Raw genomic sequence first — 69,270 nt, 5'->3', positions numbered from 1 at the left:
ACTAACTCGACTGCCGGCGACCACTCCTGAGCATAAGGACCACAGGTAAGACAAACTTTGCTGCTACAAACGACTTGCCTGGTGATCTCGGGTCACACAGGCGGAGTTCCTCTGGGGCGGACACTTCGGTGTTTGGCCAGAGTCCCGGACCAGCGGAGAATCCCGGCCTGCAGCAGCTCTCTGCTCCCAGGCCCCCTGGAAGGAGTTCTCGCCGCCTGGTGGGCGGGCACTCCTGAGGCAGCAGGCGGAGGAGACCTGCGCCGCCCACCTCTGCCCCATCCCTGGCCCAGGAGGGTACTGTGTCGGCCTCTGGGTACCCGTGGGAGGGCCCAGGGCAGCAGATTCACTGCGTCTGAGACACCGCACCTGAAGGGACCGACCCGGATAAACAGCTCTCTGCACCCCAAATCCCGTGGGAGGAGGCTAAACCTTCAGAAGGCGGACACGCCTGGAAACCAGAAGAGACTGCACGCTGCACACAGTACTGACCCCAGAGGAAAACAAAAGCTATCTGGAACCCTGGTGCACGGAACCTCCCGGAAGGCGGCGCAGAATCTTCCTGGCTGCTGAGGCCGTGGAGAGCTCATAGGCAACACCCCACGAGCAAACTTGAGCCTGGGGACCACAGGTAAGACAAACTTTTCTGCTACAAACAACTTGCCTGGTGAACTCAAGACACAGGCTCACAGGAACAACTGAAGACCTGTAGAGAAGAAAAACTCTGGCCCGAAAGCAGAACACTCTGTCCCCATAACTGGCTGAAAGACAACAGGAAAACAGATCTACAGCACTCCTGAGACACAGGCTTATAAGACAGTCTAGCCACTGTCAGAAATAGCAGAACAAAGTAACACTAGAGATAATCTGATGGCGAGAGGCAAGCGCAGGAACCCAAGCAACAGAAACCAAGACTACATGGCATCATCGGAGCCCAATTCTCCCACCAAAGCAAACACGGAATATCCAAACACACCAGAAAAGCAAGATCTAGATTCAAAATCATATTTAACCATGATGCTGGAGAACTTCAAGAAAGACATGATGAACTTCCTTAGAGAACAAGTAAGAAACCTACAGAGAGGAATAAATAAACAAGTAGAAAAAAATGCATGAAAAGAATTCAGGAAAACATAAATAAACAAGTAGAAGCCCAAAGAGGAGACACAAAAAAATCCCTGAAAAGAATTACAGGAAAACACAATCAAACAGTGGAAGGAATTAAAAATGGAAATAGAAGCAATCAAGAAAGAACACATGGAAACAACCCTGGATATAGAAAACCAAAAGAAGAGACAAGGGCTGTAGATACAAGCTTCACCAACAGAATACAAAGAGATGGAAGAGAGAATCTCAGGAGCAGAAGATTCCATAGAAATCATTGACTCAACTGTCAAAGATAATGTAAAGCGGAAAAAGCTACTGGTCCAAAACATACAGGAAATCCAGGACTCAATGAGAAGATCAAACCTAAGGATAATAGGTATAGAAGAGAGTGAAGACTCCCAGCTCAAAGGACCAGTACATATCTTCAACAAAATCATAGAAGAAAACTTCCCTAACCTAAAAAAAGAGATACCCATAGGCATACAAGAAGCCTACAGAACTCCAAATAGATTGGACCAGAAAAAAAACACCTCCCGTCAAATAATAGTCAAAACACCAAACGCACAAAATAAAGAAAGAATATTAAAAGCAGTAAGGGAAAAAGGTCAAGTAACATATAAAGGCAGACCTATCAGAATCACACCAGACTTTTCGCCTGAAACTATGAAGGCCAGAAGATCCTGGACTGATGTCATACAGACCCTAAGAGAACACAAATGCCAGCCCAGGTTACTGTATCCTGCAAAACTCTCAATCAGCATAGATGGAGAAACCAAGATATTCCATGACAAAACCAAATTTACACAATATCTTTCTACAAATCCAGCACTACAAAGGATAATAAATGGTAAAGCCCAACATAAGGAGGCCAGCTATACCCTAGAAGAAGCAAGAAACTAATCGTCTTGGCAACAAAACAAAGAGAAGAAAAGCACACAAACATAACCTCACTTCCAAATATGAATGCAACCGGAAGCAATAATCACTATTCCTTAATATCTCTCAACATCAATGGTCTCAACTCCCCAATAAAAAGACATAGATTAACAAACTGGATACGCAACGAGGACCCTGCATTCTGCTGCCTACAGGAAACTCACCTCAGAGACAAAGACAGACACTACCTCAGAGTGAAAGGCTGGAAAACAACTTTCCAAGCAAATGGTCAGAAGAAGCAAGCTGGAGTAGCCATTCTAATATCAGATAAAATCAATTTTCAACTAAAAGTCATCAAAAAAGATAAGGAAGGACACTTCATATTCATCAAAGGAAAAATCCACCAAGATGAACTCTCAATCCTAAATATCTATGCCCCAAATACAAGGGCACCTACATAATAAAAAGAAACCTTACTAAAGCTCAAAAACACATTGCACCCACACAATAATAGTAGGAGATTTCAACACCCCACTCTCATCAATGGACAGATCATGGAAACAGAAACTAAACAGAGGCGTAGACAGACTAAGAGAAGTCATGAGCCAAATGGACTTAACGGATATTTATAGAGCGTTCTACCCTAAAAGCAAAAAGGATATACCTTCTTCTCAGCTCCTCATGGTACTTTCTCCAAAATTGACCATATAATTGGTCAAAAAACAGGCCTCAACAGATACAGAAAGATAGAAATAATCCCATGCGTGCTATCGGACCACCACGGCCTAAAGCTGGTCTTCAATAACAATAAGGGAAGAATGCCCACATATACGTGGAAATTGAACAATGCTCTACTCAATGATAACCTGGTCAAGGAAGAAATAAAGAAAGAAATTAAAGACTTTTTAGAATTTAATGAAAATGAAGATACAACATACCCAAACTTATGGGACACAATGAAAGCTGCTAAGAGGAAAACTCATAGCGCTGAGTGCCTCTGAAAAGAAACAGGAAAGAGCATATGTCAGCAGCTTGACAGCACACCTAAAAGCTCTAGAACAAAAAAAAAAGCAAATACACCCAGGAGGGTAGAAGGCAGGAAATAATCAAACTCAGAGCTGAAATCAACCAAGTAGAAACAAAAAGGACCATAGAAAGAATCAACAGAACCAAAAGTTGGTTCTTTGAGAAAATCAACAAGATAGATAAACCCTTGGCCAGACTAACGAGAGGACACAGAGAGTGTGTCCAAATTAACAAAATCAGAAATGAAAAGGGAGACATAACTACAGATTCAGAGGAAATTCAAAAAATCATCAGATCTTACTATAAAAGCCTATATTCAACAAAACTTGAAAATCTGCAGGAAATGGACAATTTCCTAGACAGATACCAGGTACCGAAGTTAAATCAGGAACAGATAAACCAGTTAAACAACCCCATAACTCCTAAGGAAATAGAAGCAGTCATTAAAGGTCTCCCAACCAAAAAGAGCCCAGGTCCAGACGGGTTTAGTGCAGAATTCTATCAGACCTTCATAGAAGACCTCGTACCAATATTATCCAAACTATTCCACAAAATTGAAACAGATGGAGCACTACCAAATTCCTTCTATGAAGCCACAATTACTCTTATACCTAAACCACACAAAGACCCAACAAAAAAAGAACTTCAGACCAATTTCCCTTATGAATATCGATGCAAAAATACTCAATAAAATTCTGGCAAACCGAATCCAAGAGCACATCAAAACAATCATTCACCATGATCAAGTAAACTTCATCCCAGGCATGCAGGGATGGTTCAATATCTGGAAAACCATCAACGTGATCCATTATATAAACAAACTGAAAGAACAAAACCACATGATCATTTCATTAGATGCTGAGAAAGCATTTGACAAAATTCAACACCCCTTCATGATAAAAGTCCTGGAAAGAATAGGAATTCAAGGCCCATACCTAAACATAGTAAAAGCCATATACAGCAAACCAGTTGCTAACATTAAACTAAATGGAGAAACTGGAAGCAATCCCACTAAAATCAGGGACTAGACAAGGCTGCCCCTCTCTCCCTACTTATTCAATATAGTTCTTGAAGTTCTAGCCAGAGCAATCAGACAACAAAAAGGAGGTCAAGGGGATACAGATCGGAAAAGAAGAAGTCAAAATATCACTATTTGCAGATGATATGATAGTATATTTAAGTGATCCCAAAAGTTCCACCAGAGAACTACTAAAGCTGATAAACAACTTCAGCAAAGTGGCTGGGTATAAAATTAACTCAAATAAATCAGTAGCCTTCCTCTACACAAAAGAGAAACAGGCGAGAAAGAAATTAGGGAAATGACACCCTTCATAATAGATCCAAATAATATAAAAGTACCTCGGGGTGACTTTAACCAAAGCAAGGAAAGATCTGTACAATAAGAACTTCAAGACTCTGAAGAAAGAAATTGAAGAAGATCTCAGAAAATGGAAAGATCTCCCATGCTCATGGATTGGCAGGATTAATATAGTAAAAATGGCCATTCTACCAAAAGCGATCTACAGATTCAATGCAATCCCCATCAAAATACCAATCCAATTCTTCAAAGAGTTAGACAGAACAATTTGCAAATTCATCTGGAATAACAAAAAACCCAGGATAGCTAAAACTATCCTCAACAATAAAAGGACTTCAGGGGGAATCACTGTCCCAGATCTCAAGCAGTATTACAGAGCAATAGTGATAAAAACTGCATGGTATTGGTACAGAGACAGACAGATAGACCAATGGAACAGAATTGAAGACCCAGAAATGAACCCACACACCTATGGGCACTTGATTTTTGACAAAGGAGCCAAAACCATCCAATGGAAAAAAGATAGCATTTTCAGCAAATGGTGCTGGTTCAACTGGAGGTCAACATGTAGAAGAATGCAGATCGATCCATGCTTATCACCCTGTACAAAGCTTAAGTCCAAGTGGATCAAGGACCTCCACATCAAACCAGATACACTCAAACTAATAGAAGAAAAACTAGGGAAGCATTTGGAACACATGGGCACTGGAAAAAATTTCCTGAACAAAACACCCATGGCTTATGCTCTAAGATCAAGAATCGACAAATGGGATCTCATAAAACTGCAAAGCTTCTGTAAGGCAAAGGACACTGTGGTTAGGACAAAACGGCAACCAACAGATTGGGAAAAGATCTTTACCAATCCTACAACAGATAGAGGGCTTATATCCAAAATATACAAAGAACTGAAGAAGTTAGACAGCAGGGAGGCAAATAACCCTATTAAAAATGGGGTTCAGAGCTAAACAGAGAATTCACAGCTGAGGAATGCCGAATGGCTGAGAAACACCTAAAAGAAATGTTCAACATCGTTAGTCATAAGGAAATGCAAATCAAAACAACCCTGAGATTTCACCTCACACCAGTGAGAATGGCTAAGATCAAAAACTCAGGTGACAGCAAATGCTGGCGAGGATGTGGAGAAAGGGGAACACTCCTCCATTGTTGGTGGGGTTGCAGACTGCTACAACCATTCTGGAAATCAGTCTGGAGGTTCCTCAGAAAATTGGACATTGAACTGCCTGAGGATCCAGCTATACCTCTCCTGGGCATATACCCAAAAAGATGCCCCAACCTATAAAAAGACACGTGCTCCACTATGTTCATAGCCTTATTTATAATAGCCAGAAGCTGGAAAGAACCCAGATGCCCTTCAACAGAGGAATGGATACAGAAAATGTGGTACATCTACACAATGGAATATTACTCAGCTATCAAAAACAATGGCTTTGTGAAATTCGTAGGCAAATGGTTGGAACTGGAAACTATCACCCTGAGTGAGCTAACCCAATCACAGAAAGACATACATGGTATGTACTCATTGATAAGTGGCTATTAGCCCAAATGCTTGAATTACCCTAGATGCCTAGAACAAATGAAACTCAAGACGGATGATCAAAATGTGAATGCAGATCGCTCATGAGAGACACAGCCAGAATACAGCAAATACAGAGGCGTATGCCAGCAGGAAACCACTGAACTGAGAACAGGACCCTGTTGAAGGAATCAGAGAAAGAACTGGAAGAGCTTGAAGGAGCTCGAGACCCCATATGTACAGCAATGCCAACCAACCAGAGCTTCCAGGGACTAAGCCACTACCCAAAGACTATACATGGACTGACCCTGGACTCTGACCTCGTGGAGGTTGCAATGAATATCCTAGTAAGAGCACCAGTGGAAGGGAAGCCATGGGTCCTGCTAAGACTGAACCCTAGTGAACTCTCCCTATTATTCCATAGAGTCCCCAAGCTCCATCCACTGTTTGGGTGTGGAGGTCTGCATCTGTCTGAGTCAGCCTAGACTCCTGTTTTCAAGCATAATGAAGTATCATTAATAGTGTCAGGGATTGGTGCTTGCCTATGGGCTAGGTCTCAAGTTGGATCAGTTATTGGTTGGCCATTCCTTCAGTCTCAAAGAAGCTAAATAAGAAGGAAGGCACAAGTGACGATGCTTAAATTTCACTTAGAAGGGGGAATAAGATAGTCAGAAGAGGCAGCTGGAGGGAACTGGGTGGGAGAGGGGATGGCGAGGGGAGTGAGGGGGATCAGGATCAGGCATGGGTAAGGGCAGGAGAGATGGCCATATGATCATGAGAATGAATGGAAATCAACAACTGACAGGAGTCGGGAGGCGAGGAGCATCTCCAGGAAGAGACAGAGAGACCTGGGATAAGAATCAATGGGAATGACCTTAGTCGTGACTCACAGCATTGTGGACATGGAACCTGAAAAAGCCACTTTCTACTAGCCAGGCAGGAACCCCAGCAGAGTGATACGGACACCAACCCATCCACAAAACTTTCAACTCAAAACTTATCATGTTTACAAAAAATGCAGGGGCAGGGGAATGAAGCAGAGGTTATTGATATTTTTCAGACCAGTAGTGCGTGATTTTACCTTAGATTTCTGGGCTATCTACGCTCCTGTTCTTGGTTATCATATAAGGGCTGGGTGTGGGTTCCTTCTTGTGGATCAAATCAGACACTGGTTGGCTACTACCACACATTTTGGGCCACTGTTGCCCTAGTATATTTTGCCAGCAGGACAGAATGTAAGTCAAAGGTTTTGAGCTAGGGACACGATTGGGTGATTGCATCTGGGGAAACACAGAGAGAGGAGAAAGTCTGCAGGCAGACTACTTAATTTTCTGCAGGCATGATCATCGTATTCTTTTAAAGGTTCTTGAGTGGGTCCTGTGTGTGTGTCAGCACCAACGGTTACATAGTAATTCCTGGAGATGTACAAAAATTGTAGGTTTAGGACAAGTGAGAAATGAGGCAAGTAACCAGGAAGAAGAACTGCCAAGTAGCATGAGCCAAGCAGTGGTGGTGCTCGCCTTTAATCACAGCACTTGGGAGACAGAGGCAAGCAAATCTCAGAGTTTGAGGCCAGCCTGGTCAACAGAGCCAGTTTCAGGACAGCCAGGGTTAAGTAGAGAAGCCTTCTCTTAGAAAAAAACCAAAGCAGCAGCAACAACAACAAAACGGTCAATTGATGGTAGGGTTGACAGTGTATAAGAATCCACTCACTAGCCACTGATGCCACAGAAGCACTCTCAAGATCTCCAGGAAGCAGTCGAGTTCAAATTCAATCAATGTCAATAATCTATAAACCTGGGAAATGCAAACATTAAGATGATAGATGAAAGAATACAGGGTCGGGGAGACTTTTATAATATTTGAAGTCGATGGAAGGAAAGCAATTTCTAGTGAATTTGTGGAAATGGGGGACTTTTGGTTAGAAAGGAGTGTCTTTAATTGTTAATGGAAGCGAGGTTTCAGTTTAGAGTCATGACTATTGTAGTTGAATAAGCTGCTATAATTTTCTTGCTAAATGATCTTTCTGCTGCAGTATTGTAGTAATTTTCCACTCAGATTATTCAGCCATCTTAACTTAGTTCAGGATCATTGCTAACCAGCAGATCAGCTGACTTAGTGGGGGGTTGGGGGTCCCATACCCTTAGATGCAAAGGTCCACTTAGCACAGCATAATACTTCAGGAAATAAATATAAATGAATATAGTAAAGGCCATGATGAATCACACATTCAAGGTTAGAGAATATTTGAAACATATTTAGTTCACACGCCAGCCAGTGTTGATATGTTTACATAAGGTAATTGTCAAGAAATCACCTAATTTTCACTGGGTATCTCAAGAATGAAATAGAAAATTATCTTTCTATTAAAACAAAATATGCAATTTTGGAGTCTTCATTCTTAGGTCATCTCCTTATGTCCAAACCAGGAGTGAACTATACACATAACTCCTATCCATGACAAATCTCTTTTCAAAGATACATTTCCTAAAGTCCTTATCCCCTCCTAATATAGTATGTCTCAAAATTCTGGTCACCCTCCTTTACACACAGGCTCAGGCTTCCTCTTTTAAGAAGTGGTCTTCAGCTTTTCCAATGTTGTGTGCAACTTACAACAGTAAGTCACTTTGCGGTGAGTCATTAAAGCACCACTCCACTCCAACTTCCCTCTGAGAATGCTTCCTTCCACACTGAATGAAAACTGACGTGGCCGTGAATGTATCTTAGATACAGTTACAGTGATATGGCAATTGGGATAGTCAATTTGTGATATAGTTATCTTTGGGCAATATGAATTTGTGCATTCTTGCATGCTTCTTTGTATAATTAAATGATTTCTGGATGCCCTAGTGTAAGCATTATTTCCATAAATACCCTTAACACCTGGTGCTCCAATTTCACTCTGTATTACATAACACTAAGGTGCAGGTGTGTTACCCAGATAATAAAAATGTTACTTTTATGGGTTTTGTGGGGTGGAAGAGATTTTCAGCTTTTAAAACTAAATATAGAGTGTGCTGTGTGTTGAGTTATAGTCTTATAATGAGTAAAACTTTTATGGTATAAAAATTATACATTAACAAAGCTGTTAAAGCAGGCTATTGTTTCTTCTTTCAAATTGTATTTTGTGCATAATGTAAAATAAGACAAGAATATGTATCTGGGTATCTATGGGACTCACACCAAAAATACTACTTAAAAGTCAACTGAATGAATCCCCCTTTGTGATTTTTAAATTAGACAAACAGACATAAACACTCCCTTTGTTCAACATTTTAGTGGGGGGAATCTGATTAAATTTTTTTAGCAAACCTATAATAGCAAACCTAAATATAAAATCCCATTCGATTTTGGAGGCGATCATTGGAGAGATGACTCAGTGGTTAAGAGTTCTTCTTGCTGTTATATAAGACCAGGGTTCAATTTCCAGTGCTCACATGTTAGTTCATAATCATCTATAACTCCAATTCTAGGAAATCTGAAATCATTTTCTTACCTCCGGGGGCACCAGTCACAGATGTGGTGCATAGATACACACGCAGGCAAAGCACTTTTATCCATAAAACAAAAATGATATATTTTATATGTAAATTTAGCAATTCTGTTGAATATAACATTCAATATGTAAAAAACCAGGTCTTTATGTAATGGCTATAATTTAAACATGTATCATTTATATTCCCATGAAAATGCAAAGTACTTAGAAATAAAATTTATGTAAAAGTTCAAAATTCCAAGGATAGCCATACTTTTGAACACCAAGGTATGAAAACTTGTCCTATCAGATACGACTTACAAAATCATAGCAATAAGGCAATTGCAAGGAGAACTGAATAGAGAGATCAAGAATAAGGTAACATGTGATGGACATTTGATACATAGCATAATTAACGCTTCATAGCAGTAAAGAAAGCAAACATTTCAGAAATGATCTTGGGGTATTAGTTTTACACATAGGAAAATAAAACATTAAAATTCTTCTTTACACAATACATAACAATTCAACAATAGCAATTTATACACTCTAATAAAAAACACTTAAGAAATTATGCCCATCCTAGAAGGTATAGGCTGTCAAATTAAAAACAAAATGCCAGATTAGGATACCTCCCCTCAAACTATTGCTCCAAAGACCCCCAAAGCAATACAGGCTACTGCCATTGATCTTGATTGCCCACCATAGCTTAGTGGGAAGACTGTTGCTGAAGACATCGCACACTTTTGTCACAGGACATGAAAACATCTAGGGGGTATTGGCCTAGGAAAGCTCTCTCCTTACTGGCTAGCTTTCACAGTACCAGAGTGTGTGATGCAGGCTGCTGGGGACAAGGGATGCAGATGCTGATGCTGTTAACAGTCTTACCTGGCTGTGAAAGGCCAGACAATGCTCACAGGTCCAATAGTAACAAAATGTTCCATAACTAACTACTTTCTGATTGAGTTTAAGGCCTGTTTTCCCTCCCTCATCCTGTCAGGAGGAAACACATGCTGTACTGTAAATCTGCCCTCAAGGACCCATGGCTGGGGAGCTCAGAGGCTACTATTTATTTTGCTAAATGGAGATAGCATCAAACTGTTCTCTAAATTTGTATCTCTATGTCCATAGGAATACTGCAGCTCTCAGACCTGGGTAGTGGATGGCAGTTAACACAGAAACTTACAGCTGATCCAAGTGCAGAGAGTAAGAGGCCTGTGGAGTGCTCAGCCACAAATGGGACACTGTGATTTCGTTTTCCCTTGAGGCTAAGGAACTGTTGGGATGGGGAGATTGTAAGAGCAAGAAGTCAGAGAGGATGGGGTAGCCGCGAGTCTATGGAGCACTCAAATTGGACGGGTCCTCTATAAAAGAAGCAAAAGAGAGTGTAAGCTTGGGTGATGGAGATAGATCTGGGAGGAGTTAAGGGAGGAATAGAGGGTGAATCTGAATCAGTTATGAGGTTCTTAAAGAATTAATACAAACATTAATTTTAAAACCCATTGAGAGTACTCAGCTGATAAGGATGACCACTGTAATGCCAGAGGACCAGAGTTAAATCCCTAAGTCCAATGTGGTGGAATGAGAGAACTTAAAATCTCAAGTTGTCCTCTGAGCTCTATACAAGAATTGTGGCATATGTAACAATAAAAAGAATCCAGATAGATCTAAAACACAATTGTAACAGGCAAAATCATAACATTTTAGAGAGAGAGAGAGAGAGAGAGAGAGAGAGAGAGAGAGAGAGAGAAGAAAGAATCAAACATAAGAATCTCTATTTATCAGAAAACACTAGTAAGATACAAAGATGGGGTTGGGAAGATGGCCAAGTATGTAAAGTGCTGTACAGGCATGAGGACCTGACTCTGGAACTCCATTGCCAGTGTAAAAGCCCAGCATGCCAGGGTTTCTGCAACCAGAGCCTAGTACTGAGAGAGAGTTGGATCTCTGGCTTGAGGCTGGCTAAATCATCCACTCCAGCCAAAATAAGCTTCAGGTCAATGATCAAGACTTGTCTCAAAAAATAAACTGGATTTGACATTGACCTCTGGTCTCTTCCACATACCTGGGCACTCAGACTTACACCCATGCATTTATCACTCACATTAAAACAACATGAAATGTAAACTACAACTACAATTCATAAATGAACTCAAAAATGTATAAGCAAGGGGAAAGAAGTCATTATGAATATAGATTTTAAAAATCTACAAACTAGAGTAGGCACTTATCAAAAGTTAAAATGAAAGTATTAACAGTTGAACTAAATGGTGCTAAATTTAATAAGCTGAAAAGTTTGCATGGAGGATGTGAGCTCTTCTGCAAGATCCTTGGAGCAGACAGTTATGTGAAGATTGGCCATGAAAGGCATTTGTGAATCTCAGGATCCAGGAATTCCACTCCCGGGTGTCGACTTTCAACAAAATGTGGCATATATGTGGCACTCCATTAATCTTCTCTCATCAGTACTCAGTTGACAGTAGAAGAACAAATGGGTCTATACAATGTAACTGAATTGCCACATGTGTGACTCTAGAAGAAAATGCTGGGGAGAAGCAGCTAAACACACACACACACACACACACACACACACACACACACACACACACAGCTGCACTTCTTTCCCAAAAATTAAAAATAAGACAAAGAATCAGAATAAAAATAATTGAATAGTTTGATAGTTCTGCACCTATGGTTACAAAAATAATCTGAAGCAAAGGGGAATATTGACTCAAAGTTCAGGTTGCATGTAGTGAAGGAGAGAAATGAGACATGATTAAAGAGGAACTTTAAGATACTGCAAACAACTGTCGTATTTTTTTAAAACCAGGAAGTCAGAAATTAGATAGTAACTTCTTAGAATTATTCTGTAATTTACACATTTATGCTCTGTGTACTCTAGTGTGTATGCTCACCTTCCTACTTCTGAAAGCTCCACCTTTTAAAAAAGAATAAGGCATATGTTTCTTATTCTGTCTGTCCTTCCAGCCACTGAAGCTCTCCTTAGCACAAATGTCATGCTCATCAGTCTGGAATCATCCTGCAGGGAAACTGGTCGAGTGAAATTTCTGAGTTAGCTGAACTATGGTCTAGATAGACTGCGCTGCTATGCAGGGTTCAGCTCTAAAAGCTTCCTTGCTCTGGGAATGTAACTCAGTTTCCTAGAGTACTTGGTTAAGGTGGAAGAAGTCCTGTTTTTGGCCCAAATATTGCATAAAGTAGGTGTGGAGATCACCCCTATAATCCCAGGAAGCAAGATCAGAAGCCCAAAGTCATCCTCGACTACATAGCTTAATTAAGGCCAGTTTGGCTACATGAGACCTTGTTTCACATTTAATTAATTAATTAAAAAATAGAAAGGCTTTCTGAGCTAACAGCGCTCCCGCAAACATGGTGAACGTTCCTAAGACCCGCCGGACATTCTGCAAGAAATGGGAAACACTAACCTACAAGGTGACGGCACAAGAAGGGCAAGGATTTTTGTATGCCCAGAAAGCAATTGCCATGACAGGAAACAGAGGGCTGGCGGGGTAAAGACAGCCCATTTTCCACAAAAAGGCTAAAACCACAAAGGAGATTGTGCTGAGACCAACTGCAGATCTAAGAGGATGCTGGCTATTAAGAGATGCGAGTACTTTGAACTGGGAGGTGACAAGAAGGGAAAGGGCCAAGTGATCCAGTTCTAAGCCGACTTTATTATGAAGGCAATAAAATCTTGACCTTTCAAAAAAATAAATAAATAAATAAGAATTAAAAAAATAGAAACTTCCTTAAAACCTATGCTCCACTCTCTACTTCTCTATTTATGTTTCTCAGCCTAATTACGTATCTCTTCAAAAACTTCAATAAATGTCTTATCAAGGAAAGCAGTGCTATATGAAATCACATTGTGAAGATTATCAGAGAGACTATTTTGACATAAGAAGACTGATATTTCCTGAAGGGGTGAAAAACCTCAGCAGGGAAAACCCCTGTGGTTGTCATAGGCAGGGCTTGTCCACCTAAGCTGATAAAAGTTCCGTCTACAGGAGGAAGGCAGAGTACACTTATTCATTTTTGGAAGCTTTCTGAGTAGGTGTGCATTTGAGTGTCATAAAGACATATATCTTGAGCTAGACAGAAGTTTCTATCCTGAAGGATCCCATCAGAGAAACCAGATTGCTCCTAAGAGGCTCCAGACCTCCATTTGACAATGGGAAACTGGCTGGTTAACCACTGGCTCTCACTGTCGCTTCTGGTAAGTGGCGTTTCATTTCCTACTAATTAGGGATGTTAGCTGAGTTAAGAAGACATTGTGTTTGTAAATATTTGTGAAGTTATTCGAAAGAGAAAGTGTCTGTAGCGGTTATTGGCCTTATTAGAACCAGTTAACATGTAGAAAAAGCCAACTCTGGGCCAGATGAGAGAACAAAGCCAAATGATTTGAAGTTGAATTTGCCAAATGAGGAGAACTTGCAGTTGAAATCTGTTTTCATTTTTTCCTCTTTTCTCTTCGGTCTTATTTCTCAAATTGGTGTCATGGAGCCTTCATTTCTGTCTTCCCTCCAAGGCTGCCATCAAGACTGCATAAAATAATTGACTGCTTGATATGAAAGAGCTCTTTGAGGCCAGCTTGACCCAGCGATGTGCAGTAGAAAGAGACTGCGCGTCACTTGTAGGGTTTCTAAACTATCTCATACTTGTGCTGAAGAGGATAAGAGGAAACAGACGTAATTCATGGACATTCTTTCCACATGTAATTGACATATCAAATATCAATATACTTTTTATTGATTATTTCTAAGTCTTTGGAAGACTGTGTATTTTAGATGCCCAGCACATCAGAAGTAGCCAGATGTAGCGTGTTTTATAACTGCATGCTGGTACAGCTAGCTACTGCATTACACAGAGCAGATATAAAGCAATCTCCTGAGTTTTATGAAGGAAATCAATCCAGATGGCACACAGCGAATTGGCAAACTATGACTCAAACCCAGCTCATTGGTATCCAGGTGAGAACTTGTTCACCATTCTGCTTACATGGAATCCCTTTCTACACACACACACACACACACACACACACACACACACACACACACACACACACACACACCCCACCACCACCACCACCACCACCACCACTACCACCACCACAACCACCCTAAACAAGACAACCACCACCACCACCACCAACCCCTTTTCTTAACCATTCTTCCTACATTTTTAAGTCACACCTAAGTGTGAGGCTCCCATGTCCTTCCTCAGTCTCCTAGAATTTTATTTCTCTCCTGGGGCTCTTGCCTTGTTTGAGGAAATTAGCACTCATTCTATAAGATGTTTTATATAGCCAACTATCATTCTGGAGAATTTCTTTCTTTCTTTCTTTCTTTCTTTCTTTCTTTCTTTCTTTCTTTCTTTCTCTTCCTTCCTTCCTTTCCTTCCCCATCTCTTTCCTTCTTTCTTTCTATCACTTTTCTTGAGTCCTGTAAGAGTTTTCAGGTGCTACAGGTAAAAAGCAAGCAGTGCCCTTGGGGGGATTTTTTGTTTAATATTTAATGAAAAGCCAAGAGCTTAGTTTAATCAGGCTATCCCCTGATTTATATTTTTAATACTCGGTGCCCCGTGTTTAGTTCCCTCTGCACTATAACAAAGATCAGGAGACGGGAAACCGAGCTCATACTTTCAGTTTTGCTGCTGGATGACCTTGACCAAATATTTATTCTGTCCAGACTTCAGGCCCCACAAGGTGTGGGTGGTGATAGATCAGCTGGTGGAGGAATGGGCAATTCATTAAGTGAAGTGATTAGCTTCAGATCAATGCTGTTTGTTGCTCTACAAGCCACTGCATCCCCATCTCTGCATTCGTTTTTGGCTGGAGAAATTCATCACTTGCAGGGATGAATCGTATTTAACTCTCTGGCTTCTAGTTTCCACGCTTTCTTCTGCAGCCCTGCTGGTGGGCTCAACTTCTTGCTATTTCTGGCATGTACTCCTATGTATTATTTTTAAATAATGAATAAATTACTCAAAAATATTTTTACTCTTCTTTCTTCCCAGGTCTTGCACTTTACCTTCTTTTCCATCCACAGTGGCTCCTCGGTGTTGCTGTATTTCACTTACCTTGCCTACAGGGGGTCTATGCAGAGTTTTGTGTTCCTGAGTCCACTCCACATCCAGGAATATTCTGATTCCCCCACATGAGCCTTTCTGCTCACCGAATCCATTCCCCTCCCATTCTATTTGTTAGAAAAATTCACATAAGAATATATGATATACATGTATATCATTCCCCTCTCTTCCCTCCAACTCCACCCATATACCTCCCACTCCAAATATCTGGGCCTTTCAATTTCCCTTTTTCACTGTCTCTAAAATATATCAACTCTGAAAAAGGATTCTGGGCAAAGGAGGCAGAAAGGAGTTGATTGAATATGGTGCCTATTTTCCAAGCTACTTGAGACACTGAGCTGGAAGGATAACCTAAGTTTAGGAGTTCAAGGCTAGCTTGGGCAAAATCAGCTGAAATGAGGCCCCATCTCTCTCACACACAAAAGAACAAAGGGAAAGGAGGGAGAGAGGGAGAGAGGGAAGAGAGAGAGAGAGAGAGAGAGAGAGAGAGAGAGAGAGAGAGAGAGAGAGCGAGCGAGCAAAAGCTATTTTGGCAATAATGGAACTTCAGCTCTAACATTAGCATTTATTAAGCTCCTACTATACACAAAGCACGCTATTACTCAGTTCACATGCATTAGTTCTTGCAAGCTCTACGTCTGCTATGAGGTAGATATCTCAATTTACATGTGAAAGAACTGATCCAATAAATTTAAATGTCTAAGGTTACAGAGCTACTAAGTGATGGCACTAGAATTTGAGCCTCAGGTATTTGACTCCAATGTTAAGCTTAAAACTACTTTAGACATGGACAAGCCCATGGCTCCAGCTGCATATGTAGCAGAGGATGGGCCTTGTTGGGCACCAATGGGAGGAGAGACCCTTGGTCCTGTGAAGGCTGCAGACTCCAGTGTAGGGAAATGCCAGGGCAGGGAGGTGCGATGGGGTGGGTGGTTGGGTAAGGGAGCACCCTCATAGAAGAAGGCGGAGCGGGGATGGATAGGGGGTTTACGGACGGGAAAGGGGATAACAATGAAACGTAAATTAAAAAATCCAATAAAAATGTTAAAACCCCACTTCACTCTATTGCTATGGGTCTATGAGTGATGTGTATCTAGGTAATATGAGTGGGTCATGTCACAGGCTAAGGCCTTTACCTGTGGATGAATTATTCTTAGGGATTTGTGGTAAGGGACATATCAAAAGGCGTATCCCTGGGCTACAGAGATGTGCTCAGTTGTAGACAAGCACCTCCGAACTTGAGATAGTGCTCAGTTGTTTCATCTCCATGGCAACATGTAGTGGGTTCCAAGTTGTCCTCTTAGCCAATGTGAAGAGGTTTAGACAGACACACAGAGACTCCACAGCTCAAGCAAGTGCAAAACAGGTTAATTTGCAAAAGGAAAAAAGAAAAGCCTCACAACCTCTAAGCAGCAAAATATATGTCAGGGTGTAATTAAATAGGCAGGCCCATCTGGAGACAGTTCCGCCGTTTTGTTTTTGTTTTTCCAGTGGGCATTGTTTTAAAGATGCGAAGTTTATTCTTGGTTTCTTCAGAAGCTCACATGTTTACTTAGTGCCATCTTTTAGTGCTATCTTAGTGCAGTCGTTTGAAAGCTCCAGTCTGTCCAGAAACTGGCAAATGTTTCTAAAGAAAGCCAGCGGTGTGCATTTTAGGCTTTTGAAAGCTATTTGGTCTCGGTTCTACTCGGCTTCACCATAGCAAGATGAAAACCATCCCTAAACAATATGGACTAGAGCAGACATCCCGCCCCCACTTTACATAGAGTCAATGACATTTGAGTGCCATATCATTTTTATGTCACCGTGCATTATTCTCTTGATGCTTGCAATCAGTTAAAGGGAAACCAAAATGCAGACACGAAGTTGTCAGGTCCTGTAAATCTACTGATGACTCAGATGTCATCCATGGGCTGTAACTTGCTGGTCCTGCTCACCGGCATCTAATGCATGTCTCAGATTGTTCACTCTGAAAACAGGTTAGATACGGGCAGGATTACAGTCATTTAAAATGAAAATGGATGAACACCAAGCGCTCCAGATGCCCTATCATTTCCTATCTCTTTCATATACCAATTCCTCCCAAATTCTGTGCTTCTTCTTTCTAGGTTTCTTGGTTGGGGCTGAACATTTTCCTGTTTGTGTACGCCTTCCTGAATTATGAGAAGTCTGACAAGTACTATTACACGAGAGAAATTCTCGGAGTGAGTATTTTGCCGTGATGTGGAAAATTTCTATGTTTCTCTTTTCTTTTCTTAAGCTGTAGTCTAAAATATGGCCTTTGATGGCCTAGCTCTTGTAATCCTCATGCCTCTGCCTCCCCAACAGCTGAGATTATAGGCACGTGCCACCAGGCCTGGCTACTGTTTCCTTTTGATGTTGATGTTGTTTGTTAAAATCTTCCATTTCTGCTCCTCCCTGACCCAGTGTTTTAATTTCTTCTGGGGCTAGTTTTACCAGGGGGGAAATACAGGATGCTCATTGAAATTTGAATTTCAGATAAACAATGTATCATACGTATTTGATAGATATATACTCCAACTATATATGTAAGTATACAAAAATATTCATGTTCAGTTTATGTAAAGTTTTTTTTTATTTTCTTTTGTTTTGTTTTTGAGGTGGGGTCTCATCTGCCTCTTGGCCTCCAGAAAGCTGGGATTAAAGGTGTGTAACACCATGCCTGGCTTCACATGAAGTTCTAATTTAAGTGAACAGGCAGTCCTTTATTGGCTACCTCTGACAGTGGGTACGCTCCTCAACAAGGAAGACACGAGCTAAGGGAAACTGGTAGGTAGGGATTCACAGCTGGTTTTCTGAAGCTCAGGTTACCCTCCAGGGTGCCAGATGGCTAACTAGACAGCTCCTGCCTCTGCTTCCACTTTGGCTGGAGCAGCCGTCCCCTGACAAATGGCCTCCTGTTCATGATTTCAAGGAAGAGTTCGCTGATATAAATGCTGGAGCGTTTGCCTGGTATGCTCAAGTTCTGGGTTCAGTTCCCAGCACTGCAAAATAACATTTGGAAAATGGTAAGGAGTCAATAAAAACAAAAAAGAAAATAGAGAATGAAGAAGGAAATCTTGACTTGGGCTTGGGAGGAGGGTTGGCAGGTAAAGGCAATTGCCACTAAGCCTGATTATCTGAGTTTAATACCTGGGACTCACATGTAGAAGATCTGATTCCACACACACACACACACACACACACACACACACACACACTCTCTCTCTCTCTCTCTCTCTCTCTCACACACACACACACACACACACACACACAAGCACACTCTGTCTCTCTCTCTCTCACACACACACACACACACACACACACAAGCACCTCCTCCACACACACACACACACATACACACACAGCACACACACATCACACACACACCCACTCACACACACACACACACACACACACACACAGACACACACACACCACCCTTTTCTTGCATCATGAAATTCTTGGATCAATCCTTTCACCTGTAAAAACAAGGTATCCACCTCAGAGCCATTTTGTGGGGTTTGTAAGAACTAATGCAGGGAAGTAATACAATGTTTGTGAACTGTATGGAGCTTGTTAATGCAAACCATAGAGTTGACGTCCATTACACCAACTAACTCGCTTTTTTTTTGTTGTTACTGTTGTTTGTTAAAACCTTCCACTTCCTTTGCAAGTGGCTATTAACCAACACGGCTTCTGGGTTAGGGATTGGGGCACAGGTCTACTTCTTTCAGTACTTGGACCCCATCTGATGCAGACCCATTCAGGCAACTAAATGTCATTAAAAATTAAAAGAAAACTTAGAAAGCACAGCTATAGTTTAATGCCTTCCTGTGAAATGGAGGGATACTTTGGGTGGAAGGGAGGAACTCAAGGCCTACAGAAAAGTTGGACTAGTTCAGGGTAAGGACAGAAAGGAGAGGGCTGGAAAGGTGGTAAATCAAGTACAGAAAAGGGGGGCAGAGTTAGCTGACCACACATGTGTGGCGGTGGCTGGGAGGAAACCCAGAAGTGAGGCAGTCTCTTTCCAGAGTGGTTCACCTACCTGGGCACAACCTACTTAGGACAGCTTGCTTTCTACTTCTCTCTGTCATGGAGTAAGAAGTAGGGGATTGGTTAGTACACTTTCATCTTGACAGAGCTTCATTTCCGTTGCTTTCCACAAAGACTCACACTGTGTTCATATTTAAAGGCAGCTCTCCTTTTAAAACAATCTTTTTCTTGTTATAATCAAAGGACACATGCTGAGATCACGATGAATTTGAATGTTCTGGTTACTGGTTATTTCACCCTGCTGTTTCCTACGTGAAAAGTTCATTCTCCATCCCCCCTTAGAAACTAAAGTTCCAAAGGAAGTGTTAATTTGTCTTAAAATAGCCTTGTAATAAGAGAGTGATGCAATAAATATGACTAGTTATTAAGAACATTCTTCATGACCAAAAAGTCAGCTGCAGAGAAATGAATCATACTGATATCCTGTGGCTGTTTTGATTCCTAAAGTCCTATTTAAAAATGAATTATAGACATGGAGTCACACAGGAATCTCAGAAAAACACTAGAGAGAGAGAGAGAGAGAGAGAGAGAGAGAGAGAGAGAGAGAGAGAGAGAGAAAATTAAAATAAGATAATTTCTTTTAAAAAAAAAAAAGCTCTGACAGGACATAATGAGACAAGGAACATCCAAAGACGCCATGAATTCTGTTGGCCCATACTGCTGGGCACACAGCCTATTACTCTTAGGATAGTTTGTTTCCCTAATGAGACTCTGGGAGGAAACAATTTTTATTTGCAAGTGGTTAGCAATTGGAGTTAACCGGGATTAGGGATGGCGATGTGTCCACTTCTCCTTTCAGCTCTAGGGCCCCATCTGGTACAGTCTCTGTGTGTTCAGATGCAATGATCCTGCTGCTTCAGAGGGCCTTGTTTCCTTGGTGTCCCTCTCCTCCCTTTTCCCCCTCTCCCTCCCCCTTGCCCTCTCTCCTCCTCTACCACTGGGTTTCTAAGCTCTAAGTGGAGGGATTAGATGAAGACATCCTGTTTACAGCTGAATGTTCCACTCTCCATTTCTTGTTCCTTAATAATATTATAATATATATTATAAACATAATGTAATAATATAGATATAATATTTATTTAGAAGCCTGTTTATTTTCTAATGAGAAACAGAAAGGGATGGGTCTAGAAGGGAAGGAAGGTGGGGAGGAACTGGGAGGAGTAGGGGAAGGGGAACCATAATCAAGATATATTAAGTGAGGAACAAACCTATTTTCAATAAGAGGGGACCATGAATTACAATGATGTTGTTTGCAGTGAGTATCAAGCATTGTAAACAAAGCATGTCAGTAACATGCGAAAACCCATTCTACCCACTCCTCAGAGATCAGCACTATTAATAGATTGCTACATATGTAAACAGCCACACTGATGTGTTCACAGATGCATCAGGCACACATTTTGTTTTTGTTCCAAAGGTAGGTAATGTTTACTTACATCTGAATCTTACTTTAATAAAAGTTGGTCTTTTTTGTGTGTCTGCAAATACAGTAGGGCTTACTTCTTGGCTTTTGAATTCAGTCCAAAAGGGGATCACATTCCAGATAGTGGATGGAATATCACTTTCTACATCCTGTGTGTCTTAGGTGTCCTTTTAGGTGACTGGAATTAAGACATCTCATTCTAGTTCACAATCGCAAGCATCTCTTCCCAGTACTGCATTCAAGGACATCAGGCTGGTACCTTCCAATCCAGCACGTTCACATGATCCAAATCGGCAGATGTTGGAACTGTGGAGGCTCCAGTTAACATGTCTAAAAGGTCTATGAACTGTTAGCCCAGAAAGACACAAACAAAATATAGTGTATCCACAACAGAACATCTTTCTTCCTTCAACCATAAAGAAGAAACAGAATTGGGTTATTTGCAGAAAAATGGATGCACTGAAGATAATTATATTAAGAGAATCATATCAGCCGCAGAAAGGCAAACACGGTTTTCTGTCATTGGTGGGTCTCAAGTTTTAAGTGGGTAAATAATGCCACACATGTGTATATGACATGTAAGAAGAAGTAAAACTGTGTACTTGTCTGGTATAAGGCAAAGAAGATTTAGAAGGCAGGGAGACAAAGGAGATTAAGAAGGGTGTGGGGGTTGGGGATTTAGCTCAGTGGTAGAGCGCTTGCCTAGCAAGTGCAAGGCCCTGGGATCGGTCCCCAGCTCCGGAAAAAAGAAAAGAAAAAAAAAAGAAGAAGGGTGTGGGTGGGAAGCTGATGAACATACAATATACTTGTACAAAAGAAAACTAAAAAATAAACTTAAGTTTTAAAAACTGGCTTTTAGATATCGATACCACTGCTTCTCATATTTGAAGAATATCAGACCCTTCTATTGATGGACCATAACATATGGTATTTTTAAAAATCATGCTCATCTTAGGAGAATACAGAGAACCATTCAATTAAGTATGAATCATAGAAAAAAGGAACAGAGGAAGGAATTTAAACTCATAGTAAATAAGGCCTTAGTGACTACAGGCTTTCAATAACTTGATACAGAGAAATTAATATACTTTGGGATCGTTCCCTATGTGGTCCCAGGAAGAATAAAAATGTGTTCGTTCTTGTTGTTTTCTTTTCTAAAAGAATTAATCCTGGATGGATTACTGCCACAGAATGTGGAGATGTGAAGTTCTAGTCATATAATTTCAATTCACTTGCCAATTTTAGCATCAAGAATCCTCTGTGACTCAAATAAGTCACACTGTTGGAGCCAATGTGGAAATGCAAGATCTTTGAGATGAGCAGAGAAAATTTCTTCTGCAATGGAACAGGCTGTCTCTACCCAAAACAGCCAGAGTGTGACTCAGCAGCAGGAGAAAGCAAGGGCCATGTGAAGCTTCCGAAAGGGGAAAGAAATAGGAAAGCTTCTTGTCCACTGCATTGTCTGCTGTTGAAAGCTGTTATGGATGGCAGCGACCTTGACCTGACTTGCTTTACTGAGGTCACATTGTCCTGAGTTTAGGGTGTATGGAAAAAATGGTTTTCATTTTTCTTTTCTTTTCCTTTTTCTTTTAAATAGTTGACAACATTTCTTCCTCCCTCCTTCCCTGACTTCCTTTTTCAAGTTACTATATAAAGTAATGGGTTCCATTATGGCATTGTCAAACACATATATCGATTTGACTTTGTTCTTATTCATCTTTTTCCTGCAATGCCTTCCCCAAATCTCCCCCATGCCCAACTTGCTGCTTTCCTAACTCTTTTGAAATGTCCCCTCTTCTGTTTTCAAGTCACATGCAATCTAGTCCTCTCATTTTTTTCTACTTCCACCTTACTTAAGTTCTCTTCCTCTCCTCCCATGGTCCTTTCTATTTCAATGGCCTGCATACTCACAGACATAGACAGAGACAGACACATACATACTACGACAAGGATCCTTTCTCTCTCTCTCTCATGTGTGTCCTGGGGATCAAACTCAGATCGTCAGGCTTAGCAGCAAGCACCACCAGTTGAGCCATCTCACTAGCCTCTGAGAAACATTCTTAGGGTTATGGCCTGTGCTATTAGTCTTTTACAGAAAGACTTGCATACATATTGAAGTAGTTGTTCTTCCTCTAGCACAATCATAGTTTGAGGCCGTATTATATTCAGGTCTCTAATCTGTTTGGAATTGATTTTTTTATAAAGTAATATGCACTTAGCTTCATCCCTCAACAGATGTATATCCAGCTGTCCTAGTGTCATTTGGAGAAGAGGCTGGATTTGTCTCAATGTGTGTCCCTGACACTGTTGTCAAAATTTAGGTGGGGATAAGTATATGGGTTTATTTCTGGATCCTCTATTCTATTCCCACAGACTATGTATATGTTTTTCAAAATTATTTACTTTGTGTTTGTGTGGTATACATGCATGTGAGTGTGTGTGTGTGTGTGTGTGTGTGTGTGTGTGTGTGTGTGTGTGTGTAAGTACTTACATGCAAAAGCCAGGGGATGTTAGGTCTTCTGTTCTATCATATCCACATTATTCCTTTGAGACAGGGTCTCTCACTGGAGCTAGGCAGGTGGCCAACAAGCCCCAGTGATGCTCCTGTCTCCACCCACATTCCCCAGGCATTATAGTTACGGGTGTGGCTCACATGTGTAGCTTTCTTCATGGGTTCTAGGGGTTTGAATCCAGGTCCTCATACTTATATAACAATGTTCTTACCTGCAGCACCACCTCCTCATCCCATTATATGTGCTTTGTGCTGTTCTGTATATGTTGTTATGTATAATTTGAGATCAGGTTTTGTGATACTTATAGCATTATTCTTTCTATCAATGGTTTCTTTGGCCATTCAGGGTCCTTTTATACTTCATATGAATTTCAGATTGTTCTTTTCTAGTTCTGTGAAGCATGTCATTGGAACCCTGTGGGGAATTGCATTGAATCTGTATGCTACTTTCATTTATTTAGTCATTTTAACAATATTGATTCTTCCCAGTCCATGAGCATGAGAGGTGTGCCTTAATAATTATTTAAAAGGACTAAGATATTGTGAATTCTCAACCATAGTTGTCTGTTTAGTTAGGTGTTCATAGGCACACATGTAAGATTCACCAATTAGCTGAATTGCAATTAAAAATAGCCTGGCTGCTCCCCCACACACATACTACTATAATATTGTCAAAATCCGTAGCTAGCATTCCGCAAAACATAAAGCAACTTAGAGACCAGTTATATGGCTTGAGAGGTTGGATTTAGCTGTCACGGAATTGAGCATATCATGAACCTAGACCTTTTACTCTTTTGCTTTATGGTCCCCGGTCATTCAAGGAAATCATCCCACAATTCTGCACGTAGAAATTACACTTTCTTGGGGACCTAGTATGCAATGGGCCCTGTGTCCCATGCCAAATACTGAACAAAGAAAGGCTCTCCCTTCTATCTCTAGCTATATTTAAGATGCTTCAAGGGTTCCATTTTAAATATGTCTTACACAACTGGTTACATTTTTATTTTCTATACAAGTATTACTTTATTATAATTTCAATATTAGAAAATATAGAAAAGAGAATAAAATAGTCATCATGCATAATTGTACCTTAATATAAGCTTTAGCTAAAAATATATAAAAGGGTATATGATCTCCAAGGCTATTTTATGAAGTGAAAACAATAAAATCATAATCAAATGCATGAAATAAAAATATGCTCTGCAATCTGGAGTATTTCAAAAACAGACTTAGGTCATATAATTGATCTACACAGATGCAGGCGTTTGTGAAATGTAGATTAAGTTCCCTTTTACAAAGACAAACATACTTCACCATCTTGGAGATGGAGTTCTTAAGTTAAAAATATATTTAGAAAGGTATATTAATTTTTTAGAAAATTTAGAGGTAAAAGAACCCTCTTCAGCTACATAAATTGTTATTTTCCCTTGTTATGATATAGATACCAGTATGTATATTTCTTTATTTTCTGGTTTTGGTCTGACTTTGTCATAGGCCAAACATTAATAGTAAGTGAACCTTCCAGCTGTTTGACTTTGATAACTTTTTATGCCTGGTTAAATATCCGACATGCTATCCATAGACTGCATTAAGGTTTATTTGTACCTTCAGTCTCCTGATAGTCAGTCCTCAGGTGTGGGCCTTATTTTAGAATATTTTAATGTAAGGTATTGGGCTCCAGTCTCCTAGTTTTGATTAAAGAAGCTGAGCTAGTATACTCTAAGTATCTGTTCAGTGAAAAAGAGTTGTTTTCCCATCAAATAGGAATAAATTCCTCTATATATTTTCATTGTATTTTGGTTATCAATGGTCATCAATAATGTTTTCCCTTCCCCTCTGTCACATTATATTTTTAATTATGCCAAATAGTCTAATTTATGTAAGCTTCCATTCCCCTATCCCTGCTAGGGAAGGGGAGTGAGTGTATGTGGATGTGTGTATATGTATGTATGATTCCATTACACCCCACCCCATTTTGGGAGTCTAGCCTTTAAAAAATATTTTTATAATAATTTTGACTACTTTGAAAGCAGAGAAAAACTCATTTATATATCCTGAAATCTGTGTGGAGGAAAAAAGGTATTTGGTCATTTTTTCAGCTATATTGTCTGTAAACATAATGGAAGTAAAAGTTTGGCCTAATTTTCAACCTGAAAAGTAGAAATCTAGTTAATTCCATTCAAAAGTGGTTTGAGTTTTAACTATTGTAATACGTTATTTTGAACAGATTTGAAATCTATTCTGTTCATGAATAAGAAGCAAAATTGGCTTGACCATGATTTTTTTTTTGGTATGTGGATTTAAAAGCAAATTTGCTTAACCCAGTTTCTTTATAGTTTGTTTTTTAAAATCTGTCTATAAGGATGAGGATTCTCACATAACATCAGATCTATGTATTTAAAACCAGGGTGGTCAGCACAAATTTGTATGTAGGATTTTTTTGTTAGCTTATGCTATAAGCATCATCATCATCATCTCTCTCTCTCTCTCTCTCTCTCTCTCTCTCTCTCTCTCTGTGTGTGTGTGTGTGTGTGTAATATATGCATATATAAGTACAGTGCTAAAGTGGTTACCAGCAGGTTTTGAGAGAGAATGGTGCATTGGGAAAGTGTCAGTTGCCACCTCATTCTTCCTGATTTATAGGTTTCTGACACTGTATTCCTTTCTCTCTCCTGTTTTTGACCCCCATTGGGTGTACCTTGTCTATGTACAGATATTTTGTAATATATTAAATTTTTTCTTTCAGTTTATAAAGATGGAAAGTGGAGATTGGAAAATTAAATATTTCCTGTAAATATAAAAAAAATGTTCTGCAAAATGTTGCATCCATAGACTGTCTTTGTTAATGTGGAATTACTGGATCTTGTTCTTGTTCACATTAGTAAATATATCACTCAACAATTGCAAACCACTCTTATGGGGATTTCTCAATTCATTTAAGTAAGTTCAGCACATTTTTCTCTGTTTGGAAACAGAGAGATTGGCCTGGTATGCCAGATATACCAGAGAGGAGACAGAGGGGTGCAGGAAGCTCTCCTAGGATCCATTGTCTTAGAAGAGTAGACTGGAGCAGTCCTCACCCGCTCGATACTGAGATAAAGTAGCAGTCTCTCTTTTCTCCTCTGTTCCAGACTGCCTTGGCCTTGGCCAGAGCATCTGCTTTGTGCCTGAATTTTAACAGCATGGTGATCCTGATTCCTGTGTGTCGAAATCTGCTCTCCTTCCTAAGGGGCACCTGCTCAGTGAGTTCTAGCTGTTTTATGTTCAACTTTCACGTTAAAGAAAGAGTACCTGAAGTTCAACACCAAATCCTTAGGAATGGAAGCCAGGGGTCTCCTCTGGCGGATGATGATGGTGGGGGTGTTGGTGTGATGTGGCTAAGGCATGTTGGTGTGAATGAGTGAATTTCCTAAGGCCAGCTGGGGATACCTGACCAGGATGACTTTGCATTTGTAGTTTTGCAACCACACGCTGAGAAAGCCATTGGATCACAACCTCACCTTCCATAAGCTGGTGGCATATATGATCTGCATATTCACAGGTAAGCTCGGCAACGCACGGAGCCAGGGACAGTACGTGATTCAGGGTCTAGTGTTATTGGATTGTGCATGCAAACATTGAAAAATATTTAATGATCACCTGGAACTACTTAAGAGACACTTTTTTAGATCCATATCATGGAGTATATATTCTGTTCCTTGGGGAACTGAATGGGTGGAAGATAAAAAGGTCTCGTGTCTTTCTGTGTAGTTGGGCACACTGCGGAGTCAGCATTCTGCTAGGCACTATAGGTTGAATCTTTTATTTCAGTGAGGTATGGTTTCTGGAATGTTCCTGACACCTCCCATCTTTCCTCTTAGCTATTCATATCATTGCACATCTATTTAACTTTGAACGCTACAGTAGAAGCCAACAGGCCATGGATGGATCTCTTGCCTCTGTTCTCTCCAGCCTATTCCATCCTGAGAAAGAAGATTCTTGGCTAAATCCTATCCAGTCTCCAAACATGGTGAGGCGATTTGATGACAAAGAATGGGCATCTGGTCACCATTAGGAAGATCATAGTATTCTTGGTGGATTTTTTTTTGTGTGTGTGCCAGGCTGACATTTTCTCCTTTCACAGACAGTGATGTATGCAGCATTTACCAGTATTGCTGGCCTTACTGGAGTGGTCGCCACTGTGGCTTTGGTTCTCATGGTAACTTCAGCTATGGAGTTTATCCGCAGGAATTATTTTGAGCTCTTCTGGTATACACATCACCTTTTCATCATCTATATCATCTGCTTAGGGATCCATGGCCTGGGGTAAGGTCTCCTGATCCCCTTTCTTGTATCCCAGCCCCTGATATTGCAGTAATTCATTATCATAAACTGTCCTACTTTCTACGTTTCAGGGGGATTGTCCGGGGTCAAACAGAAGAGAGCATGAGTGAAAGTCATCCCCGAAACTGTTCATACTCTTTCCGTGAGTGGGATAAGTATGAAAGGAGTTGCAGGCGTCCTCATTTTGTGGGGCAACCCCCTGAGGTAAGAATGCTATGGGAGAAGGACTAACACCTAATTAATGTTACCTGTTAAGTGTTGTCATTATTAGTTCCTCATTGGTTCCTTCCTATGAAAGATATTTACAGTCTTCCAAAATCATTTGCAACAGGCAATTACAGGGATGCTTGAAAGAAATAGGATTAATGGCTGCTACGTGTTGTGGGACCTTCTTATAGAAGTGAAATAATATTTGCTAAACCTCAGTGTTTCTGCCTGAGATAGGTGATTTCTGAAGTAATTCTTTCATATCCATTTTGGGACAAAAAGACTAGAATTTTGTAAGATGAAGTAAAGTCACAGTCAGCAATTAATGGCATTTGTATTCAGGTCTAGGTTTATTTTTTTAATGAAACCAGTGATGAAACCCTTGATCTCTGTATTGTTCCAAAGCTCAGCTTTGAAATCCCAGTCAAATGTCCATGGAGAAAAATCAAAGCATCCCTGAAGTAGGCTGTCTTTAATGTTATAGCGTGCTTGATAATTGCTGTTTCAGTTTTTATGAGGGCATGTAAAGTGCTTGTTACACAGGCATAAGAACACGAGATCAGAGTCTCAGCACTCATGTAAAAAGAGGGCAAAGCCACAGAGCCATAACTGAGCAGAGCTTTGGTGTTGAGTCTACCTGCAATTGCTAGGCACAGGGCCATGGAAGCCAAGTGGAGGTCAAGTGCAGTGTCAGACCTAGATAGATAAATGGCCAGATGGACAGATTGCTGGGATTAGAGTGGAATCTATCAACAGTGGGGACATAACTGAGTTGAAGTCACACTGTTCGATGTCATAGTCTTTATGGATCCCAGGTGAGGATTATTGCTTATCAGTGTATTTTCTTCATATAATGCTGGAGACACATTAAATTGGCCTGTTTTGAGATACACTTAAGTTCAGAAGTCACTTTGATTGGCCATGTAATATCCTAAAGCTGAGGATACCAGTTTTGTCACTCAAATGTACTTCTTTGTTCTTTCCACAAACATTTACAAAAAGATACTCTTAACACATCTACCATTTAAACATTAAGATAAATAATACATTTTAATCCAAGATAGTTAAAAAAAATCATTGGAAGTGAATTTATATAGTTCTACAACCTGAGGTGATCCCTCTATGTCATAGTGTCTGTCCCGAGTTGTCAAATATTCCTTTTTAAACACTTGTTTTAAAAGCATCTGTAATGTGGCATTTTAGTCATTTTTTCTTAGTCAATATTTTGACATACAGTTGTCATGAGTTGTATGCACACCCTCGTTATTTTTTTAATCTGTATTTTCTAGAAGTGAAATTCCATGGTTAAAAAGAGAGGGAAAGCTTTTGATTTTGTTGCGACGTGATGGCACACTGCCATCTAGGGAAGTGCTGTCAACACCCTTCAGCTACATATGTGAACATGTGGACTGCTCGGAATCTCGCTATAAACCTTAGCATCCAACCTGATGGACTACAGTGTTATTGTGTTTTGTAATCTGTTTACTTTTGGTGTTTTGTGGTGCTGAGATGGAAGTCAAGTTTTGTGTATTTCTACCTACCAGTAGCATCAGTCATTACACTATATATATATATATATATATATATATATATATTACTTAGTTAATATTTAATCATTTTAGCCTATTTTGAATTTTTCTTTTTTCATTTTAAATAATGGACTAGTTTTCTTAGATTTTTCAAAATTTTAAATTAGAATATAATTTAAAATATACACATATACCCTTATGCATTGTCTTTGCCATGGGCTTCCTGATATGACCTGTGAATTGCAGAGAATGATATCTTTCATTAATGAGATTAACAAAAGTACTGTTTTGTATGTTTCCATTCTAAACTTTGCTGAAATTAGTGACTTGATAGTGATACACAGTAGAGAATTTGATACATACACCCTAACTGAAGAAATGAGGTGCTACTTAGATAAGTCCTGAGAGATGGAAGGTTAATTACATTCTTTACCATGTCTTTGTGTAGTCTTGGAAGTGGATCCTCGCGCCGATTGCTTTTTATATCTTTGAAAGGATCCTTCGCTTTTATCGCTCCCAGCAGAAGGTCGTGATTACCAAGGTAACAGAATGTACAGTTTCCATTGCAGTGATAAAAGTTGTGTTCTACTTGAGTGCAGAACTAAATCGTCATGTTCACCCCAAAGGCATAAAAGGATTTTGGAGGAGGAAACATACTTAGTGTCTCCAGTGCTGGACAACATTGGAGAAAATAGGGCTTTGGCTGGAACAACAGGGGACTGGAGCCAGAGATCGTCCACAAATGTATTTTGTTTTGTGTACATGGTGATTATTTAAAGGGTGAACTGAGATTGAGGATACCACTCAGCGATGAGTGCTTTTCTTCTATGGTCAAGGCTCTGGAACTGTTCTTGTGAGCTAAACTAAAGAACTAGTTACCAATGTTTAAACAATCCAGATGGCAGTTTTCAGGGGACTGGGGAGATGGCAGTGGGTTAAGAGTACCCATATGGAGCACACCATTGTATGAGTCCAGCTCAGGCTCTGACACCGCCTCTGGCATCTGTGGCACTATTATGCACATGGTACATACACGACAAACAAGCTTTTTTACAGAAAAGAAGTAATTGTAAAAAAGAACACAATAGGATTTTTATTCAATTATAAAGTGTGAAATAAGTCATTGTGAAATGTAGATAGGGAACCTGAGCTTTGTTAAATGAAAATAAGCATTTTCCTGTTTTTATTAATATATGAATAAAATATAAATGTATATATAGAGTATGAAAGCAAGTATATATATATAATATATAATATATAATATATATGTATTTATATATATCACAGTGAAATTAATCATTTTGTATGATAACTAAAATATAAAAATATTAAAGCTCTCTTTTGTTTCTCTTGAAGTATCAGGAGCCCTGACAACACAGAATCTCATTTCCACACTGCAAACATTGTCTGCAGCTAAGTCGTAGGTTAGACTTCTAGAGAGGACTTGACCTCTTCCTAGAAGTCAGAAACACTCAAGCTTTACCCTTCTATTTAAATGTCTGTCGGTGTCATGTTTGGTGTTTGCCTCTAATGAATTATGTGTTTCTTTCACAGGTTGTCATGCACCCATCTAAAGTTTTGGAATTGCAGATGAGGAAGCGGGGCTTTAGCATGGAAGTAGGACAGTATATATTCGTAAATTGCCCCTCGATTTCCTTCCTGGAATGGCATCCCTTTACTCTGACCTCTGCTCCAGAGGAAGAATTTTTCTCCATTCATATTCGAGCAGCAGGGGACTGGACAGAAAAGCTCATAAGGACATTTGAAAAACAGCACTCACCAATGCCCAGGTAGGTCCTTGAGACCTTCAGAGACTCAAATCAGGATGTAGAGTAACCAAAAAGAGAAAACAGCTCCTTTCTGAAATGCAAGTCTGTTAAGAACATTTCTGAGACAATGTTTGAGCTCAAGGGTGGAGATGAGACTTTAAGCATCCATTGTCTTTTCTCATTTGCTAGGATTGAGGTGGATGGTCCCTTTGGCACAGTCAGTGAGGATGTTTTCCAGTATGAAGTGGCTGTACTAGTTGGGGCAGGGATTGGGCGTCCTCCCTTCCATCTTAAGTCTATGGTACAAATTCAGCGTGCAGACAACCAAGCTGAAAACGAAATTGCATTCCCACATTCACTATTCACACAAGCCTTGCCTGGTCTTGCCCTTCCAACAAGTGGGGCCCAGAAGAACCTAACCTCTGGAGATAGGGTGAGGAATAGGTGGGGTGGCTTCAAGGGGCACAAGACAGGATGCACTGGGCATTTACGTCCAGCTTGTTGCACATGGTCCGAACTGCTTTAAGTCCAGTCTGCACTCGTCAATTCAGACAAAGAAGCCATAAAGAAACGCCCTGTCTGGTGGGATCAGCTCTGTGGGGCTGTAACCTGTTGGTGTATTTTATTTTAGCTATTTTATTGAGTTCTTGTGTCCCCCACCCTTCCAACCATTATTCCACCCTAATCCCTTCCAATCCCACAACACTAAGTAGGAGAGAAACAAAGTTAGAGGAGAAAGGAAGTGGAGACCTCTTTAAAATACTTCCTGCTGATTAGGGGCATTTGCTTCCTTGGGGCAAGTCCAACCTTTGTCTTCAGGATAACTTCTTCTTCTAGTCTCTTTGCTCATGGACAAACTGCAACAGCAGGAACCAGAAGCAGTTGGGTCAGCAGCAGAAGGAGCAGCCACTGTCTCAGGCCCTCTCAGGGCTCTCTCATTTATACCCTCCCCAGAGTCCCCAAAATCAAACTATCTGCAGCTGGCAAAGATCACGCCCCTGCTCGTGCAGGAGGCAAATCATAATCACCTGCTGTGAAGCAGCCTCTTATCCCCACACCTGGGATTCAAACAAAAACCTATTCACATAAAATAACTGGGCTTTAAAGAAACCAAAACTCTCACTACACCAATTCTTCAAACTAAGGCTATTTAGTTTAAGGTTGTTCCTTTTAAATCATTTTTAAAGTAGCCTTTTATAATCTGCACAGAATACCTTTTAAGGCCCATGATAAAAAGTAAAAAGAACTCACATCTCAAGCTATAAAAAGAGAAAACAACAACAAATCAAAACAAAACCCCCTCCCCTCCTGCAAAAAATGGTGAGTGACCTTTGTCCTTGCAACTGCAGTTTTATTTTTATTTATTTAAACTTTTTAGTTTATATTCATTATACATAATATTATTTCATAATGACATTTCTATTAAAGTCAACTACTATGACCATATTCATCCATCCCCTTCACTATCTCCAGCCTCTGTCCCAGTAGCCTTCTTCCTGTTCCCTAAATACTCCTCATTCTATTTCCACATTTCCCATATGAGACAAAACTTAACAATATTTGGCTTTCTGAGTCTCCCTTATTTTGCTCATCATGATGATCTCCCAGTAACAAAGATGACCTTGGAAGGTTCCTTCTGTAATGGAAATTTGTCAGAATTCAAACTAAAAGTCTTCCACTCTGTGTGATTCATTACCCTTAGACTTGGTCAACATTTGTCTATACAAACATTTGTCTATAGCTATGTGTATGTATATACATGTTATATATGCATTTATGTTATACACACACACCCCTGTCATCACAATGTACATTGTGAAGGATTCTTAATAAGGGTGTGGATTATTTTGCTCATTTCAGATCTATTTCTACTGGATTTGTAGAGAGACGGGTGCCTTTGCCTGGTTCAACAACTTATTGAATTCCCTGGAACAAGAGACGGACGAATTAGGCAAACCGGATTTCCTAAACTACCGACTCTTCCTCACTGGCTGGGATAGCAACATTGTGAGTTCATATGAAACACTGATTCCAGGAGCAAATGAAAAGACAGAGTATGTTATCGTGCATGTACACGAAAATAAGTATTAACATTTCTTACCTGACCTCATCCTCCCACTGAAAGTTAAAAGTAGCTTACAGAAGAGGCAGCTGTCAAACTTGGGTTTTCTAATTTTATATTTCTTTCATTCCAGGCTGGTCATGCAGCATTAAACTTTGACAGAGCCACTGACGTCCTGACAGGTCTGAAACAGAAAACCTCCTTTGGGAGACCAATGTGGGACAATGAGTTTTCTAGAATAGCTACTGCCCACCCCAAGTAAGTACCTTGTCCTCTAGTTAACTGAGTGCAAAGTTTGGGTTTAAGTATATTGAGCACACCTGGGACAGAGTGGCCCATTGAGAAGGATTATCAGGGAAGGGAGGGTGCTTGCCACTAAGACCTACATGGCAAGAGAGAACAGACTCCCTTAAATTGTCCTGACCTCCACGTATGAAATGACACTCTGCCCACTTGTTGAGCTCTGACAGCTCTACACACACCCACACACAAACCCTTGCACACACATAATAAATAAATAAATAAATAAATAAATAAATAAATAAATAAATTTATTAGAAAACTTTAAGAATGAGGAAATTTCATCCAGGTTTTTAGTAAAATAAGGGTCATGATATTGTCATTGATTAAAAAGCTGTTTATTGTCCCCATAAGTCCCTATTGAATGAACAAGGTGAAAAGACTTGCTCCTAAAGATAGTGCTGAACAAAACAGAAAACTGGAAAAAAACCCAGAAAACTGGAGAGATTTGCATAATTTTTTGGGGTGGAGTGCTCCATGATGTCTACAGAAAGTTGAGATCTCTACATAAAGTATGATTTGGGGTGTCTTATCTAGTTAATTGTCCAGTAGAGCTCAATGTTTTGAGAGAGCATTTTACATATCCAGACTGGCCTCTACAACTATACATGATCTCAATATACGGCCAGATGATGATCTTGGATTCTGGATCCTCTTTCCTCCATGTTCAGAGTACTGGGATTACAGATGCGTGCCACTACGCCCACTTTTCTGGCGAATTTTGAGACATGTTAGAGCATACAGAAAAAGCAGATGCTCTAAAACGGCTGTTCAATGGGGAAAAAAAAAAAAGAGGAGGATTTTGGTAACCCCTGAACAAGCTAGCAGAGGGAAGAGCAACCACAAGACGTCATTCACTAGTTTGTGTAAATGGTTATTATTATTCCAGAACAGCTTGAAAAAAAATGGGAATACAGTTTTTTTTAACGGTAGAGATTCAAAGAAGAAATGCAGAGAATTAATTCAAGGTAGAATAATGCACTCCAGGAAGCAGGTCTGTGGACACCTCAGGGAAAATGTGCCAAAGGTCAAAGGGCAGGAGGGACACAGGAAGTGAACAGTAAAGGCTTCATGAAGGCCGTGGTGAGAATGTGTGGCGACATAAATTTGGGCTATCCTAGGTCTCAACTCTTGTTTTGACACTTTCCAGTTATGGTAAGTGGAGCTAAAAGTCCCTCTGATCTTTGGAGTTCTTGTCCACAAATGGGGACATTAGTAGATGCATGCCTAATTCATTTGTATTGTTGGGAAGATTGGGTCAATATACAAACGCTTCCTAAATTCTAAAGCAGAATGTAGCAAAAGGCCTTATGCAATTTTTATGTTGTCCGTGTTAATCTACTGAAGCTGTTGAGAGGGCGTGAGAAGGATGGGGGAGAAGGTGCAGACAATAGGGAGGAAGGGAGAATGGGAAGAGCATTTCATTTATTTGCTTATTCATGGGCGCCATCATAACTTCACACATATGTGTCACTCTATTGTGTTTTCATGTGTCCCCTTCAACTACCCCCAACCCCAAACCAAATCTCTTTCTTTCTGGGGCTATTTCCCCATTCTGCTTTCTCATCGCATTGCTCTCTGAGAAGGAACACTTTAAAGGACTGCCTACAGAACGTGGGGAGGAAGAATGATAAGCCGGGATAATGGCTAAGGATCAAGAGAAGTGCAGTCCTAGAAGCCAAGAGAAAAATATATTTCAGCAACATGGGCAGGGGTGTTGGAATGGCATGCTCAAGAAGTGCTCACTATTTAGTATAAGGGTGGCTGAGTGTATTTTATAGACAGGACAATATCCAGTATGTAAGGGAGAGGAATAAAATAGACATAGCAAAAAATGAACAATGACAAATGTTGGCAAGGAATTGGAGAATCTGGACTCTTACTATATTAATTATATAGGGATGTGAGACTGCAACTCCCAGAGAAAACTTTCAACAGTTCTTCAAAGTGTTAGACATAGGCCCACATGGTCCAGAAATCTGGCTCCTTGATATATACCCAAGAGAAATGACAACATAACACTTCCTGTAACTTCAACTTCAGAGAACCTGATACCTCTTTGGGACTCTGCAGGCACATAAGAACATGCCCCTGCCCCTACATGTGCAAATAATTTTTAAACATTGAAACTTACTCAAAAGAGAAGGGCATTTATGGTATGGTAATATATGTAGAGAAAGTAGATCAGTGATTATGTGGGTAGGGTGGGATGGTTGGGATGAAATCAGTGGATTCTAATCTACAGTTTCCATTAAGGGGGATGGAATTAGTGATGATGATTTCATAACTTTGTGCTTATAGCAAAAAATCACTCATTGTACAGTTCAAAGGGTGCACTTTATGGTACATGGATTACACCATAATTCGGTTTAAAAAGGGGAGAAGTCGGAGAAGTTAAGATCCATGGTTGTATTAGTCAGGGTTCTCTAGAGTCACAGAACTTATGGGTAGTCTCTGTATAGTACGGGAATTTGTTGATGACTTACAGTCTGTAGTCCAACTCCCCAGCCATGGTCAGCAGCAGCTGTGAAATCCAAGGATCTAGCAGTGGCTCAGTCCCACAAGGCAGGCAGGTGAAGAAGAGAATCTTCCTTCTTCCGATGTCCTTATGTAAGTCTCCAGCAATAGGTGTGTCCCAGATTAAAGGTGTGTAACACCACACCAGAATCTGGGACTTGCTTTGTCCCAGATGACATTGAACTCAGAGATTTCCTTGCCTTAAGCTCCTGGGATTCATAGCCACTTTGCCTCAAGATCTCCATACCAAGATCCAGGTCAGAAACTTGTATCTCCCAGCCTCAAGAGCAGGATCAAAAGTGAGCCTTCCAATTCTGGATTGTAGTTCATTCCAGATACAGTCGAGTTGACAACCAGGAAAGCCACTACAATCCACCCCTTGTCAAGTTGACACAAATAATAGTCCATGTCCACATGAAACATAACAAGGTCATGAATATGCCTAAGATGATATAACTATTCCTCAGACAATTGCAAATGCATTTGGAAATTTACAAAGGGGCAATGTTACTTGGGAACATTCTTTTAGTATCAAAACTTAAATAATTAATTTATGTTAAATATAAATGTTCTAACAAAAAATAAAACAGAAGCAGCATTCATATTACTTTATAATCCTCGTTTCTGGAACTGGTCACATGGCCTTAGCTGGTATTCATAACTCCCTTCCTCTACTGCCCATTCTGTATTCCCTCCACCCTCTGCAAGCAACCTCAGCAGGTCTTGGCTCTTTTCCTGGAGGAGTGACCCATTATACAGTTCAAAGAGTGCACTTTATGGTACATGGATTACACCATACTTCTGTAAAAAAGAGAAGAAGTCGGAGAAGTCGAGATCCATGGTGTAATTAGAAAGCTTGGCTTTGGGAGAAAATCATCTTCACAGGCACATCAAAGTATGGGGTGGGGCTAGGTCCACAAAAAAAGATAGTTTATACAGCAGTTGGCTCAGGTGCACTGGTGCCTGGTACTCACCCATTTATTTTATGTTTTTAATTCTTAGAACAACCCCTGCAAGGTAGGTGTTATTTTTATTCTCATTTTGAAAAGGGAAAGCTCCTGTTAGGTTGTCAGAATGGGCCAGGCAGACCCTGCTTGCAGTAGCTGACAGGGATCAACCCGTTTCCCTTAGAGACCTCTATTCAGGAAGTCAATTCCTTGATTATTTGGCAGAAAAGAATTTGAAGACCAGCCGAAATGAAACAGAGTGAGTGTAAGTATTTAAACAGAGAAGCATATAGAACAAGAACAGTATCCAATCCCATGACATGGATGCAGGCTTCTCAAGAGAGTTGTACCTAGGTTTCTTTATACTGACTATACACATACTCCTGTTCTTGGCTTACACCCCTGAAAGGGTGTAATCTGCATGGTTTAACGATTAAGGAAAGATTAAAATTTAGGAGTAGTTTAAAAATTGAATAAAAACCACCACATAAGTTTCTTTACTTATTTTTCCTAAGTGTTTCTCTTTTGTAAATGGTGATATCAGGTACCTTTATGTGGTATGAGACACAGATACAGCTAAACTCAAGGTGACAAACACTCTAGTCTTAAGTAAGCATAGTCCAATCACTGTTTTACTATTCCTGCTTGACATGTCTTTAAAACAAAAACAAAAAACCCCCCAAACTTGCAGTATCTCTGTAGGTCATTTTGGCTTCATCATTTGGGCTGAGGCTTCTTCACTTAGTGTGAAAGGCAAACTAGATCTCAAGTTATGCCCCTTTACTTTCCCGTCTTTCTAGCCTGCCTCTACTATGGCACCTACCATTTAATAATGGTATTTATTGTACCACATCTCTTGTGTCTCTGTTCTCAATAAAATGGAGGAAGGCTGAAAGGCTGAGAGCCTATGTAAGACTTGGGGGAAAAAAGTTTACTTAGGAGAAAGTAGAATTTTAATGACCGAATTTAAGTTTTTACCAGTGCATATTGTGTTTTTTATATTTTCATATATGTCTATAATGTATTTTTATTTCTTTGAAATGGAAATTGTATCATTCCCCCAACTCCTCTATCCCTTACTCTTTCAAATTCATTGCCTCTTTTTCATATATATATATATATATATACACATATATATACACATATACACACATATATATATATGGAACATCTACATATAGATATATATGGACAAATATATGCATATATACATATACATGTGTATATATACATATGTCATATATAATGTATTTTTATATATTATATATCACATATCCAAAATATATATTTATGAAAAAACATATATCCTTTTCCTCTAACTATAGAAACATAACTTGCTTAGTCCAATTAATGTTATTTGTATGCGTATGATTTCAGGGCTGACCACTTGGATTTTTATCATGTTCATTTCCTACGGCCCCTTTTTTCTTGTGCCCCTTTCCACTCCTGATTTCTTTAACTCATCCCTCTTCTACTTTCATGATTTTTCGCTCCCTTTTGGTAACTTTGTGGGTTTAATTAGGGCTGCTTTCAGGAGCATTGGCAAGGTACCTGTGGCTACAGTGGAGAAAATGATCAAATGGCTCTCCTCTCCCCAGCAACCATTACTACCAATAGCTCCTCAGCATGCTGGCTCCTTGGGAACCCAGTGTGCCCTGTTTCAGGACAGAATCAGGGTAGACCCAAACACCAACTGAGTTTTTGTTCGACACTGTTGGGAGTAGCAGAGACTGTTCTACATCTCCTGTGTCGTCAGCTCGCAACTGCACTGAAGTAATTACTATTGCTCTGCTCTTACAGGTCTGTGGTGGGGGTTTTCTTATGCGGCCCTCCGACTTTGGCAAAAAGCCTGCGCAAATGCTGTCGGCGGTACTCAAGTCTGGATCCTAGGAAGGTTCAATTCTACTTCAACAAAGAAACGTTCTGAATTGGAGGAAGCAGCACAGTAGTACTTCTCCATCTTCCTTTTCACTAACGTGTGGGTCAGCTACTAGATAGTCCGTTGCCGCACAAGGACTTCACTCCCATCTTAAAGTTGACTCAACTCCATCATTCTTGGGCTTTGGCAACATGAGAGCTGCATAACTCACAATTGCAAAACACATGAATTATTATTGGGGGGATTGTAAATCCTTCTGGGAAACCTGCCTTTAGCTGAATTTTGCTGGTTGACACTTGCACAATTTAACCTCAGGTGTCTTGGTTGATACCTGATAATCTTCCCTCCCACCTGTCCCTCACAGAAGATTTCTAAGTAGGGTGATTTTTAAATATTTATTGAATCCACGACAAAACAATAATCATAAATAATAAACATAAAATTACCAAGATTCCCACTCCCATATCATACCCACTAAGTACATCGTTACACATGAGCTTATCATCCAGTGTGACCAACAATTTATACTTTACTGTGCCAAAATAATCTTCATTTTTGCTTATTGAACAATTTTTCTGACTTTCCCTAGTAATATCTTAAGTATATTAACTGGAATCAAATTTGTATTATAGTTAGAAGCCAACTATCTTGCCAGTTTGTATTGTTTGAAATAACTGGAAAGGCCTGACCTACATCGTGGGGTAATTTAACAGAAGCTCTTTTCATTTTTTGTTGTTATTGTTAAAGAGGTTTGTTTATGAATGTGTTATAAAAAGAAAATAAAGTTATAATTTTGACTGTTTTCCAGGTCTTACTCAATGAGGAATCATCCACTAAGATGTCATTCTTTTTCCTACAAAAATGTTCATTTTTCCTATCCACCAGGACAATAACCACACTGGCTCTGGGATGTTAGTTATGATGGATTTCAAGAAAAGGTGCAGGCTCCTTGAGGAAGAAAAAAAAACCCCCACACTTCATTGTACTCAGGCAATGGACCTCATACATTTAACAGAATGAATCTATAGATAGCACTGGACCATCTAATTTGTACCATAGATCAAGAGTGAACAACTTTCTGTTTTCGTAATTTATCTAAGAACCTATAGCTTGAAGGAGCAGTGGGATCATTTGTCAGTCATTAGTCTGAACATATAAAGGCAGATCATAAATGTGGAGTAGGTAATTGAATTATTACAACAGTAAAAATAACAGCAAACAAATAAACAAACAAAGCACTGATGAGTGTTTCCATAATGATGAACTGGGATGCCACCGCTCTTGTCAACTTATTCACCTGAGGTCTACTAACCAAATTAAGTTTAAGAAGGCTTTGGGAAACTGCTGGATTCTCAGGATATGGTTTCTGTTAGACAACTGTTTTCCAAATAACTTCAGCATTACTTATCTTGATTTGGAATTGGTTGTGTAAAACCCAAGCTCCCAACTAGAAATATTTTCCTCTTTGTCTCTGCATCTAAATACGTTGGTGCTTTTAAGTCTAACAGCTGTCAAAACCAACACATCAAGGACTGCTTATGCAGGAGGCACAGAAGGTAATGAAAACAATGAACTGCATGCATAATTAACACCCGATTGAACTGGGGATGAGTGGAACAGGTAGGAGTGCTTGTTGTTCTGCACTTTTCTTCATAGCTTATAGTATGACATATCCAGCAAATTTTCATTATCAATGTCTGGAGAAGAATCCCTCTATTTTAATAGCTTTGCTTTCTTTTCCTTGGCATGATTATGCTTTTTATGCCGTAAGTAGTGATTTTAGTTCACGTGCCCATAATCCTAATGCAGAGTAGGGTTCTGGAAATACAAACGAGCTCACAATTAGTGCTAGTGAGCTTCACTAATTATTACGGCAACTCTTCAAATGTCTTGAGGTGGACCTGGTAGAGAGAAACCATGTTCCTCCTTAATGCCACTACGGGAGAACAAAAGGCAAGACAACCTGCAGGTTAGCAAGGCTAATGGCACTAATTACCTTTCAAGTAGGTAGTACTTTGAAAGTAGCAGGCAACCATAATGGGCAATTTGCCATCCTGTACTTGGTCCTCTTAAAAGACTTGAAAATGTAAAAGTTTTAGGATTTTCTGTTGGGAGTTTTGGAATGGATTTAGAGAAGATGAGGGGGCTGAAAGCTTGGTGCAATTTCTGAAAGATTGAAATATAGTTTGTTCACTTGGTTTTCTTTTATTAAATTTGGAACATGAAAACCTTGTAAAGTTGGTACATAGACAGAAGAGCTTTACAACAGTCTTAGGTTGTTGATTAACATTCAAACCAGTGCCAAAACAATCTTTGTCTTATGTATGTCCAGACCTGCAACTGACTAAAACCACAGTTTGAGAATTGGCATTCCTTAAACCAAACACACCCCTGTGGTATGCTCTTCGCTTGTTGGTCTTCTAATTGTTTGTAGTTCTAACCACATGCTTTTTTTCTGCCAGAAAACTCTAAGACTGGAAAGTTTTCAAGGGCCAAAGTCTTATTACTTTGCTGAAAGCAAATTCAACAAAAAACAAAGTTCCTAAAAACATTGTTTCTGAGACATTCTCAAGTATCATTAAGAAGAATAAATGTTTATGCTAAAGTAAGAATAGAGCTACGGCAATGTAAGATTAAAGAATGACACTGCAGTAAGGTCAGAAATCACAGCTAAGCTTTTATCCTTGGTGTTAGCTTCTTAACAGCAAAAGGTTTATGTATTTCAATTTGTAATATGTTAAACTTATGTTCAATGTCTATTTAACATCACAGAAAATATACAAACTACGACATCAGAATGAACTGTTTTCCTTTGGAGAAATGGTGATGCAGGTCCTCCACCTGGTACCAATCTGCGTCATCCAGGGGGGTTAGATGCAGAAGTCACTATGTTTTCAACATTTCAACAATGTTATGGAATTACATTTCCAGATTTGCTGCCAGGTATTTTTGAGAACCTGTAAGACAAATTTGGGAGAAAGGTATTTTAAGTGGACTTTTCTTTCCTAAACATCAGGAAAAAACCACCACTGTCACAGAACAAAAGTGGACTGAGAGAAGGGAGGATGTGCTGACCATCAAATAGCCATTGTCTGATTCTTATTGTGTCTCCCCATCGTCCTTTGTAGCAGGGTTTCTCAACCTTAGCATTATATGGACATATTTAACCAAATGTGCGCTCTTAGAAGAAGGAGTGAGGGAGATATCCTGTGCATCATTATGGGATGTTCAGAAGCATCTCTGATCTGTACCCATGGAAGGACAGTGGTATACTGTAACTTTCTAAAGTTTTGACAACATAAATTGACAAATATACCATAGATACGTAAACTTCCCCTACTTCAAAACTACCTTTCTCATATATGTATATGTGTCTATGAGGGCAGAAGCCATAGGGTGAAGTGAACTTCAAGTGATACCAAGCCTTAGAAGACTATCCACCTGGTTTGAGATTGGCTGTATCATTGGGGTCTAGGGATTACTGATTAGGTTAGGGGGGCTGGTCAGCAAACCCCAAAATCTTCCTGTCTCTACCCCTAAAGATTACCAGGGTGTATACCACACCCAACTTTTCAATGTTGGTACTAGTTTTTGATTGACGCCAGGTACTTCTCAAGGTGTGTGCACTTTAGAACTGAGCGATCTCTAGTCTAAGTACTACTTATGTCTAGTAGTGATGAATACGTCTCTCTGGGATGATAGAAAGAAATCAAATCTTAAGTTTAGGAGGAAAAGCCACTACTTCAGCCACAGCGTTCATAAATGCCAGTAGAGTTTGATCACATAAAAATCACAGGTGTGTTTTCACATCTCCTGGTATAAATTAGCACCGCCACAGTTATAAACACTGAATAGTCTACAGTCTCGCTCACAGTAATACACCAACGACAAGTGCCTGGGCCTGTACTTCAAAAGAAAAGTGTAAGATGTTATCACTGTGAGAAGCCACACAGGCCCTTTGTATTAGTTTTCCAAATCCCTGTAAAATAATGATCATTTGAAAAGGTTAAAATTAAAAAAAATAAAGAAAGTAAAATCCTGCACTGAGGTCAGGATGCAAGGCAAATGAGAGATAACTGAGAGTATACAACTTTCTAAAACCAGTCATTTGCTCATACTGCAGAGAATGCCTTCTTTGACGTACCTTTTAAAACGTAAATCCCTATCACTATTATAATCCATGTTTCTAATGAAGAAATAGAATGTGTATGATATAAGGGGGAAAAGGTAAAATAGGATATACTAAATGTCTAGTTAGCTAACCATCAATGATCCAATTATAGTTCAGGCATTTAAAGTCTCCATAAAATACAATGCATATTTGTAGTTTGAAAGCTTTAAAGGTACTACAAATATGAACTACATACAGTATAGTTAGTAAGACAATGAGTTCATTGTTACATGGTAACATGTGTATGGGATTTATAAGGCATATGGATAAAAGATAAAGGTTCCAAAAAAGACATTACAACAGGTACTGGACAATATACATTTTAAATTGCTTTCAGAGAACAGGATTGTTTATGAAATATAAAGATGTTGGGAAATATTTTAAAAAACAAAACAATATTATACAGCTAGTTTGGTCATATGATTATTTATGAGGCAAGTGCACCTGGATCCTTCTTACCTGATTGATAAAGGAGAAAAGTTGTGTACAGTCATCTTTATGATGTAAAGAAAGTGATGGTGACAGGGACATCTACTACTTTAAATGGCTTATAATAATGAACCACCAAAATGCTCATTACGAGGGCTGAGTTATAGCTCAGCTGGTATATTCTATGCTTCGAGTGCATGGATCCCTGTTTGATCTCTAGGAAGCAAGGCTTTTCACATTTACTAACCTCTCTTTCTTCTTTCTTTCTTTACTTACATTTATTTACTATATTTGGGTGCACATAAGCTACCGTGTGTGTGTGTGTGTGTGTGTGTGTGTGTGTAAGGTCAGAGGATGATTGAGAAGAGTTGCTTTTTTCATAGCATAAAATTCTTGTGGATCAAACTTGTTAATCAAACTTGGGCAAAAAGATTTGCATTTTCACCTTCTAAGCTCATCTTGTTGGCCCTACTTTTTAATTTTCTACATTCCTGTGTCTTTATTAATTTTAGAAAAACTGACATATTAATTTCTACTTATTAGAAAAGGCTGAAAAGATTAAAGGCATTCAACAACTCAACAAATGTTTACAGCCTTAACATATCCTCAGAGGTACTGATTACTGAATGGTAAAGAGAACCTAACGAAGACTGAGGGTCTCAGAGAACATTCTGTTGCTAAAGGTTGAAGTTAATGCACTTCACACACAGAAGGACTTAGTCCTGCCCAGGTGCCACTCAGTCAGCTCACCTTTCAAGGTGCCCCGGTGGATTTCTGTATCTGTTCCTTTAAGATTAGGGATGTGTTTGTCTTTTGCTCAGGAGGCATGGCAATCTGGTCTGCAGGAGTTGGAAGGGGACTGCATAAATCAAAGCAGCCTGTGCAGAGAAAAGGAAAGCTGGAATTCTCAAGGACAAGCAGAAAAAACAGAAACATCACTGAAGCTTGTAAGAAAAAGGCATTGTCAGGATATGAAGGAAGATGAAAAAAAAAAGGAGGATATTTCACACTTTCACACACAAAACAAACTACAGGCCAAAAGAAAGAAAATCTGGTAAGCACAGTGAAAAGCACAGGAATAAATGAAAACATCTAAGATTAGATGATGCAAACAGACACCTGAGGAACTCAAGGTTCCTGCACATTAAGATGGTACTGCGAGCCTTGGGATGTTCTGAGTCCTGATTTGAGTTTCCCTATTTCACAACTTTAAGCTTTTCCACCAGACACAAGCTCACAACAACAGCAAGTATAGCAACAGAAAGATATACTTGTGGTCAATCCGCTACTGTTTCTGTAGGGACTGGGTACAAATGGCAGGGGAGGGGCAGAAAGGAGCTTGGATTTTCAGGTCAGTTTGGCTTACACAGAAAAAAAACTGCAATTTTTAGATGAGTCTGAAATGTAAAATAAGTTGCCAGTTATATTCACTTAAAAACATTAGGAGCAGGTCCCCCAAATGTTCAGCCAAATTCATTAAAGAGTTCCAAGTTATAAACATCACCTCCAAGGGATTTTGAAGATCCAGGATCTTCATGGTAACTGTGAAAAGATCAAAAAGACTAGATTTGTGCGCAGGGAGGCAGTCAGATAGTGTTGCTTACCTTCTCATGATCCTGGGGTGTGACTTGGCTCTGTCCAGGACTAAAGCCACCAGGCTGGCTTCCACCTTGCATGCTTGCTCCTTGCATGCCTGCTCCCTGCATGACTGGGACCCATGTAAAAGAAAGGAAAAGTACACATAATCCTGATATCCATGGAATGTCAATACAATTAACAATCTTAACACAAATAAGAGGAAAAAGAGAATGATTTAAAGAACAGCAGAAGGTGGTGTTTAGCCACAGATCCACTAGCATACACATACTTGCTTATTAACAGGCCTAACATCATTAACAAATAATACACAGTACAGGAAAGGGGCATCAAATTAACAAAACTTAGCCCAATAAGCACAGGGAAAACTATGAATACTGGAGAAATTAATGCTCAGAGAAAACACATGTAAAGCTAACAGATTTTAAACAACTGCCTACTGCTCGGTTAGCGAAGCTACATTCACAAGACCATGGCCTACCTCTAGTTCAATCATACAATGACAGCTATTCTCAAAGAATTCTATCCCATAAAACTGTTAGGCAGAAAGGAGATAGAAAGGTCTCTGGGGAAAAGATGTTATTAGCTCAACATTTGCTTTTTAGAGATTCCTTAAAAAACACAAATCCGTGAATATTATTTTAAGTGCTCAGAACCCAAAACAGTGTGTAATTTTTTTTAAATTCATTTTTATGAGATTATTTTTTGCCAGCATGTATGTTTGTGTACCACATGCATGTCTAGTATCCATGCAGGCCAGACAAGGGTGTTGCATCTTCTGGAACTGGAGTTATAGATGGCTGTGATCCACCATGTGGATACTGAGAAGCAAACCCAGGCTTTTTACAACAGTAAGTGCTCTTAAGCACCGAGCCATCTCCAGCCCTTGGTTTTCTTTCTTTTTAGCACTTCTATAGAGAGCATGTAACAATTGCTTCATGCTTAATGAAGAAGAAATATCACTTGAGTAAAAGAACACAATCCAACTATAGCATATTTATTGGTATTTAAGATAGGTAGTGAGTCCCACCTTTGGAAGAAAAAATCTCAGAACCCAAAGAAAATGCCTTCTACTATCTAACACTTAACATGATGCTCACACTTTTTTTTTGCTTGTTACCCACTTCAAAAACAAAAATTTAAAAACTTAGTTGTTACCCACTTCATGACAGATTACAACAGATACCTCTTAGGAGAGTATAATAAATAGCAAGAAATCTACGTTCAAAGATGTTTTAAAATTTTATTTTAAGAATGGTATATCCTTTTTTCCCTAAAATAGTTTAAGCAACTAGGTAGAATAGTTCTTCAACCTGATGTTGTAGTTTGAATAAGAATGGCTCGCATAGGTTTAGATATTTGAATACTTGGTCACCAGGGAGTGACGCTATGTGAAAGGATTAAATGTGGCATGTTGGAAGATGTTTGTTACTGAGGGTGATCTATGAGGTTTCGAAAGCCTTCGCCAAGCCCAGCATCTTCCTCTCTGCCTGTGGATCAGGATGTAGCTCTCATCTATTTCTATAGTACCATGCCTGCTGCCATGACAACTGACAAAGCCCCTAAAACTGAAGGCCTCTATTAAATGTTTTCTAAAAGTTGCTGTGGTCACGGTGTCTCTTCACAGCAGCAGAATAGTGACTAAGACAGAAGTTGGTACCAGAGAATGGGACATTGCTGTGACAGGCCTGACCATACTCTTTGTTACAGGAATATGGAAGACTCTGGATTAGAAAAAGTGGCTGGATCCCTTAAGCAGGGGCTTAATGGGGAAACGGCACATAGGAACATGGAAGACAGTGGTGCTGAGGGTGATCTGAACTGTAGGGGTCAGCATAAGAAGTTTCAGAGGGGAAGAATATTAGTAAGTGGCCCAGATTTTGGGCCACTATAGCTGGTTTTGAAGTCTTAAAAATCTGTCTCAGGATAAATTGAAGTTTTGGATGAATGGCCTTGGCAGAGATTTTGAGACTACCAAATACTGACTGTGTCATGTAGTTATTAGTGGCCACTCTTATGCAGATGTATGATGAAATGGAGCAAGCCGAGCAAGGAAAAATATACAGTTAAAGGGCAAAAATACCATCAGGAAGTATAATGGAGCTAAGTCCAGTGCTCAAGGAGATAAAAAGTTTATAAAGAAAAGTCTGATGCTAAATGGAATAAATGGATTGGTGAGTTCAGGATAACATCCTGCCCAGCCCGGCTTCAACTTGTGAAAAGGAAGTAAAAAAGCTTAAAAGCAGTGAAGGAACCCATCAAAAAGAAAGCTGATGTAAGCGAATAAAGGGGCCTAATTCCAGCCTCAATAGGCAGCTGAACTTGGTGGCTTCTGCCACAAGTGGCTCTGGCTTACAGTTACAAAAAAAGGGTTGAAAATGTGAAGCTGAAGACTGGATTTCACTGGAGACCCCAAGATGATGGAGATGCCAGAGTCGTAGGATATCTGCCAAGAAGTGCTAACAGGGAGTGGATCCAGCCCAAAGAAAAGAAGTGTGTTTTAGTCAACAAAGCAGAAAGAAGCTGGAGATCTGGAGCACTTTGACATCGGACACGGAAATGCAGGTTTTCGGTTTTTGGTTTAGTCTAGCATTTCCTCACTATGTTCCCTTTCCTCCTTCTTGGAACGCTAATGTTTATTCTATGTCATTTTATGTTGGAAGTGTATGATCAGCTTTTTTATTTTACAGGGAGTTAAGAGAATGCCATGAGTCTCAGGAGAGGCTTTGAACTTTTGAACGGTGTTGAGACTACTATTGGCTCTAAGGACTTTGAAGTTGGACTGAATGCATTTTTGAATTTCATAGAGCTACAAACCTGTTGGGGTCAGGAGGTGGGATGTGACGGTTCGAATAAGAATGGTCCCTATGGACTCATATATTTGAGTGCTAAATCACGAGGGAGTGGTACTATTTTAGATTAGGAAGTCTGGGCTTGTAGAAGAAAGTTTGTTAATGGGGGGTGAGCTCTGAGGTTTCAAAAGCCCATGTCAAGCCCAGTATCTCCTTTGCCTATGGATCAAGATGTAGCTCTCAACTACTTCTCTAGCATCCTCTTCTTCCTGCTATGTCTGCTGCCATGAAGACAATGGACTAATTTCTGAAACTGTAAGCAAGCCTTCAATTAAATATTTTATAAGAGTTGTCATTGTCATGGTGTCTCTTCACAGCAACAGAACAGTAACTAAGACACCTGAAATACTCATATACATCAGGTCTTTCCAAGACACTGGGTACATGAGCAGTGGTACATCATTATAGAGAGCACTAAAATATCACCACTATTCCCTTTATATTAATAGTTAGTCCAGAAATTTATGTCAGTTCATCTATATGTATTTATTTATATATTTATTTGTAAGTGAATATATTAATTTTTAAAAATGTAAAAACTATCACTATTAAGTTCTTATTTTCTCTCCCTTGGATTTAATTGGTTTTATAGTCTTTTAATACAAACTATATTGGGCTGGGGTTACAGCTCAGTGGTAGATTATTTAGCACCTGTGAGGCTCTAGGTTTGAGTCTTAGCATCATAAAATCAACCCAAAACCTTAGCATTAAAAAGTAATAAATTCAAGGACCAGCAGAGAAAAAGGAGCAAGATAGCAGCCATCATTTTCAATGTCTTTTCCCACAGAATGGTGTGCAGAATCACATAAGCAGAGTGTATGGTTACTTGGTGCTTATCTCCTCAGCCAGTATGTTGAGACCTTGCTATTCACAGTTATATATCCCTAGTATTCTGCTTGGTATTCAGTAGATGCTCAAGAAATATGTACAGAAAGGATGTATAAAAAATTTGTATTTTGAGTCTATTGACCATAGAGGATGCAACGAAAAAAATCAAAGCCCACAAACATTTTTTTAAAAAGCAAAACTTGAAGTACAACAGAAAATACATTTTATTCTATATATACCAAGAGTCACATTTTTATCTCAAATTAAAAAGAATAAGACAAACATCTATACACATATATAACATGCAAATAAGAGTTGCATAATAGAAAAGTAAGCTGTATTTCTTGCACTGCCATTCATTGTTTTAGCTAAGTGAATTTGGCCAAGTCACCTGACTTTCTGCCCTTCAGCTTCCAAACCTATAAAATGAAGAGAACTAGATGCTGGGAATGTTGCATTCTAGCTTTGATATATCTTTCTCTCTCCTTTTATTCTCCCCACGAATACAACAGAAGAAACAGAAACACATGAAAATGGGAATAAAGAAATGAAAAGATGAAGGCATCAACGTATAGAAACTTGCGAAGATACATATATTCCACGTCCCCGCAATCAACTGGACGAATGAGGAAGTGACTACTGCAAAGCAGCCCGTAGGCACAGCTGGAGCAAAGCAAGCCACAATGACAGAGAAGAGACAGACTGCAGCTCCAGAATCATATGCAGCCTGCCTTTTCTATGTCTATGCTATAATGACAATAAATCCACATAGGTTTCTGTCACCCTGAGATGACCTAAAATTAGTGGTTCTCAACCTTCCTAATGCTGCAACCCCTCAATATATTTCCTCATGTTGTGGGGACCCAACCGTAAACTTTCATTGCTACTTCATAACTGTAATTTTGCTATTGCTATGAACTGTAATGTAAACATTCAATATGTAGCTCCTGAAATGCTGTAACTCAGGGTTACTCACTGAAATCATCTGGAGAGGTTTTCAAATGGCCTGAGATTTGCACAAGTATATTTTTGCAGGGGACCAGGGTGGGCGGGGACAGGGTGTGCCAAATAATACATACATACATACATACATACATACATACATACATACATACATACTAAATCAGGCTTAGTAACCGATTCTTGAATACATTAAGATTTTATGTATATGCTACAAGCATTACCTGTCTGGATCCCTGGGGAACAACTGCCCCCATGTTCATTGGATTGGGGCCTTGGATTCCACTAGGTATAGGTCCTCTAGGTCCAGGTACTGGGCCTCTGGTATCCATGCCTCTGGCCTCCATGGCATCGAGCCTCCATGGTTCCCGGGCCTCCATGGCACGAACGGGCTTCCATGGCACGGGCTTCCATGGCACGGGCTTCTAGTCCTCTGGCTTCCATGGCTCTGGCCTCCATCCCTCGGGGATCTCTTCCACCTAGAAAGGTGTAAGAAAACCTGTGTCTGGCTACTAACATCTAGTCACATCTTCTTTCATCTATAACACTGTCTTCTTTCTAGTTTAGGTAAATCAGAAAGATTCTTGTTAAGACTTCTGTCCCACATAAGAGCTGAAGAGACCCCAGTACTTCCTCAACCCACAGCTACCATTTGGTATTGTGATGCATTTTCCCCTTACCTCTGGCATCCAACGGTGGGCCCCTCTGATCTAGCATAGGTCCTCTTGGCTCTGCCATTAACGGTCTGGGCTCAGCTAAGGGTCCTCCTCTCATGTCATGCGGCGGTGGTCCACGACCTTCATGGCCAGGAACGTGGTGCATCGGTGGGCCCTGATGAGGTGGTGGGGGCGGTCCCAGGTAAGCTCTAGAGATGGAGAAAAGTGACATATTTTAAAGCAGAATGTACCAACATTGAAATTTTAGCCAGATCAGAAAGCAAACATACAACAGAGAGAGAACTGATACAAACATCAGTAAATGAATGATAATAAGAAACTAAGATAAAAGGAAAGCTATAGAGTATAAATTTGTGCATTCTAGAATTTATTTGAGCAGGGCATTCAATATTAGGGAAGAATTAATGGTTATTATATGTACAAGTATACAGTATAGTGCTCAGCAATGCAGGTTCTAGATTCAGACTGAATATTGAAATCCAGGTCTTAGCATTTATTAGCTGTTTGATCTAGGTCACTGATCAAACTGACCTAACCTCTATATGCCTTAGTTTCTTAATGTAAAAAAACAGGATTAATAATACCCATTTATAAGTGTTCTACCACTGGTGTTACAGCCCCAGCCTAAGGCAGATTTAATGAGATGATCTGTGTTAGGTACATAGAGAAGAACCAGAGGTATGATCCTCACTAACATCAACAACTATTGTTATTGATAATACCACTTCCTAAACTTTCCTTGTTTACCTATATATTACTAGAATTTTCAATTCCTGAATATATAGTAGTCATGGTTGGCTCAAAGTTACCTTAACTATATAATTAATGCTTTAGCAAAAGTGTTTAGTCTTCAACTACAAATACTTCTTTATCTTTTAAAGAAGGCAAACAAGTCCAATTGTTCCAAAAAGACTTTGCTTCCAAAGTAAGGAAAAGTCCCAACTTTTCAAGCTGTTTCCTTCTATATCAGTACTTACCTAGGTTCTACTTCTCCAGTTACGGTCATTAAAGTGCCTCCCCGTGGATCATTGGGAGCATCACCTAAAAGACCACGAGGAGTTGGGACGTTGGCAGGCAAGGCTCCCCGCTGCATAGCTGCTCTGGGGTCTTGCATTGGCACTGACAGGGAAACAAATGGGGAGTTACTGCTGTGAAAGACACATAAAAAACAAAAATGACTCTGTACCACTGACAATGTAATTCAAACACCTTAAAGTGGGTGAAACCTCACCACAGCAGAATCCTCTTGCAGCTCAAGAACAGAAGCAGGGTGTAGGCAGAATCTGTGCCATGTCAGAGGTATGGATGGAATTATATATAAACAGTAAACTGGGGAGCACCTGTCAAGAACTAGCAAAGTGACCTGAAGAAACTTATGATCCTGATTGTCTTTCTAACCAATCTTAGTTTAAGGACCAGAGTCATAAAAGAAAGGTTAGGGTCTTGGCATATGAACACTGTCATGGCTCTGCAAGAACCTGCTGTCTCCTTACAGACTGCAATTCCATCCAAGCCTCCTGACACCAGTAGGGAGGGAGTAGAGCCTCGGACAGATGCCCATATCATCCATGTTCTCTGCCCTGTGTGAAGAGGTCAATCTTAGGCTTGTGGCCTCAAGAGGGAAAAAAACACAAAAATAAGAACAAAAAAAGCAAAAAATAAAAAAAAACCCCAAAACATTACCCTTTGGGGGTTCTGAACGTGAGGGATCACTGTAGCAGCTCTTTTCCTCAATGTCCCACCCTGAACACTGCCAAGCAAAAGGAACCCTGAGATACAATGGGTACCTTTGATTGATGCAGAAAGGCCCAAGCTGGTCCCACGGGCGCAGTGCTGTAAGGTTCTAGGTGAGCAGTAAGTTCAAAGGAGAGACACTTAAAATAGCTTGGAAACACATAAACACACACACACGGAACGGAGACTGGATATTTACATGTCAGTAAGAAGCCAAGAGTTCATTAGTTTGTCCTAGACTACAAAACTCCCAAAACTAAAATAGGCCTTTCTCTTATCCAAAACAGCTCCACTTTGACCACAGATATCTTTCTTTTGTAAAACCTTTAAAAATTTTATTTTATGTATGTATTTTTATTTTTTTAAAGGTTGTGAAGGGGAATCAGGACCTCTTTTAGAAGATGGTTGCAGCCAGTGTTCTGCAGTGAGAATTCGCAGCCCCTCAAAACAGGCCAGAACCTACAGCCCATTTTCCTAATAACTTAAGGGAAAAAAGAAAAAGGGAAACAAGAGACGCAAAAGAATAAATATTGAATGACCCGTTTTTCACAGACAACTATCATATTTTAAAGTCTAAAATTTTCTATCAATAGTATCAAATGGGAAAATGCAGCTGAACTTTAGATGAGGAAAGAGAGTATCACTCTGAAAGAAACAGTCTACTACAGCCAGTCTACAGTTATAAGAAACATGACAAAGATTAATGAGTTGACAAGGTATAACCAATATTAAAAAGACGGTAAAGAAGTTCTGTCTCAAACATCTGTCACCATTACAAACATGCAAACCTAACATGATTCCAGGCAAAGGAAAACAAGTCTGGTCGCAAATGAAACCATTCTTGTTTCCTCTGCTGTGCACTGAAGGAAATTATTTTTTAAAATTCATCTCACTTTGTTTTTGCCTCAGAAGGTCCTTGAAACACTTTCAAAATGTGAGCCAATTCCCCTGTTAATTCTTACCAGAAAGATGGAACTAAACTAAAGTAGGAAGATTTCTTGTTAAACAGCTGAATGGTTCACTGATAAGACAGATGGCCTGGGAAGAGGAAGAGATCAATGGAAGGCCAAGCCCTTCTCACTACTGCAAGATACTGAGGTAGATACGCCATGTACTAACAGTAATGAGATGGGGTACACAGCAGCACAGAAGCATGAGATACTTTTAAGGGAAGAGAAGATGTAGGTTACAAGTTTGTCTTGTTGTCATTCATCTGATATGTTTAGACTTGTCATTTCAATCACCAATCCCTGTATACCAATCATGGGCCTGTATCTTATTATGTGTTTTTGAAATGAGTTTCTCATATAGGGACTCAGCTGAGAAGAAAAATATTAAGGCCCTTTGGTCTGTCCAAAGCAATCCGTTCTCAACACATACCAAATGAATAACAAGAATATTTTGAAAATTAATTCTGAAAGAAGGCAGATTTTGGATTTGGAGACTTCGCTCTTTAAGTCAAAAACGAAGAGCACCAGATCCAGACCACCACAGTAGTCAGAAATGAGTATGTACTTACCTCATCTTACTGAGAAACTTAAAACTCCTGTGCTTCCATCTCTTTACCTGTAAAACTAAGGCACTGCCACCTAACTCAAAGGGTTGTCTATGAACACAGAGGTGGCTGAGTATATACAGTATATACTCAGTTCCCTTTTCTTCCATCGTCTTTCATTTTCTAACGGAACTAATATACTCTCTTCTCCTTCAAACTTCAATAACATAAGGAAAGTACACAAAGATTCCGTAAGGGCTGCTGCTGTTATATACCGTGTTTTTGGTTTTGTTTTAACCACAGTACAGGAGACTCTTTAAACTATGATTTATAGACCTCTGCTTTCCTCCCAGCTTACTACGGGATTTACATCCGATCATACACTAAATGCTCATTATTTAAGTTTCTGACAAAGTAAATAGCTATTCAGATTGAGTGAGATCATGCCCGTGGAGCTGTTACACTACCAGGAAACAAAGTATGCATTTGCCATATCACCAACTCTTGTAGAGCTAGGTGCTGGATATCCTATGGGAAGTCTGGAGCAATAGAAGTTTAGTGAATATAGAAACATTCTACATCTGCAATGTCCAGTGTGGTCTTCATTAGCACATGTGGCTACTGAGCACCTGGAATGTAGTCACTGTGCCCAGGAAATCAGAGTATTAGGCTTTCATGATTAATTTGAACTTAATTTTAATGAATTTAATCTTTAAGTTGCCACTGGTGATTAGTGGCTGACACATTAGACAGTGCAGATATGAAACATTTCCATGTCTAGTCTATATTAATATTTACCTTGTCCTCGTTCCATGGGCACTGGTCCAGCTCCTTGCATTCCAACTTGGGCTTGCATGACTCCTAGAAAAAAAAGTGCAGGGAAAAACATAAATTGGGCCTGTAGAAACAAACCCCAACAACAGTGGCTGAGTTTACGAATGTCATCCCTTTTCCCTTTTCCCCACAAGGAGACAGCTCTGATAGAAGGTGAAGACTACCATTCAACAATGCAATGAGCAGAAGATGAAGTTTGTTTGTCAGTATATGTCACACTTCAGTGACAAGGGAGTCCACAAGGAATATTTTATCACAATTACCAAAATTGTAGCAGAAATCCCTTTAATACAAGAAAACAACACCTCTTACTTAACAAGCCTCTTCTCATGGGAGGCAGTACCACTCATAGGATATTTTATAAATATATGGGTATATTATTTAGTAATGACAAAACCTTTGGGGATATAGGTGATACTAAATAAGATGGGGTCAAGGATACTAGGTGTCCTCAAAGTATGATGCAATTCCACAAAATCAAGGTTGATCTTATATCCAATAAAACTTTCAAATGTCCCACTCAACATTCATACCCAGGAAAGTCTGTTGTCATTTCAACCTAGAGTCTGAGTCTGTCTTATTTGCAAACACAGAAGTTATATGCACTATTTTAGTATATATTCACTGACTTTTCCAGAAATGCTATTACTGAGTAATTTATGGAGACTGCAATTTGTTTTAAGAATTTTTTTTCCCCGCCCCTGTTTTAAGAATTTTAATATGGTTTTTTCACTATTTAGGAAAACCACACCAATAATCCTTATGGTGTTTGAATTACCAAAGCAAACATCACTGTAACTATCTACATTTTTAGTTTTTACACTCATAGGACAGATGTAAACACCTTTTATATTTTGTTTTCTAATCATACCTGGACATTTACATATTAATTTATATGATAAGTTAATTTTCTTTTACTTTTCATGTGCATTACGATTAGGGCATTATACTAATTTTTTGAAGTCATGTTACAAAAGTTTTATCATCTGTGGACTACATTTCAGGAAAGTAAAGCCACTGCAAAATACCTGTTATGAAAAGGGGATGCTGGATTTAACAGAGTTGAGAACTTATGATCTACACTAACCAGATGAGGTATGATGAGTACTATCTAAAGAATAATCACACACCACAAATCCTTGTCTGGTTCCTCCCACATAGCAATAATTCTCTTTTCCTCAAAGGAACTACATGTGCTGCTGCATGGGGACCAAAGGTAAGCAAGTTTGTTTGTAGTTCATTAATACTTCCTTAAAATAAAAAGTACATATAACACTGTCCCTATTTCATTGAACATGCTAAGCACTAAGATTAAATGCTCAAAGAACTGGATACTACCCCAGCTCTTGCTATTATATACCCATGATTCTGAGCAAGTGACTCAATACAAGTCTATCTTTCTGGCTTCCTAATCTGTAAAATGAACAAGCTGTTCCAAATTGTAGTCCTCAGAAAGGGTTCCCAGCTAGACAAGCCGTATCAGTAGCAGTAACAACAAAATACAAAACCTGAAAATTCACAGGTTCTGAACCTCAAACTTGTTTGGCAGCAGGGACTATCAATCTGAAATTTATAGGCCCTTCAAGTGATTCTAACAGATTAAAGTCTGAAAACAACTGCTAAATGATTTCAAAGCTTCTTCCAGCTATAATGTTCCATTCCACTATATACAGACCAATCACCAACACAACCTTTGTGTTCAAAGGTTTAGGATCTGAGGAAAGGGCAGCAGAAGGCATTATAAGCATAATTTCCCACATAAAGAAATCATCACATAACCCCTTTTATTTGTACAGACGAAATCCCCAGTGGTGGAACTAGTGGTCAGAATGTACAAATCTTTTCATGTTATTCTACTTTCTTGAGAGGCTGAAAACCTATTTCTACCAGTGATGTATAAGTACAAATTTCTTTACAAATACTGTTCTCTTCTTTGAAACTTGGCACTGAGAGGTGTACTGGCACCTTATTGTTACTATAAATGAGGTTGTTGTGTTGGCCATCTGGCTTTGCTTTTCTACAAAGCTCATAAAATAGTTTCTTCCTGCACTTTTCTATAGGTTGTTTTCCCTCTTCTTACCAATTTTCAAAGAGCTCTGTAGGACAGCTCAAAAATTCCCATGAAGTTTTAATGAATTTACAAATATAAATACTATAAACACCAAAACATTCCTTGAAAGTTAAGTTTAATTTTATGGTATGCTCATTTTTTGTCTTTTGGTTCTGTTTTTGGGGGGACGTTGTTTTGATTAACAATATTTGTGTGTCTGGTGCTAGGGACTGAACATGGGGGCTTTTTGCCCACTGTAAACAATTGCTTTAACATTGAGATATACCCCCATCTGCATTAATTTCCCCTTTTAGGTGTCTTGTGGTTTATTATTTTTCTAATTAACTAGAACTAGTAAGGAATTCTTTTTTTAGTTACATGGGTATTTAAGAATATTCACTTTTCCTTTACTATTTCTCATACTTGTTTATATGAAATATAAATTTTTTTTGTTTTTACACTATTTATAATTTTTATTTCCTCTTTAAATAGCTATAATATGTTCATTAATTTTCCAAGGCAAGATTCCTTCCTACTCACCTTTTATTTATTCTTAATTTTATTGGTTTAAAATCAGACAATATGCTCTGTAAAAATCTCCACTGCCTCAAATTTTGTTAATTTATGGTTAAGTATGTGGTCTTTTTAATGGTTCCATGGTCATTTGGAGTAAGATAATGTATTCTGTGGCCAAAAGATGTAAGGCTTTTTCTAAATGGTGGCACTTTTTGACTCCATTAGTCCTTGAATAGGTGCATATACAGCTGGTTTGTATTCACAAAGACAAAGTCACTCCATATGTCCAGAGAAGGTACTGACCAATAACTTGTCTGTTAGTATTTCATGACGATATATGTACAGAAACAGAGAACAGCTATTTAGGAATGTCTATGGCAGTTCGTCACAGCACCCTTGTCTCACTTAAGAGCTCACTCAGCTAAGACTGGTGGCATATGCCTCTAATCCCAGCACTTGGGTACATCAAATAAGGGGATTGCATTTTTAAGGCCAGTCCCAGTTACAGAGCAAGACCTTGTCTTAAAAACAATACAAAAGAAGAAATCATCTAGATTCCTCAGCCTAGAATATATGTTATAGCTATACATTTATTTTATACCAAGATCTTATTGTTAAATAATTGGCTGCATGTCAGCAGTTACTACTACAAAACCTCAGCCAAGTTAACAAAATGGTAAAGACTAACTGCAAGTTACCTGCAGGGGCTAAGGAACCAGGGCCAGGTCCTGCTACAGCAGCTGCCATCTGCACTGGTGCTGGAACTCCACCCGGCATAGAAGCTTGCATCATAGAAGGTGCGCCATTGACATGCATTCCACCCTGAGCAAGAGATAAACAAGTATGAGCATGTGTGTCTATGGCCTTAAGATTCTCTTACTACTGGTAGCTGCGATCATCTGCCAAACAACCTTTTTGTATGGCATGTCTTCTATAACATTAGTTTCATCACATATTCGCAATTCCACAGAAGCAAACTGTAGTATCTTGAGTCTGGTTCTATGCTAGAGCATATGCAGAATGCAGACGGATAAGCAAGTCTTGTCCATATGGCAAGGCAGCAAATAACCAATTCTTGATATCACTAACCGGTGCATAATAAGTTAAAAATGCCTTATAGTGACTTAATGTACCAGGATGGGTTGGTACCCATGGGGGCCTCCCCCTTTTCAGAGGAGGGCGGAAAGGAGCTATGTGAGGGGGAAAACCAAAATAGAGGGGGAGGGCTGCAACTGGGATGTAAACTGAATAAAATAAATGGTGAAAAGAAAAAGAAAACCTGAAAAAAAAAAAATGCCTTATACCCAGGGGACAACGTAAAGGACTGAGACTTCAAAGACTTGTTGGTACTTCTGGTTTTAACATGAAAAATATTTTCATTTGTTTAAGTTTAATAACTTCTATCCTTGATGTAAATTTGTTGGAGGCTGTGGAAAACTTTTTAATGATAAATTAAATTGCCTGAGAAAAAGGGAATGCAATCTTTTCATGGAGCATTCCCTAGAGAATACTTTTTCTGCATGTCTGCGGTCTGTGTACAGTGTGACAGAGAAGGTACAAACAGCATGAATCTAAAGGAATCGTGATTGGCTCAAATGTTCATGCCTCATCACTGTGAATGGTGATGGGAGAGGGGGAGAATAAATGTATTAGCACCTTGTTTTCTGCACACACACATTTCAAGACTGCTAGTGGATGTTTGAAGCCTTAGTTGTCTACATGCATCATTATTTTCAATTCAGAGGTTTATAACAATACTTAAAAATATAACAACCACAGTAAAACACTGCAATAAAAATTGTATGAATCTTTTTAGAAAACAAATGTGTTCACTGTAATCAAAACTAAAAGAGAAAAGGGGAAACTGTACAGGAGTGGTCTTATGCCTTTACCCCAGCACTCAGGAGGCAGACAGGTGGAGTTAAAAGGACTGCCTGGTCTATACAGTCAGTTCCAGGATAGTCAGAGCTGTATAGTGAGACCCTATCTATACTTTTCCCCGAGTTTCTTATGTTTGCACATACATAGCACCATGCATGTGGAAGTCATAAATCGGAGCACAACTTGTGTAAGTTCCCTTTTCCCACTATGTGGCTCCTGGAAATAGAACTCAAATTGTCAGGCATGGCAACAAGTACCTTTATCTAATGAGCCATCTTGTTAGCCATCCATTCATCCATCTAGAGGATGTTTGTACACTAATGGCACACTTGAGGACAATTTGCAATAATACATTCCACAATGTATTCCACAATGTGGATCCCAAGGATTGAACTCAGGTTGTCAAGCTTGATAGCAAGCACCTTTACTTTCTGAACCATTTTGCAGGTCTTTGTTTGTTTATGAGACAGTGTCTCAAATAGCCTAGAATGGTTTCAATTTTGCGAGGTAGCCAAGGATGACTCTGAAGTCTGATCTGCCTGCCTTTACCTTCCGAGTGTTGAGATCATAGGTTATGTACCACCATGCCTGTTTCTATCAGTGGCTTTATAAATAAAGTCTTCCTAGAATACAATCACATTTTACACATTATCTCATGTTACAGAGATCATATAGCTTATAAAGCTGAATACATTTACTATCTGAATTTCTTACGAAAATGTTTACTAATACTTGTTGTACACCATTCATTGGATTAATCCACATTACGTACTTCTGCTCATGATAGGTAAAACATGGTGGCTCATTTTAGCTTATATTTGTTTATTTGAGGTTAGATACTTTATTTTCAGTTTTGTGAGCTATTTATGCCCACTATTCATTTTGATAGGTTTTTCTGTGTTAAATTTTTACTGTTATAGGCTTTTTTGCTTCTGAAAAATAGAGATATAAACACAATCTGTGTGGTTTTCTTCAGTTACACCATATATTTTGTTCTACTTCTTAAATTACTATTCAGAATTCTTACATATGTTTAAAATGTTTATATTTGGGCTGGGTTCAGTTCCCAGCATCCACATGCAAACACAAAATGGTTTATAACTCCAATTCCAGAAAATCTGATATCCTCTTCTGGCATCCTCACACTGCAGGCCCACAGTGTGAGGCACATGACAGATACACATAAAATAAATCTTTAAAATGCATTTATCATGATATACTATACTATTTTTGCATTTCACTTAACAGTTTGAGAATTCATGATGATATCCACATTCATATGCAAAATGTCTCCATAGTTTTCTCTCTGCATGGTTATTTCTGTTGATACCACATATTCCAGCCTACCTTAACGCTGTTATGTTTCTAAGTCATTCCTATTGACACATGTAGTTTACTGTTTAGTTTTCCATTGGATAGGTAGAGCAAATCTTCTTCACTTTTCATTACTGAACATCTCCTATGTTTCCAATATTTGCTATCGTCATACAGCAATCGATTTATCTTTGAGCATGAGCAAGTACTATCATTTATTAGTACCTTCTGCACATGTCACCTTCAGATATATCAATGGTTTATGTTCACAGCATTACAATCATGCTTTTGAACATGTTGCTTTTCCTTTGTTACTGCTGAGAATGGAGACAGTAAAAGTGCTTGCCTCATTTTGCTGCTATGAGGACTAAATGAGATTACACAGAAGATATTGAAGTGATAACCACAGTGGTAGATAAACACACCCACAAAATTAGCTTATTAGAAAAGGGTTTACAGGAAGGATCTCTTTGTTTTATTATCTTAGAACTGAATCTACATTCTCTCAGGTGGCATGTGCTCTGCAATCTGGAAATTGCTTTTATGCCTGAAAATTTAATTACCATCTCCGATTCCTGCTGTTTCTTCTCTCAATAGTTTCCTGGAAAGAAAATAACATTTTAAGACAGATAAAAATGTTGTGGAATAAAGCCCTACCAAAGATTGAGCCTGAGGGGCCTGAGGATTCTGCTGGTTCATTGAAACATTGGGTCCTGAGCCAGGTCCGGCAACATGGACTGGCTGAGGGTTGCCTGAAATCAGCGTTGGGATATTTGTCTGGCGGTGCAGAATTTTCTAAAAAGTGAAAAGATATTGTCTATGAGCTGTCTGTTTAACAAGCCAATCAGGCAGTTCCTATCCCAAAGATAACCCTGCTAACTCTATACAAGAACCAGAAGCACTCACCAGGGCAATCTCAGGATCCACAATTCTCATCACTACCTGTGCTTGCAGCAAAGCATAAGCCAGCTGTGGGTTCTGAAGCAACATGTTTCGTGCTTCCTGGGGACTATTCTGGACACAGAGCTGGGAAGATAAGAAAATTTACCTTCAGGTTCAATACTAAGAATCTTATCCCCTCTGAATTATTACTGATTTTCTGTTTGAGATAGCGTTTCACGTTTTCCATTCTGTTTTTTAGGTCCCGGTGACCCTTCTGCCTCAGCATCCTAAGTGGTTGGGAGTACAGCCACATGATACCATGCTGGTGATTTAGCACAGATTTTGACATTGAATGTACAATTTTGGTCATGGTAGGCAAGGAGGAAGGAGGACGGAGGAAGAAGAAGGAGGAAGAAGGAAGAAGGAGGTATTTATAATACTGTAAAATATCATTTAGGGAAAACACCACAATTTAAGATCTATAGAAAACACAGAAACAGCTGGTTTGGGCAGGTCTACTTATGTTTAAAAATACCCCTATGTACAAAATGTGGAAGAAATGGTGTCTAGAGAATCAACTATTTAAGCTCCTGGAATTATATCTGCTAAGTCCTTGAAAATCTGATGTAAACAATTTTGTTTATAATCTAATGCCTCCTCCAACCTTCATTTGTTTCATCAGTTCAAACATCTGTTCTGGCGGAAGACTGGCAACAGCTTTGCTAATGGATTCAGGGGCATCCTCAGGGTTGATGCTTTCTCCATAAGGTGACTCTATGACAGGTGCACCAGTGCCAAGGCCTGATTAGGAAGAAAGTGTAAGAAAGTCAGTATGGTAAAGTAACAACCCCAGTCATTTCAAGTATCTATTTTCTAGGGCTGCTGTAAGCACCAACCAATAACTTGAAAGTCTCTGGAGTGAGATGTAAGCTACTTGAAAATCTCCTTTCTGAAGAAAAGTGAGGGTATAGTTTCTGTTCTTAGTAGAAAGCTGACACTGATGTCATCATTTACTTCTTTGATAAGTCTCTTTGGAAGGAAAGCATTGACATCGACGAAGGCGATAATTTCAAGAGAGAATCTGTGGACATGCCTTTAGTATTCTCCACCAGTTACCAATCTGGCAACAGAGAGAAGTATCTGATGGCTTGGTAGACCTGCATTCCCCTTAAACTGGAAATGAACTCCTAAGGAACAGAAGGATCACTAAAGTCAAGTTTCTTAAAACAGACATCCCTCATGCAGGCACCTCAGGTCCTCAAAAGCTACTCATTCAGCCAATTACCTCAGCCCCTTCTAAAACACCATAGAAAATGCAGAGCTTGCACTCGTTCATCTTTACTAACTTGTAGCTTTCGTGGCTTGGCTTGATACTCACTCTTCAGTTCCTCTTTGTTCTTCTCACTGGCAGCATTGTCCACTCGAAGCGCTCTCCCACTGAATTCACGCCCATTCAAGTTCCGCATGGCACTAAGTGCTGTCTCTTGGTCTTGGTATTCGCAGAAGCCATAACCCTTTGGTTTTCCTGTCTCCCTATCGTATACCAATCTGAAGACCAAAACTAAGTATTAGGAACAAATGCTATACACACACAGGCTTCCTGCTACCACCGACATGTCCTAATTTCGTTTATAGTAAGTTACCTTTCTAACTATGACTGATTTCTTAAAGGTTTGGAAACATTTTTAATGAAAGAAATCTTTCAGGCAAGAATGAATATGAATTATAGAACATGTGCATTTATCCCAAAATTCTGTGCTTTTTAAGATTCTCACAATGAAGACTCTTGAAAGAGGATCTCACCTGAAACTAACAACAGGCCCAACCTCAGAGAAGATGTCCTTCAGTTGTTCTTCAGTAGCTTCATAAGGAATGTTCCCCACTAAGGAAGAGACAACACATTAACATTCTGGGACAGTATCTTAGCTCTTGAGTGAGCAAGGAAACAGTAGGCTTTCTATCTGCATCAATACATAGGCAATAACTGACTGAACAGTGTTCTCTAAGAACCCCACTCCCACTGGATCTTTTCAGATCTCATAATGAGGTAAATAAGCCAGAGACTAAATTTTAAAAGGTGTCTTTCAAACAGTTCTCATATTGATATGACAAGGTTTTCCGTAACTTTGCTGAAAATAAAATATTTAAGCACTGATATTTACTCAAAGCCCTTGTCGGGGGATCATGTCTTTATTCCCATGTATACATACGGTTATGGAGGAAAAGCCATGAACATAGCAGAGGATGCTTAAAAATTATTCTGTGCTTTTTAAGACTCTCACAATGAGGAGACTGTTTTGTCGTGTCTCTGAAATAGTGCTTATTTCTTGTTATTTTTGTTTTTTGAGAAAACGTCTTGTTACGTAGCTCTGGCTGGTCTTATTAGGTAGTCTCGGCTGGCCTTGAATTCAAAGCAATTCTACTGCCCCCAAACGTGCTTTACAAGCAATACACGTATTTCAGAAATAACGCATTTAAACCCTAAGAATTGCTTAGTCTCGCTTCTCTGAAATCTCCCTGAGCTTGCTTGCTTCATTCATTCATTCATTCATTCATTCATTCATTCATTCATTCATTCACTCATTCGCAACCCACCTCAAGATGCCAGGTGGCCGCTACCACTATGGTTGGATGAAACGTTACAAGGAAAAAGCAAGCCATATTACACGTTTATGAGAGGGCGGGAAGTGGATATGGGGGTCGATGGCTTCAGAATTAAATTTGTATTTTGGGCTAGGAGAAGCAGCACGGAACAGGGACGCTCTGTTTCCACGCACCTTTTCTCCTAAAAAATAACTGAGAATCATGAAGGGGAAAACGCAGAGAAGACAGACGCTAGAGTCTAGCTCCCTGAATCACACTGCGGAAAACCTCTGGTACCTAGGAGCTGGAGCGGGGGACATGGCGGGGGCGGGGGCGGGGGAGTCTCGTCTGCCCACGAGTACGCCAGGCTGCATTGCCAAAGGACAGCAGCGAACCTGCACCCGCCCCGACAACCGGTCCACATGGGGACCGCAGGGGACGTCCCTCCCCGGTCTGAGGCGCCGCCGAAATCCTCTCACCGAATACAGAACGCAGAGAACGATCCACCGCAGGGTCTCTAACAGGCAAACCCGCCATGGCTCGCCCCCTGAGGTGGCTTCCGGTGCGCTAAAGCACACTTCCGTGGGAGAGCGAGTCCACGACCGAGCGGGCCTCCGTCCGGTGGGAGCCGGAAGCACCTGGCCAAAAGCGCCACAGAGCCTGCTACGCGCCTCACCGTGTTGGTTCCCGCCTAGCGTTTGGCCCGGGGGAGGGGCAACAGTCTGCGGGAGTAGCTGGGGCACGAGAAAAGCTGCGTAAGCGGCGTGCCGCGGGGCGGGGCTAGGTTAATGCGATGTCATCGGGGGTGGGGCTAGTCTAATTAGAGCGTGCAGATGCCTTTCTCAGCCGTTTTTTTTCCCCCCCGCTGGCGCCCACCCAAGCATTTACAAATGTTAATTCCGTGAGCTGGGTATATGGTTCATTAGTAGAGTGCTTACATAGTATGGATGAGGCTGTAGATTAAATCCCCAGAAAAACACATCCCGTATCAGAAGAATCTGTGCTTTAAATATGAGGAATAGAACACACGCACACGCACACGCACACGCACACGCACACACTTTGTGTAGCATGTCTTGAGATGTAATTCTGGTAAAGAGAGGAAATTCCATTGAAAATCACTATGTGACTTATAGAATACCTTGGATGATAGAATTATTCAAAGTCAGACATTTATAGCTCCGTAAGAGGCCCAGTATCAGAATTTTCATGAGACACAGTTCCGAGTAGTGAATTTTGCTAAATGAATATGTATGGCTATGTAGATTTCTCACCCAATGTTTTCAAAAATTCATATAGACAACGTATTTACTTGGGATACGTAACTAAGAATAGCGGTTTTCTTGGACCTCCACTCCAATCTATAGCGTGAGATTTATACATTGATCTGGAGAGTCAGTTTTCAATGAGTGTCTTTGGTGGTTTTCAGGGCTATGCAATTTGGGAAATATAGTTGATGAAGTAGTTTTGTGACAACGTTTGGTATAGCCATACCTTCGTTTTTATCTGCAAATTGTAAGTAATACCTGGACAACTCTTCTAGTAGGCCTCAATGTTCTTTGTCCAGCTCTATCTCTTATGAGGGAGGACATTTGGTAATGGACAGGAGTGGTTTTGGTTTCTGGATGCCTAGTGAAGCACTATTACTTGGAAGAAGGGCCAGAAACAACAAACAGACTGTCATATGCAGAGTTCTACTCAATAAATCCTGGATGCCTAGTGAAGCACTATTACTTGGAAGAAGGGCCAGAAACAACAAACAGACTGTCATATGCAGAGTTCTACTCAATAAATCCCCCACTCCATCCGATGCCAATACTTCTTTGAGAAACACATTGTTTCAACTATCCTGGAGAAAGCAGGCATTGTCTCTAACAGCCATATCACTTGCATGAAGAACTTCTACTTCAGCTCTCCCACAACCATGCAGCTAATTCCGATAAAGCTGACATTTGTATTTGCTCCATGTTCTAGTGTATCTGTTTTTGTGGGAGGCACAGAGGTTTTTGTGCTCACAAATAAGCCCTAGGGGAACCAGGAATAGTAAATGTACCATGTTATCTCTTCAAGGGGAGAGATGTATAGCCTAACTTTTCCCAGAAACTGGGAGTGGACATCGTTAAAAGCCTGATGACTTTTGCACTGTGTGACTGAGACCACATTGGATCCTCCCTCGGAGTCTTATCATGAGCTTGTTTTCCTTGGTCAATCTATAGAACCTATCTTTATGGAAGAAGTCACATGTACTTTACAAAGAGTTTCAATGTAGTAATGTCCTAAACTTTGTTGTACACTTGGGATTTGACTTATTTATCACCAGGAAAAACTTCACCAAATTGTGCTGTTATTTTATGCCTAAAATAAACTGTCTGACGTCAGACTCTCAAAGTTTGAACTAACACCAGCTCGTTAGTTATGATGAACCTTCTTGCTTCCTGTGGATCATTACTCTGCTGGCCATGGTACTTGCAGAGGCCACCCCTTCACACACACACACACACACACACACACACACACACACACACACACACACACACACTGCCATAAACTTTCTATCACTGTGCAATGTATTTCCACAGGACAATAGTTTAAGACAATGTTCATCTCTTCACAGTTTTGTGGGTCGAAAATCTGAGTGGAGATGGCTGGGTTCTCAGTTTAATTTTTTATAAGGATGAAATTAATGTGCTGGGCTTTCTGTGGGTTGTCTATGAGAGACAACCAGTTTTCAAGCTCACTTTGCTATCAGCAAAACTTGTTTCTTTGTGGTCATAGACTGTGGTTCTTGTTTCCTTGCTCTCTATGGCTCTGGGGATTTTGGCTTTAGCTCTTGGATGCAAAAGCTTCTCTCTGGCCAATGCATGGGGTAACATGTCAGAGCCTGTTTTTGAGTGAAAACACTTTTCCTGGGGAGATGTAACACACATGTCTGAGTCACTTGGAAAGCACAGGCAGTTGATCTAAACTGCTCCCAGGCAGTTTGACTGCTTTCTGCTTCTTCCGGGCAGTTTTGGTCTGGTCTCAGAGTCTCCTTTGCAGACCTGGCTTATCTGAGCCTTTTTTGTACTTTGGCTTTGTCTGAGAAGGACTCAGCAACTTGGTTTGTTTACTCTTTGGAAGAAGGGACCTAAGGAATCTGGTCAGTTCCGGGCACTTCTGACGCCATTTGGAGTTGTTTGCTTTCCTCCTTACAGAGCTTCCTTGCAGGATAGTATGTTTCAGTCTCAGAGGAAAGGGCTACACAACACCAGCGATGAACCAGTGAAACACTTGTGCTTGGAATCTTAGTTCTGTAACCAGCTGGAGACTATTCTGCTTGTATAGTCTCTTTGTGTCTTGGGTAGGCTCACCTAGATAGTTTCTCTATATTAAGGTCAGCTTCTATTGGGGCTGGAGAAATGATTGAGCAGTTAAGAGCATCTGCTGCTCTTGCAGAGAACCTAGGTTCCATTTTCAACATCCACACAGCAGCTCAAAACAGTTTGGAGTTCTAGATCCAGGGGATCAGGTGTCCTTTCCTGCCCTTGGTGCATACATGTAATATATGAACATCCATGCAAACGAACACTTACACACATAAAACAAAAATAATTCATTTTTATTGAAAGATCATCTACTATTGTGCAACGAATTAGAATCATGAAAGTAAAATCCATTATAATCATTCGAGGCCTTAAGATTTAGCAGGCAAATACAAGGATTGGGAGGGGGGGAAATGACCTTAGAATCCATGTTAGACAAAAACCATTTTATAGATGGTTTTTCTGGTGCAAGAAATTGTCTAAATGCTGTTTATACTCCCTTTTAATATAACTGAGAACTTTTAGATGGGCTCAATATGTTTTATTACCCTTTGGGTAATGTGAACGCATATGATCTTTTGATGGCGAGTAGATAGCTCATAGAATGAAAATCACCAGGAAAAGCCTGAGGCTAGCACCCAGGGTTTGTTCTGCACCACCAACCTCTGTGGGAAATGTACCGTATGTAGTATTAGAGTGTTGGTTGGGTTCAGGGTGGAAGCCGAGAAAACTCACTTCAGATGTGGAAGCTTAAAACTGAAAGCTTTATTTTCTAAGTGCTCAGGGAGGCGGCTTGTACTGGATCTGAACTGCATCCCTGGAGGGTGACTGTACATTTTAAAAGGATGTGAACACAAAACAGGGGGCGCGGCAGGGGGCGCGGTGCTATCCAAATGTATTTTGATATTATGGGTTAAGCAAGGAGTACCTGGTTAGAGACTGGCCTTATCTAGGGTACATGGCTTAAAGGGGCTTAATTCATTTTGTTAGGCTTTAGGTCCAGAGTTCAGAGTGATAAAGGGATGAAGGAGTGGGTCAGCTGCATGGAGTTAATTAGGGCACAACAGGCAATTGGTTAGATTTTTTATACCTTATGCACCTTGGTTTAGATGACAGCAATTTCTATGGTCTTTACCGGTTAACGGACAATTAAAGTATTTGGGAAAATGGGATAGGTGTTCATCCCTAGGCCTGGGAACATGAATGGCTAGCATGACGAAGACATTGTCCTTAAAATAGCTGGAATCTTAAGGGAACAGCTGTCTATTTACAAATTATCCCTTAAATATCTGGCATCACACAGTTTACAACAGAAGCTCTTCGGCTATAGGGAGCTCCCCTAGGACCTGAGGCTTTGATTTAGTTTCTCCCTATGATGAAATGGAGTCTGAAAAGAAAATGGTATCCCTCAGAATAAGTTTCTTTTGCTCGTTCCCAACAACATCAGCAGCTACACTGTAGTTATCCAGGAAGAAGTGTGTGCAAGGGGTACATCCAGAATGTTTTCTGTTTTATCCTCGGATTTCATGCACAGGCTGTGAGTTAGTCATCTTGGCTCAGTGCCTGCCTATCGAGAATCTTCTCATCACTGACATATTCCATGCGTGACATTCCTTTTGTCCTCAATTTTTACCAAAGTGATGACTCAAAATGAAGCGTCTGATCCTTTTGTAGCCGCTATGATTAAAGGTTCAGTTAACAAAGATATGGGTGCGATGTTAAGAAGTAGGAAAATGCTAATCAAGAAGCATATATACATGGAATCAAATATATAGGATAATTGTTACTTGGGAACTTTAAATAGATAGAAAATACTTCTAACAGAGAATCAAAGAATTTAAGAATTGTGGTAGTGCGGGGTTGGGGATTTAGCTCAGTGGTAGAGCGCTTGCCTAGCAAGCGCAATGCCCTGGGTTCGGTCCCCAGCTCCGAAAAAAAAATTGTGGTAGTGTATATCGTCCATATGCTCTAATGTTTGAATTCTTGGTCTCTAGTTGGTGAAACTATTTGGGTAGGTTTGGGAGGTATGGCCTTACAGGAGGAAGTATGTCACCAGGGACAAGCTTTGAGGTTTCAATATCCTCATGCTTTTTGCTTCTGGCTTGAGATAGGAGCTCTCATCTACTCTCAGCATCTAGTGCCTACTGCCTGCTGTCTCTACAACACCATCCTGGATTCTAAACCTTTGGAACTGTTAGCCC

The 69,270-nt window shown here is 39.8% G+C and overlaps 2 protein-coding genes across 2 annotated transcripts; one reads left to right on the top strand and one right to left on the bottom strand.

Moving 5' to 3' along the window:
• Positions 1-13,510: 13,510 nt before the first annotated feature.
• Nox1 (NADPH oxidase 1) lies at positions 13,511-39,762 on the top strand. Its single transcript, XM_032889657.1, is given in 14 exon segments — positions 13,511-13,570; positions 17,550-17,645; positions 26,564-26,674; positions 26,889-26,973; positions 27,293-27,441; positions 27,556-27,737; positions 27,827-27,959; positions 29,940-30,032; positions 31,046-31,281; positions 31,450-31,545; positions 31,547-31,601; positions 33,118-33,267; positions 33,456-33,580; positions 38,887-39,762. Coding segments are annotated over 14 exon segments (1,683 nt in total). The 5' UTR covers positions 13,511-13,525; the 3' UTR covers positions 39,014-39,762.
• On the bottom strand, positions 39,347-64,481 carry Cstf2 (cleavage stimulation factor subunit 2). The gene is given in 16 exon segments (XM_032889658.1): positions 39,347-41,922; positions 44,316-44,420; positions 44,423-44,443; positions 45,170-45,280; positions 50,026-50,188; positions 50,190-50,280; positions 50,482-50,666; positions 51,456-51,597; positions 54,506-54,568; positions 57,806-57,929; positions 60,960-61,097; positions 61,209-61,328; positions 61,849-61,985; positions 62,563-62,732; positions 62,988-63,066; positions 64,247-64,481. Coding segments are annotated over 15 exon segments (1,704 nt in total). The 5' UTR covers positions 64,305-64,481; the 3' UTR covers positions 39,347-41,922; positions 44,316-44,318.
• Between the last annotated feature and the right edge of the window lie 4,789 nt (positions 64,482-69,270).

The sequence above is a fragment of the Rattus rattus genome, chromosome X, assembly GCF_011064425.1.
Source record: "Rattus rattus isolate New Zealand chromosome X, Rrattus_CSIRO_v1, whole genome shotgun sequence".
NCBI lineage: Eukaryota > Metazoa > Chordata > Mammalia > Rodentia > Muridae > Rattus > Rattus rattus.
The sequence above is the reverse complement of the archived record's forward strand: the minus strand, read 5'-3'. Positions and strand labels throughout refer to the sequence as shown.